General features: G+C 36.0%; 1 non-coding gene across 1 annotated transcript; it reads right to left on the bottom strand.

The window, feature by feature from the left end:
• Positions 1 to 19,215: 19,215 nt before the first annotated feature.
• LOC116155500 (small nucleolar RNA SNORA19) lies at positions 19,216 to 19,341 on the bottom strand. Its single transcript, XR_004139391.1, has one exon. It is a non-coding gene; the product is annotated as a small nucleolar RNA SNORA19 (small nucleolar RNA).
• Positions 19,342 to 72,089: the final 52,748 nt, after the last annotated feature.

Raw genomic sequence — 72,089 nt, 5'->3', positions numbered from 1 at the left:
AAATAGAAGTAACTAATACTAATGGTTTTTTCCCTAAATCTTGAAAGGTCTAAATCTTGCAAAGTACTATATGAAGATTAGAATGCTCATGGTCCAGAAATATAATATACATAAGAAAAGTTTATGACGCATTATTTGTGGAATTTAACATATTTGGGATTTGGATAAACCTGTGAGACTTTCCTTATCTGCTTGTGTAGTCAGATTATTTTAAATAACAAGAATAGAGGAAGCTGGGCATGGACCTTCATTGTGATGTTTGATGGGGGAAAAAAATACTTATATAGAAAAGAACTTCCTAGAACCATAGAAAAACATATCAATCTAGCAGAAGCTGCGCTCAGTTTCCCAGAATGCTCGTCGTTCCACCTTGCAACTCTTAAAGAAATCGTTTTAACAGAACATAGAAAATTGTTGTAAAATCAAGCGGCACAGGTGTTCATAACAAGCAGGTTTTCTTTTGAAACAATCATTGTGAGAGGTATTTTTTTGAGTGAGTTCATTCTTGCTTCACTTTGCAGTCACTTGAAAACCGTTACCCTACTTTCTGGCAAGGACTGAAATGTGTGGAGGGCCCTTGAGTCTCATGAATTATCAGAATGAATCAACAGAAAGCTCTCTCTTTTTTTGGCCCAGGTGTTTCCATAATTGTGAACCGTGGGGGACATAACTATTGTGTTCAACTGCCTTCGCAGTCTCTTCCTACTAAAGTAGAACCCAGATTGTGTACATAGTTGTCAGTAACAGTTAAAATTTACCAAAGGGTGACTTACATTTTATTTATAGGGCATAAAGGTAAGCCCTGAATTTGCACTTCATAGTTATCCAAAGATAATACTCCCAGTATTCAAATTCCCAAATAATTTGCAAAACAGGTAATTTTGCTATAAGGCACACGGCTATTATAGTTACCCATAAACCATGAAGAGCATAAAAGTACAAAGGGCTGAGTGCTTTTCAAATTGCTTTCACAAATCTCATGTAAGACTCACAGTGGTGCTGTGAATTAGGCCCGTACCCTAATTTACAGAAGAAGAAATCCATTCAGAAAAGTCAAAATGACTTCCTGAAGGTCACTTGACTAATAAGTGTTAAGGCAAAGACTCAAACCTGGATCACTTAATTTCAAGGCCGCTGCCCTTTCTACAACCACATAAATTCTGGCCACATATTGCTGGAGGACATTTTTGTTTTTATTGATACATCAGTATTCCAGCTCTGCAGTTTACTTTGCTGGTATTGGTGTTTCTTAAAATAGGAACACAATTTAGAATGCCAAACAGAGTGAAATGAGATAAGAAGTAATGAAAGGACATTTTTACAACTGTTTTATCTTATTCTACTTTAGAAATATGATTTTAAGGTGCCACAAAAGAATTACATTTTTGTATATCAAATTCTGTATTTAAAGCAAAATTTGATATACAAAAACTCTTCTAAGGAAATCCTTCTTAATATGGTTTTGTAAAGCAAATATTATTTTTCCACACTTTAAATGAAATACAAAAATACATCTTTCCGAGTAGTTTATCATGTGTAATAATCTAGAAATTAGGTTTTTCAGGTATAGGCTCAAATAAATCTAGTAAGTACAACTGGCATCTTGAATCTCAATCATGGATCAACATTCCCTGCAAGAATTCTGACAAAAGTTCAAATTGAGGTTTTTTTGTTTGTTTGTTTGTTTTTTCCTCTCCTGATGGTTGTAGAGAAGCCAGCACAGCATAGAAGGATTTCTCTAATGTTGGTCATCCTTCACGGCTTAATCACAGGAGACACCTTTCCTGAATATCCAGAAAACCTAAGGCTTTTCTGTTACATTCTCCTGAAGCATTCTCCTTGCTCCTTGATTACACATATTATAAATGAAATAGTAAACAGCTCATGGGATTTTATTTATTTATTGTCTATTGTTAACTTTTACTGAGAGGCTGTCGGAGAGCAGTCTCTGTCCGCTTGGCCAGGTTGTCCCTAGCACTTAACACATGCATGAGGCAGATTAGGACGAAGATAAATATTCCTTCAATACAGAAGAAAGGCTTAAAAATTTACAGTATTATATTGTATTTCTAAACTAAATTGGTGTATGACTAATCTATATCTTTAGAAAAATACATACTAGCATTGTTAAAGAGATTATGTCTGGGTTTTGTAAGGTTACTGATAATTTGATTTTGTCCTTTGTTCTTAACTGTGTTTGCCAATTGTATATTATGTTTTTATTAAGGGGAAATAATTTTAAAAGTAAAATTATAGTAAGAAAGTAGTATCATCATAAATGAGAAGGTAGAAAAAGAAGCAGTCAATAATGCAGTGAACAATTTGTTGGTTAAAGGGAGAATTTCAGTTAGATCCTCATATTAAATAATACAGAACAATAAATTGCCCTATTAAAATAATTTTAAATGTAGAAGATTAAATGTAGCAACCAGCTGATGGCTCAATTGAAAGACTTCTGGATGTAAGTGGATATTAAAATCATAAATCAAGTGATGAAAAATTCCAAGAATATATAGATAGATTGGGTATATTAGAAATAAAAATATCCATATATTAAGAAACAATAAAATTATTTGAAAGTAAACTCCAGAAAAATGTTTTATATTTAAAGAATTATTATGAAAGAATAAGGAAAACATATGACCCCACATATATAAATAAGCAAAGAGGTCCTATTTGCCTACAGGAACTCTGCAAAGAGAACACTCGAATGGCTGATAAGCATATAGAATGTTGATACTCACTAGGAATCAAATTCAAATTAAAACAATCAATGAGATACCAATTTTATATCATCAAGCTGGCAAAGATTTTAAAAATACACTTAATGTTGGCAAGGTTACAGTGAGACAGGAACTGCTGTTTTTATTATAAATTAAATCGACTTTTCTGGAAAGCAATGCCATATGTATAAGGAGATCTAACTCAGTAATTCTCATTTTAGCATTTCATCTAAAGGGGAATAATATGAGACATAGACAGGGATACGCATGAAAGGAGTATCACTGAAGATTTATTCATATGGTGAACAATGGGACAACTTAAATATTCAACAACTAGGTAATGCTGAAGCAGTTTACTGGCCTCTAGATGATTAATCATTACACAGGTATGAAAATGATTTTTTTTTAAATAATGATAAAAAAAAATTCATATTATGATGAAATTGAACAGAATAGTCTGTATTGTCTTAAAACATATGAAATATAATGGAAATATAATTGAAAAACATTTTTTAAGAAGGTAATGCTTTCTTGCACTTGGATGAGGTCGTATCTGGTGGTGCTGAGGCAAGGATAACTGCTAGCACGTACTGATCTCTTGCAGACACGCATTGCCCTAAGCACACTCTGAGCCACCTGCTCTAATTCTCTTAATTCTATTAAGCGAGTACTATTATTTTCTCCATCTGATACATGAGACTTAAAGAATTTAAGTGACTCACCCAAGGTTGCACAGCTAGCAAGGAGTAAAACAGAAATTCAAAACAGACATGTTTTTCTACTGCACAGGTGCTAAACTTTTAATCATTATGTCAGTTTGTTTTTGACAAACATTTAAAACAAGCATTTAGTAAAGTATTTAAGTAAAATATCATTATGAAAAATTACATCCAATTTGAAGCCTGATATTATGCTTTTCAGTATATTCTAAATCTATTATAGGTTTAAACATTTTAAAAAGCAGTAAGAAAAAGAATAAAACTTATCTTACACAACACACAAAAGTCAACTTAAAATAGATTAAAGACTTGAATGTAAGAACTGAAACCATAAAACTCCTAGAAGGAAACATAGAGGGTAAGATTTTTACATATGTATTGGCAATGATTTTTTTTGGATTTGACACAAAAGAAAAGGAACAAAGCAAAAATAAATAAATGGGACTACATCAACCTAAAATGCTTCTGCACAGCAAAGGAACCAAAAAATTAAAAGGTAACCTAGAGAATGGGAGAAAAGTTTTGCAAATCATCTATCTGATAAGGGGTTAATATCCAAAATTAGTAAAGAACACATAGAATTCAATGGCAAAACAAACAAAAAAACTCCACATAATCTGATTTTTAAAAGGGGCAAAAAACTCAATAGATATTTTTCCAAAGGAGACATACAAATGCCCAACAGGTACATGAAAAGGTGTACAACATTACTAATCATCAGAGAAATGCAAATCAAAACCACAATAAAATATCACTTCTCACCTAGGAGAATAGCTATCATCAAGAAGACAAGAGAAAGTAAGTGTTATCTTCTGATAACAGAAGATACAATGGAATTTTATTTAGCCATGAGAAAGAAGAAAATCCTTACATTTGCAACAATATAAATGGAACTTGAAGGTATCATGCTAAGTGAAATAAGCCAGACAGAAAAATACAAATAGTACATGGTGTCACGTTCATGTGGGATTGAAAAAAAAGTCAAACTTTCAGAAATAGTGAGTAGAAAAATGGTTGCCAGGATCTGGAATGTGGGGGAAATAGGGAAAGGCTGGTAAAAGCACATAAACTTCCAGCTATAAAGTGAATAAGGTCTGAGGATCTATCATAAAACATGTCATATCATAAAATTATAGTCATATAGTTAATAACATTGTATAATTGAAATTTTCCAAGACAGTAGGACGTTCTCACACATAAATAAAAAGACAAATATGTGAGGTGATAGATGTATTAAGTGGATAGGGCAGTCTTTTCAAAATGTACACATATATCAAATCATCATGTGTACACCTTAACATATAATTTAATTTATCAACTATACCTCAACAGAGCTGAAATTTTATAAAAAGCAATAAGACAATAAAATAGAATTTCATCCACATCTCAACTGTACTAAGAAGACATTTTAGGTTTCAAAGCTGATGAAGAAATTGTCACTGACCATTCACATAATAAAACATATGTATCTCTGATTATTTGTAAAATTAAGTAAAATAAACACAGCAAAATGTGAAAAAAAAGATAATGGGATACACTCTTCTAATAAATATGTGAGGGTCATATTTGGATCTAAAGTGTAAAACACAACCCTAGGGAATAAATGGTTAAAGAATTATTCATTCATTTATTTAATCATTCAGTTAACATTTATCACCTTATGTATGCCAGGGATTATGAATAGACAAATACCTTTTAAAAGTCCAGATATTTAATAAATTAACAAAATGCTAAAGAACACAGGAAATATATCATTCTGGTATACAAAACAAAAAAACCCTTTTTAATTGACAGAAACTTAATATCTACAGACTTGTTGGGAGTAAGTGGATTTCTACATGACTGAAGGCACTGTAAGCTGGTACAATATTTTGGATGAGCAGATTGACAACTTATGACACAAACAATAAAAATCATGTTTTTTTTTAACCTAGTAATACCATTTTTTAGAGCCTATCTCATGGGAATAATGCAAGGAGGGAGAAAGTCCTCTTTGTTCCAAAAATTCTTACAGCTTCATTATATATTATAATTGAAAACTGAAAAAAAAAAGTCCAAATGACCAATTGTGAGAAAAACGCTAAGCAGATAGTGCTATGTTCAATTAAAGAAATAGTGTATTGACATTGATGAATGTAAGAACCATGCACAAACTGAGAATGAGTGACATACTTGAAAAAACATAGAACTTGGAAGGCAGTATGCATAATGACTGCAACTCTAAAAATTAATCCACACGATCATAATAATAGGCACAGTATACATGATGAAGTTTGTATATAGGGATGGAAACGGGCTTTTCTAAGTTTTTTTTCCCTGATATGATTGATCTAGAGACAGTATAACACAGTAGAAGATGATATAATGAATTAGTAAAAACGCGAGGTTAAAGTCAAACAGACTTCTGTTCAAATGAGAACTGCCACTAGACTGGATGTGTTTACAGAAAGACTCATCTCCTCTTTCTCTTTAATGTTAAGAGGCTGCTGGGCACTTTCATCACTGCAATGAGAATGAATGAACCGTGGGTTCACCAATGGGAAGAAATGCAATAATTGTTCTAAAACTTCAGTCAGAATCTTTTTGACAGCTTAGGTAGCAATGCTATTTAAGCACATGGTCCAGTTTTATTCTATAAAATGATAAATGGACCATAATGAAAGCAATAAAATGAATTATAGTAGCAGGATTAATCATGAGTGAAAATGAGTATATCAAGAATAATACAGAGAGGGGAAGGGAAAGGGAAATTATACCTCCCTCTGTTCAGCTGCTTGGAATTTAGTCATTTCTACTCTCAGCCCTCTAAATGAACAAAGCTCTCTGGAGAATATTTTGGATATCAAATAGTCAAAACTCTTTAAATATATTGCCCAATTTCTGTGTAGTTCTTGCTTAATTTTTTTTTCTCATTCCCCGAGAGTTTTGCCCTTCTCACATTCACTTCCACAAGGAAGAACTCAAAAGCAGATAAAGTGAAGCACTGTTGATTTTAAAACCCACTCTTAGGGTGTTACGTTAGCTTGTCTGTTTCCTTACAAGATCATTAACTCTACGAGTCCGGGAGGATGCTTACCGACCTTCAGTATCCCTAGAATCTAGCGCAGAGGCTCACACAGAGTGCAGTCGATATAGGTTTATTGAGCCACCTGAGAATTCTGGAAGTCACACAGAAATTTACTTGGTTCTCATTATCCAAGAAATGCATATTCCTGTTCCTCAGACAAACCAAATTTTGTCTTGCACTTGCCTAGTATGAACACAGACTATTCAGTGTCATCTCAACAGACCTTTAATAGAGAAGTTTGCATCTTTCAGATGGCAACAGTCTTAAATAGCGAGAAAAGGCTGCCCAAGAAAATTAAGTAAAGTTTCAGTTAAAGAGACAATGGCAGGGGGTGGGAGAGTATAGCTCAGTGTCAGAGTGCATGCTTAGCATCAACAAGGTCCTGGTTCAATACCTAATACCTCCATTAAGAAAAATAAGAGATGGTGCAGCCACTGTGGAAAACAGTATGGAGATTCCTCAAAAGACTAGGAATAGACTTACTATATGACCCAGGAATCCCGCTCCTGGGCATATATCCAGAAGGAATCCTACTTCAAAATGACATCTGCACTCCAGTGTTCATAGCAGCACTATTTACAATAGCCAAGACATGGAAATAGCCTAAATGTCCATCAACAGATGACTGGATAAAGAAGATGTGGTATATTTATACAATGGAATACTATTCAGCCATAAAAACCGACAACATAACACTATTTGCAGCAACATGGATGCTCCTGGAGAATGTCATTCTAAGTGAAGTAAGCCAGAAAGAGAAAGAAAAATACCATGTGAGATTGCTCATATGGAGAATCTAAAAAAAAAACAAAACATAAATACAAAACAGAAACAGACTCATAGACATAGAAATCAAACTTGTGGTTGCCAGGGGAACACAGGATGGGAAGGGACTGGGATTTCAAAATGTAGAATAGATAAACAAGATTGTACTGTGTAGCACAAGGAAAAACATACAGGATCTTGTGGTGGCTCACAGCAAAAGAGAATGTGACAATGAATGTATGTATGTTCGTGTATAGCTGAAAAATTGTGCTCTACACTGGAATTTGACACAACATTGTAAAATGACTATAACTCAATAAAAACAAATGTTTAAATAAAATAAATAAAGAAAAAGAAAAAGGAAAACAAGACGGAGTCAGTGATACAGTACCTACCACCAGCAGCGCCTAATGCTAGTCCTGGCTAGACTATTTAGACTGGCAGAGGCCTGTCTATTTCCTTATTGCACAATTCTGTTTGTTCTCCTCAAATAAATTCAAAGAAAGCATATGAAAGAATGATCTGCATTCTGTGTGATCCATCATATTGAAAATAGCAAAGTAAAAAGAGAAAATTCTGGTAATAATATACATATATCAAAACCAAACTAATATTTCCATTGTTAGTTTCACCATTTCTAGTGATTTTCTTACTCAGTTACACTTAGGTCAACAATTAACTTCATCTCTCTGTCTCTCTCTTTTTTTTTTTTTTTAGATTTCAAATGTATTGGAAATATTCTTTCTTTTCTTTTTTAAAATTTTATTTATGCATTTATTTTACCATATCATATTTTTAAAATTAACATATAGTTGATGTACAATATTATATGCTATAGGTTTAACTTCAGTTTCTTTTATACAGAGTCTGATTGTTATTTTTTTCCTATTACAGAGACCAAATATACTCACTAAATATCTTATGAAATTTATGTTTATTAGTTTTTGATTCTTTTCAAGTAGTTTGGACATTTATTTTATAGTAAACAATAAAAATAGTAAAAAAAAAAAAAAATTTCCAGGAGAGGTCTCCTGAAACAGAAGTATGAAAAAATCTCTTTTGGAGGCTGATACAGTGATATTGAAATTATTTGATGCATCTTTAAGCATAGTATCTTATGTCATAAAACTTTCTCACAAACTAAATCCTATGAAGTTGTTTCTTAGAAGACTGTTCTCTACAGAATACAAAAGGTGTACTATAGTTCATGCAAATTGCACTTGGCTGATGATATTATATATTATTTTCCTAAATTTTGTTTCTGAGATGGGCAGATTACTTTTGCCTGTGAAGAACCACTTGACATTAGAAGAATCCAGATTTTTCATGAGTCATTAAAAAATAAATGAAACAGCTTTGAATATTATCAGCAAATGGAGTTGTGTTACTCCTCGTGAAAAACATGGGTGAGTAACAAACAAAATGTTAACTAATTTAAGTAAAATTAATTTAATTTAATTTAATTTTAAATTAAAAAGATACATATATATAAATTTGTTCTATATCTAAAAGATATATACACATATATTTATATTTGTTGACCATTCAATAGAAAATCATCATCAGAGAAAGACGATTTAAGTATATAAAGGCTGTGAAAGATAATCAGACATAATTTCAAGAAGTTTACAGTCTGATTAGAAATGCGAGATGATATCTCAACAGATACAGCTGCATTGGTATCTCTGCCTCTATGTCTATGTGTGTCTCTATAGCTACACATCTGCTTCTACACCTCCTGCCCTATTTCTGAGGCCATAGTACCAAATACCAAGTGAACTGCATAGATTCATTCATAAATTCTTCAGGGATCCACTGGACAGAAAGATTGTTGTAGATGGATGCTTTTGGAGAGGTGAGAAGCAAGATTAAACTGAAGAAGGGTTTAGTTCAATTTGAATAGCAGAGAGGAGAAAGGGCAATCTAAGAATGATGCCATAAACAAGGACAGGTAAGGAGATGTGTGGGAAAAGCAGAGTGGTTCTTCAGAAATGGAGTTCTTTAACAGAGTGAAACTGAGAGATGATGCTGTTGGGTTGGTGGCAACTGGGTTTCGAGGAGAAGTCATAGACTATAATGTTGATCAATAATATGACCCGATAGGCTGATGCTACTCAAATACACACACATCACTCATTTGCTGCAAGTTCTGCAATCACCTTTATCATATATTTCTAAGTTTAAAAAATTAAACAAAATTATAGCAAGGAGAAGATGATGTACAAACCTAACCTTCAAGTGGGCATCTATGCCTCTTGTATTAATATGAAGACATTCCCTGCTTGTTTGTACCCCTGCACCTTTAAACAGGCTATATCCTTTCCCTGTCCTTTTTCTAGTAGACTCCAATTGACTCTTGATATCTCACTTTAGGTGTTAGCGTGATTTAGTTTACCCTGTGCTCCAGTAACGCTCTCTGCTGATGTATTATAGCAGGCATTATTCTATATTATGATTGCTTCTTAACCAATTGATCTTTAGGTCTAAATCTCCTAAAGGCAAATTGTTTTCTCACATCACCAGTTCAGGTATCCATAGCACATAGTAAAGTACCTAATCCATATGTATTAGTTTGTAGGTCTGCCATAACAAAGTACCACAAACTGGGTGGCTTACACAGCAAAAACTTACTGTCTCACAGTTCTGGAGGCTGAGATCAAGAACTTGGCAAGTTTGATTCCTTCTGAGGACTTTGAAGGAAGGACCTCTTACAGGTCTATCTGACTGGCTTGTAAATGGCTGTCTTCATTTTCACACGGCGGGCTTCCTATATCTTTACACCACTGCCCTTCTATACGTATCTTGGTGACCAAATATCTCCTTTTCATAAAGATATCAGTCATGTTGGACTAGGGTCAACCCTAATGACCTCACCTTAACTTGATTTACCTCTGTAAAGACCATCTCTCCCAATAAGATTATTCTGAAATGCTGGGGATTTAGTATTTCAACATGTGAAATTTGATGGGATACAATTAAACATGTAACACCGTAATAGTTATTTGTCAAATTAGTGACTGCATGAATGAATAATATTTATATAACTTATACAATTTGTTTTAAATAGCCAACTTATATGTTTCCCCCGAGACTGTGAGCTCCTTTAGAGCAAACTCGTATCTCATTGATGCTTGAATTTGTCGTGCTGAAAACAAAGACCACCACAGAGTTTGTGCTTAAAATGCTTTATTAAATGAGTGGTGATTAGCAAATCGTGTAAAAGTAGTGTCTGTAAAAATACCTCTGGGAGAATGTGAGAATGTTTCGTATGAGTACTGGCTAATGCTGTTTAAGGATTTTTTGCTGACCGCTGCAGATTGTAGTCTCCAGGCTTTTAATGCTGTAGGCAATTTGAAAAAGATCCTGTGTGTCATTCGGAGGCTGGAAGTCTAAATATTTCCATGACCTTAATGTCTTGTTGCCTTATTGGAAATCAGCTCTCCTCTATGCTTTTGTGGCATTTCCATACTGTGTTGGGTTTTTTTTTTCTGATTGATCAAAACACAATGCTAAAAATAAAATGTAAACTGACTTTCAATGGAACCTGTCAGGGAAATACAAAAGTGTCTTCAGGATGTAAATAGAAAGATAATGAAAAATGGAGAGCCCGAGTGTGGGAATGAGGCCCAGAGGAAAAACTTCAGATGCCAATGTTGTTGTCTAGTTCAGTATGACCACTTCCATTATCATCAGGATGAGGGAGTCGGGTCAAATGTTGATTAATTTCACAGTTTCTCTAATATAGGATGTATAATCAGCACCAGTAGTAATAAAACAAGTAGAAACAAAGCCACTCTCTGAAGAAATCCATGAACCTAAAGTAATCTAACAGGACAAACATGGGCTAATTGTATTTACTGGGAAACAGACAGCAAGGCTGGGTAACAACCAGGGTTACCAAAGGGATGGAAAGGACCACATCCCATGTGTATTCACGCTAACAAATTGCACTCATGTTGCATCCGCATTTTTCCGGGTGATTCTTGGTTAGAACAATCTACTATTGAGTCATTTTCTAAGTAACTCATGGTTTTAAAGGTAGGTAGCAAAGAACACAAAGAAATGTTAGAAAGCAGAATCCAAATTAACAGAGCCTTTGTGAGGTTGTGTCTGAAGAGATTTAAATGAAAAGAGAAAAGTCTTTTATATTTACCCCAGAGTTACCATTTCTGCCACTCTTGGTTCTTTTATGCAGATACAGATTGCTACGTCATATGATTTTCCTTGTGTTTCGGAGGGTGTGTGTGGGGGGTTCCTTTAATATTTATTACAACGTAAGTCTGCCAGTGATACATTTTTTCAGCTCTTGGCATATTTGAAAAATTCTTACTTTTAAGGTTTCTTTAGGATCTCAGGTTTTAAGTAATCTGGTTTTTGTGTAATTTTCTTCCTATTTTCTTGTGCTTTGGGTTGGTTGAACTTCTTGTATCTATGGATTTATAATTTTCATCAAATTTGAAAAACTTCCACCTATTATTTCTTTTCATATTTTTCTACACCCTTCTCTCTCTCCTCTCTTTCAGAGACTCTAATATACACATAATAAAATGCTTAAAGTCACAGTTAGCTGACATTGTATTCATTTCTTTTAATTATTTTTTTAAATCACTGGGTTTCCTTTCAGATAATTTTCGTTGCTGTATCTTTTCATTCACTAACATTTTGTAACATCTAATCTGCTGTTAATCCCATTTAGTGCATTTTTCATCTCAGACATTTTAGTTTTCATTTCTCAAAGTTCTAACTGGATATCTTTTAAAGTATCTTCCATGTTTCAACCTTTCATCTAGCTTCTTGAAAAAACGGAATATAATTATAATAACAGTCTCAGTCCACTTTTCTACTAATCGTATCATCTGTGTCATTTGTGTGTAGGTTCTGATTGAGTGATTTTTCTGCTGCTTATGGGTATATTGGGTATATTTTCATGCCTCTTTGCATATCTGGCAATTTTTAGTTGCTAAATATTGTAAATTTTAAATTTTGGAGTGCTAGATATTTTTGTATTCCTCAAAATATTCCCGAACTTTTTTTTTTTTTTTTCCCCTGGGATACAGTTTAGTTGCTTGGAAACAGTTTGTCCTTGATTCTGCTTTTTAGTCTTCTATGGAGAAACAGAGGAGCATTGACTTAGGGCTGCTTTGCACCACTACTGAAACAAAACCTTTCTAAGTACTAAACCCATTGCCCCATGAATTATAGGATTTTCCACTACTGGTTTGAACAAGAGCTATTACCAGTCATAGGTGAGTGCTGGAAATTGTTTCCTCTAATCCTTCCAAGTGATTCTTTCTTGGGTGGATTCCTCCCTGATGCACCGAGTAGTCCTCTGACAAAGACCCTGCAGATCTGCAGAGTTCTCATCCTGGACTCCTGTCTCTTCCCTCTTACTCTGTCCTTTCCACTCTTGCCTGTGTGGTCTCCTTGGACTCCTAGCTTAATCTCCTCATCTCAGAGAGACTGGCTTCTGACTCAGGCTCCGACTTGGTGTTCCTTCTTCATGCCATTACTTGGAAACTGTCTGTAGGCGGTAAGTCAAGGCAATCAGACTTACCTGTACATTTCCTGTCTTTCAGAGATCACTGCCCTTTATTACTGTACTTTCAATGTCTAAAAATCTATTGTGTTCTATAGTTTGCCTTGTTTTTTGTTTTTGTTTTTGTTTTTGTTTTTTAGTTATTTTGGGTAGTAAGATTTTTTGTGAAAATGTTTAAAAATGGCAAATCTGTATGATAAAATACAGACTATGCAGAAAAACTCCTTATGAGGCTTCTAGTTGTCCAGGAATGTATGTTAACACTGAGGTCAGCATATCCTAATACGTAAGTTGTTTCAGTGGCCCCTGCCCTCAAAATAAATTTGAGTTTTCCATTGCAATTTCTCTTTTTTCCTATTTTCCTTCTAACACAGGAAGAGCATGGTCTTTGCCAGATTGGTTCTTAGAACCTCTATAATATAAAATTAGAAGAATTTATACATTCATTTGTTCAACATATATTTATTAAGTACCCGTTCTCTGCTAGGTACTCCTTTGGGTATGTGAAATACATCAAGCAAACAAAAGAGAAAACATTCCTGCCCTCATACAGATTTTATTCAGCAAAAAGAAACTAGCATTAATCTATTAACTTAGAAAATAAGTAAATTGTATATCATAATGGAAGGAAATGTGTAGACCATAGAGAAAAGAAATAAAAGCCACAGATGTCAAATCAACATCCTTAATAAATAGCTGGGAAAGAAGGGAGGAAAAAAAGAGTAATCCGGAAAGTTTGAAGATTTATTATGAGAGAGGTTCTTAGCTCTTGAAGGATCTAAACAATTTGTGAAGAAAAGGGACCGTTAAGAAGAGTTGCTGGTTATTATAAACTGGAATGGCCTGCAATTCTCTCTGAGAGATTAAATTAGAGAATGCAGTCATTTTATGACCTTTGAAATGCTGGAATACTCTTCCTTGAAAGTTACCTCATGTTGATTCCAGGAAAATGCACGGCCATAGTTCAAGTACAATCTACTTGTACATTGCCATCATTCTTACCTTTGAAAGAATATACTATATTTTTGTTTTATAGATGAGAGAACTAAAGGTCAAGAATTTTAAGAACTTGTTCAACTAATAAGTGATAATCAGAGCTGTAGTCCAAGTCAGCCTTTTAAAAAGTCAATGCTTTTGCTTGTATGCAAAACTACTCTGTAACCTTATTTATGATGTAACAAAGGTACATTATAATGCAGGATGTTCGACCAATGCTCAAATAATGTTTCCATGACCTTTGGTCTAAGTACGTCTCAGAGGATTCTCTAGCCCACTTCCATGGCTATGGTGACCCGTGAGCATCTCCAACAAAGTTTGTTCATTTTACAGCATAGAAGTTTTAGTTGGTAAGTCATTCTTTTTATGAAAGAGATTATGAAACAGAGCAGAGGCCCGCTAACTAGAGCCAGTGGACCAAAAATCGGTCCATCACATGCTTTTGTAAATAAAGTTTTACTCGGACACAACTCTGCTTGTTTGTTTTCTTATTGTCTGTGATTACTTTTAGTAGACAATGGCAGGCATGAGGCATTGTGAAAGAAACCCTATAGCTTGTAAGCCTAAAATAACTACTTTATGCTTTTTTATAGACAAAGTTGCTAATCCCTGAATAGAGCAAGCATCTTCTCTAAGGTCTTAGTGGTTCTCAAATGCAGGATTTCAGATCTGTGCTGATTCTCAAGTCTGGAGGATTAATTAGGCAATTTCCTTACCGCTACACTTTGAGGAATAAGAATTCTTAGCAGCCAGTCCCTGGTGAGACTCACCATCAGCGGGAGATCCCGTCCAGCTTTCTTCCTTGAGGAAGTGTTGCTCAGTCGACTGGCCAGTTACTACCCGCTCTCGTCTTACTGAGAGCAGTTTAAGGAGACAGTCAGAGGCCTAAGAGTCTTTGTACTGTTTTTTTCTTGGCTTCTAGTATATTCTGTATTGAATGAACTAACTTTAAGAATGACAAGTCCATGTTTTTCAGCATGTTTGGAACTGGATTTTCAGTAATGTCTGAAATAAAAACAAAGAATAAAGTCCACTAATCATTTTATGTTGCATTGCTGAATAAGACCTCCTCCAAATAATACATTCTGGTAAATAAAATATTTGCATGAAGAGTAAAATAAAACTTTATGTTATGATTTTAGCATTGTAGAAAATAATATAGAGTAACTTAAAAATTTTTTGATACGTCATTACAAGATTGAAGAATACCCATTTTAAGAAAGAAGATCCTATGCTTCATTTTTAAAAAATATTTTCAACCTTGAATTTTGAATGAATTTACAACTTACACTAAAGTGACAAGATCATAGAGTTCTTGTATTCCCTCACTCAGCTTTTCCTAATGTGAAGATCTAACATAGCCATTGTACAATTATGAAAACCAGAAATTATCATCTGTATTATGCTATTAACCACAGAATTTACTCTAATTTCAATGGTTTTTCTAATGAAAATTTCTACTGAGAATCTTTTTTTTTTTTTTTTTTTTTGTTTCCAGGATCCCATCTTGCATTTAATCCTCTCTAATCTGTATAGTTCCTGAGGCTTTCTGTGTCTTTCCTGACCTCGGCAATCTTGACGAGCACTGGTCAGTTATTTTGACATAGATGAATTTGTTTTCTTTTGTAAGTGAAATGATGGAAACCTGCTGTTCCTCCTGATGGGCAAAGAAATAGCCTGCAGGTCTTTGGGGAACTCCAAAAGCAGATGACTAAAATCATAAATCCACTGTGTCTGGAGATTTCTTCTCCCAAGTGGAGCAAAATGTATAATGAGACTGGAAAACTGAAATTCTTCCCAAAACTTACTTTGACACACTGTCCAGTATGTTAAGAGGGCAAGTCACAAACTTAGTTATTTTCTGCATCTGAGTTCAGCAACTCAGTACTGACCTGAATAAAAAGTGGACAATATTCTCCTAAGATTGAAATATAACAGCCTGATCAGAGAGCAATTCCATCATTTGAAAAGAAGTTTGAAAATGCATATGAAGATAATCATGTTTGCCTGTTCAGAGAATGACCCGTCTTATTATATTCATTACTCCCAAATAAATGGCAAAGTTATTTAAACCACTATCCTTTCAAGACTGAGATTTTAAAAATAGCAATAATGATGAAGTATAGAGAGATTTCCTCAGAGCACTGTAATCATTTTAACATTGAGATGGGAAGTGATCACCTATTAATAAAAACTAAATAGTAGCCATAGAGTTTAAAAAATAATAGCTTATCAATTAGAGAAAGACTGTTTTATAGAAAGCAGACTATTAGGAAACTGTTTTCAGGGAATTTTCGCTTTTGATTTAATAAAGGATTATCTCTTTGTTCACTGTCTATTGAAAAAAAATCTAAACAACACAATTTTTCCTAGCTTCATGTAAAATAAACCATTGCCTGAGGAAGCCTGTTTGCCTGGTAACAAACACTTTGCATTTTGTGCAATTAATCTTAATCTGTCAGGTAGCCAAATTCCTTAATCAGCCATTTTCCTACTGGAGAGCCAGGCTTTTCAGTGAAGAAAGAAACAACGGGATGATGTCACATCTGCCTCATTAATTTGAATCCCAGCTTGTCTGAAGAGAGATGTAATAGAAAACATAAAAGAAGTGTCTTAAAGAAATATTTTGTTATTTTATCCCATCCTCCCCAGTGTTGGTCGCAGTAGGTAAATACATTTTTTAAAAAATCTGTTCCTCCAGGCAGTTGATGTATATGGAACTTCTCCTGCTCTTGTGGAGGCTGTAGACAACCAGCAGACACAGACTTAAATTAACATGATGAAATCTAAAACGGAGGAGCAGACCGTGGTCAAGGAGCACACGTTGGGGCAGGAGGGAAACTAGAGATTTCACCTCCAGGTGGAATGAAATAGGGAAGGGAATGGGAATGGGAATGTGGTCAGAGGACAAGGCGAAAGAAGAGGGTTCTGCCCTGAGCTCATGCATATGTGTTTCTGGAAGAACAACAATTTACTTATCACTGATGTTTAATTCCGAAGTCAAAATGTGCCAGTGCCATGTTGACACACTTTGAATGAAATGTGATAAAATATTATCTTCATTCTTATTGATGACAGCAGATCAGAGTAAACTTAGAAGGTAAAATTTTTAAAATCTCAAAACTTCATCTAAGTGAGGAATCAAAAAGATCAAGAAGTTTGTAAAGAAAAAGTGAAATATATCTTTAAAACTATGTTAAAATGTAATTTGTCATGAGAGATTGAAGGTGTTAGGGATTTTTTTTTTAAGCAGTCATTCAGAACTACTTTTTAAAATAACAAAGTTTAGAGTTGAAGGAAACATTTACTAGATATATTTATAAAAAACCAATTCACCTGTCACTAATTACCTTAGGAGAAAAATCTAAAGTCAGAGTGTCATTTTAGCATCTGGAGGCAAAGATACAAAAGCAGAAATCTTTAAATATTTTTAATAAATTGACAAATAGATGCAGGAAAACTCTTAGTTTCCTAAAGTTGTATGTTCCAGATAGAGGATATTTTAACAGGTTTCCCATGGATATAAATCTCTGATAGATTGGTTGATTGGCCTTTATTTATAACCTTTTTGTCTGTCACTACGTATCTGTCAAAGTGACTGGTGAAATTTTTTAGTCTCAACCAAAGAGATTCAATAGTCCCTTATAATGGCAATCATAGCCTTCTGCCTTTACTGAATTTCTCAGTTTCTTGGGAATTTAAGCTTGTAGCATATCTGTTTGCCAGGTGTTACCAGCAGAAGGAAGATCACAAAGTCAACTCACGTAATTACAATTTAGGCAGTGCCATTTATAATCAATACTATCTCATGTCGAAGGAGCTAACTGATAGCCACAGAATGGCTTCAATGATAAGCAAATTTTGTTTTCTCTCTGGCTTTTCCAAAAACCAAGTTGTGTATGATCAAGAAAGGCTATGTGGTTCACTTCCCAATTTAATATTGGAATTGTCTGGGTCATATACAACATAACTGGACCATCTATGGAGTGTGTAGATCCTTTGTCTTCTTCCTAGGATTGAATTGATTTCCAGGGATATTAAACAAGCTCTTCAAATGACAACAACAAAAAATTGATCCTCAAATGTTGCTAACTTCCTAACAAGTGCCAGGAGTACTCTCAGAGCTGGGAATAGAGAGGAAGGAATACATTATTCTGTTTACAAATGTAAATTTTAGATCTGCAACATGGGAGACTAAGTGAAGTATTTTATTAACTCAGTGTTATACAGTGAGGGAAAACTACAATGTTAATTTCTTTATTAGAAACAATCACCAATCCTACAAACTAAATGTGTAGCATCAGATTTCAATGTCAGATAATTACTGACATTGTGAAGCATATTGCATGATCTTGACATGCAAAGGTCATAGATTAAAATATGAATCTATATGATTATTAGAATTAGTGACACTGTGGGAATATTAATGTTAGAGAGAGGAAAATGAATAGAGAAAACTCTTTATATGTCTGTAATTTCAAGGGGTACTAAAGCTAAGTGCATACAAATTAGAGCAAAATTGCTGGTATTTCTAATGTGACATATTAATAAAGCTCAAAATTTTCTCAGAAGTTTTGAACTTGGTCCATACGTCACTTCCATTAATGTCTTTCACACTTGAAAAATTGTCAAATACTACCTAACTTTGCCAGAATTCTGCCTCATATCCTCATTTTCTAAACTTTGGGTTTGCCAGAATATATCATGTCACTGTCTAACTTCTGCTGAAATTCAGCCCTCACCATATCCTTTATTCATTGTTTCATTTGTAGATGGTGCCTTTGGCTCTAAGTGCTCCTGTTACTTTTTGGGAGCATTTACTATCACTTAACAAATTTTAAACATGGTACATGTAAGTCATTTCAGTAAGGCTACTTTAACTAAGGCTAGTCTTAGTTTGCAGTAGAATTATTGGCATTAGGTTAAACATTTCTGAGGCCTCTATAGTATGGGAATATTACAGTCATGTAGTCAAGAAATGTATAAACCATCTAATGCAATGTGGGTACCAAACACTGCCAAGTGTCGATGAGCACGTGTGTGTACAATTTCTGTAACTTAGGGGATGTGAATAAGAAGGGGCCTGGACGAGCAGAAGCCTTACTCGTTATCTGTCCTATCATTAGATTTCAGGTAATGGAAATAAGAGTCAAGAAAAATATAGGAAAGGAGAGCACAATCACTAGAATTTTAAAGAAAGATGACTCTGAAGGCTGCTCTGGCTATATCTGGTATGAAAAATATATTCAAGCACCAGTTAAAAGAACGGAACTGTAGGAGACAAAGAAATAGTGGTAGTTAGGGGATTTTGTTTTCCTTTTTTCCCTTTTTCTCTTCTTTTCTTTTTTCCTCCCTTTTTCTTTTTTTCCCTTTTTTCCTTTTTTTCTTCTTTATTTTTTTCCTTTTTCTCTTTGTCTGATGGTGTCTGATAGCAATGTCTAAATTAGTCATGCTGCTAATTTACCTCCAGAGGTTTAGTTAGCACATCAGAAACATCTTTTCTCTTGACATAAAGAAATAAAATGAAATGTGCACAGGGAATTTTTTTCACATCCTTCCCTTTTCCCTAATTATTTTCAAGTTACGATGGGAAAAGCACCACATAATGACTGAGAGACCACTGTACAGTGATGACATGATAAACCTGGAGGCAGACAAATCTGAGTTCAACCTGAGCTCGCTCTGTGATTTTGTGTAATATGAGGGTATGTCTCATTGGAGATCTCCAGTGGACATGCATTCTAATATTCACATCCTTGTGTAGTTCCTAATTACATTTCCTCTGGGGTTGCCCATATGACTTGCCTTGGCCAATGGAATGTGTGACACAAACAGGGTCTTCATAAGCACTTGAGCGCTGGGGCTTGTCGCCTCTGAAATCCACCCTCCCTGCAAAGAAGCCCAAATCTAGTCATGTGGGGAAACTAGGTAGATGTTCAGTCCCAGCTGCAATCTGACTACAAATGTGAGACCCCAGAGGAAAACAGAAGAACAACTACCCAGCTGAGCCTTTCCCAAAGTACAGAAGCAGGAACACTAATACTAATTGTTATTTTAAGCCACAGCATCCAGAGCTAGTTTGATGTGCAACAATATATAACTAAAGCTGTAACCTAGATCAAATGACTTAAATTCTGTGAGTAAACCAACATTACGGCTTTACATTGAACAGATGAGGGAGGAAACAAATCTGGGCCCTAATTGCTTTGTTTCTAAGCTGTATCACTGCTTTGTCATGCCCACTTTTCTTTAACTGTTTGGAGAACTAGAAATGTGAAAGGCTGCTTCTATAAGATCTTAACTTGAGGCCAATTTTTTTTCTGATGGTTTTCCTGAGACATCTTTACCTACATTTTGAAATCTGAGTTGAAAGCGTTATTCAAGAAATGGTCATCAACCCAACATTTGTTGATGAAGGTGTCAGATATGGTTCCTGCCCTTACAAGAATTTATAATCTAACAAGAGAGATGGCTTTAAAGAAAAATACTTAGAAATCTGTGTAATAACTTACTGATTGGACACAATTAGGATAAAGCTTTATTTCTCTCCCATTGCTGACATTAAACACATTCTGGTGAACCACCCTTCCCCCGTCGTTGGTAGCAGCATCTCAGGAAGATCCACACATTTCAGATCTCTTTAAGCGAGAATGGTCTCACTTCAGACATTAGAAAGTCAAAATTTCAACTCCAGTTCAGAAATCGTACATCTAATCTCATATGCAATGTGATATTTCTTCCTTTTCATTCACTCATATGTCTTTTTCAGTTTCCTTTTCTGCTCTGGATCCTCCCAGATCTGGGCTATGGAAGAGAGCATTTGAAGGGGAGGATTTATGCCCTCAGGGACTAAAGCTGTTGTAATTGAGTCATTGGGGTCCTTTGTTATGGAGATGCTTTTCTCCAAAGAAGATTTTGTTTGCTTCTCCCAGGAAAGTACAACCAATACAGGGCTGCCTCAGCTCCCCCACCATCAAACGTGTCAGGTTTAACTCCTTTGGTTTTCAGAGGCCCCAAGTCTTACTGTCTTTACTGTACAGAACCCGGCATTTATATGGAAACATGTAATTTCACTTTGGCTTTTGAATCACCAACTGTAACTCTGATTTCTGCTCCTATTCTTTTTTGTTTGTTTTATTTGTTTGCCATTAGAAATAAGTCTGATTTCTAAACTAAAAGAAGTACTTTTAAATGTGTCTTATTCATGATCCAGTTGTATTGCAGTGCTTGGTTCCTTCTGAGTACCTAATTCTCATTATTCTTGGAAGTCATCAAATGGTCTTTTTACCCTTCTTTTGACTTAGAGTTGTGGAACAAACTCCACCCCTTTGTAAAGGAGGAAGCGGGACTCTGCTCAGTGAGCCTTAAAATCTTACTTCTTTCCTTTCTCTTCTTTTTACCCCTAGAGTTTGGTGATAAGAGTTGATGGTTCGAGAATTAATAGTAATAACTTTTAGTAGGTCCTGTAACTCCCTTTAGAATGTGAGGGTACAGTTTTATCATGCTCAGCTTCATTCTTCAGCCGAAATTTTATGGTTAAGTACAATCCAACATCACTTTATATTCTATTTAAGGGTCACAAAGGTTCTGTGAGATATTATAATGTGAAAGATTGAATTTAAAATGTGAGGTCAGCAAAGGTCTTTCTGAAGAAGTAACATCTGATTTGAGAAGTGAAAGGCAATGTTATCTGGGGAAAGAATGGAAAGAGGAGATTGACTGCAGAGGGGAGTTTTAATATCACAGAGAGAGTGGTATGAATAATACTTTGTAAAAACAACTCAGGCTGCTAAATGGAAGGGAAATTTAAGCACTATGTCCAAATAAGATATCCAGACTTGAGGTGCAAACAGTGTAAGTGCAATGGAAGTGAAAACAACTGTTAGATTCAAGAAATGTTTTGCAGGTAGAATTGCAGAGACATGCAGTGGAATGGACGTGGGATACAAGGAAGGATATATGTTGGGAATAACACCCCGGTTTCACACTTCAGCAATGGATAGATGAAACTGCCACTTACTGAGATGATCAAATTAGAAGAACAGAAAAGGGAGGTTCATGGTCAAGCATTTGGTTTGAGAGGGCTGTGGATCATGCAGATGGTGGATTTAGATGTCTGGGGAAGAGTCAGGATTGTGAATTGTTACCACTTCCCAATGGGTTGGTGACCCTTCAGTGGGTCCTTTGCCTGGAGTTGCAGATGCCATTTAAACAAAACGAGGTTCGGCATAGCAGAGCAGAAACTTCATTCACTGATCAAGGAATGGAGAAGGGAGAGCTCATGCTCTTCAAATACCTTCTCCCTGCAGGGAGAGGAGCAAGGGAATTTCAAGGAGTAGGAGGCAGACGCGTCATCAGGACTCTAGGAAAGGGGTGGATACTTCCAGGGGCAGCTGGGGCATGCACAGTCTTCCAGGCTTCTTTGCACAGGGCATGAATTGTGCCCAGCAGAGTGCAAATTTCCTTCCTGGGGCAGAGATCTTAGCATGGTAATGAAGCAAAACTAACTTCCAGACACCTCCAGGCCTTATCTGTGCAGGAGCTGGAACAGGACAGTTGGCCACTGCCTATCTCTTCAAGCACAGCTGTAAAACATCTCTGTCAAATATCAGGTGCTTTTGAAACAAACAGATAAGTCAAGGCAAGGAGTCTTTAGCTTCAGGGGTTAGTATGGGTGGCAAAATGAGAATTTGAGGCCACTGAATCCTCCTGAGTAATTCCAGTATTTATTATTTGAGTTGCAAAGAGCTGATGAAGGTCACTGAGAATGAACCATTAGAAGAAATGGGGGAAACCAGGATAATGGCATGGATAAACAAGACAGGAACAGAACAGCATTCACTGGGCTTGGCCACACTGAGATCAGGAGTGGTATTGTGGGTGGGAGATGGAGGAGGAAGCCAATAGTCTTAAGGATTGGAGTTTTGGAAGCTTCACTGCCAACACCACGGCAACTACTTTCTGATTCTTTCAATAAAGAAAAGTATGAATCAGAGAGAAACAGAGACCCTTCATAAATGTACAGAATGAATTCACTCAGTGGGATAATAGACCCTGAAGGACCAAGGACAATCTTCATTTTATATTTTCTCTTTTGATTGCCCTTTAAATACAGGTGCATTTGTCAAAACACACATGCTAATTTTTGCTTCTCTTTGCATGTAAGATGTTAGTGGTGGGCTGGAAAGGTGACACAGCTTGTTAAATGTCTGCTAAATCTCAGTAAAAGTAAACTGGGTATTTCGAGGTCTCATATCCATGATGTTCCACTTGTCCAGCTACTTCTCAGCCGTATTAAAAAGCGCATGCCTCATTTCCTCCCTTAATTTGCTCAGAAGGATGAGTGGGAGTATTGCAATGCCTAGCATTCTCCAAGTTAATGAAGCACATTACATGACTTTAAGAAAAACAATCCACTGTCCTGCCCTCTAAACTAAGCCTCTGGGTTATGGTCACTGATTAAAACCAAGTGTCCAATAATTTGACTCAATTCGGACACTGTCACCCCAGAAATTGCATCAGATTTCACGGGTAAAGGACTCAGCCCAAGACCATCCCTCACTCTGGATACCAGTTGCAAGCCCAGGTTGTTAACCTGTGCTTTTCGCTCACTGGCTATATGTCAGAGGTTCTCAGGAACTCCCTCCTTGGGTTTAATGAATTTCCTAGAGTGGCTCACAAACCTCAGGAAACCTATTCACATACTAGATTTCCAGTTTATGACACAGGATGTTAAAGGATAGGAATCAACATCCAGATGAAGAGTTGCATAGGGTGAGGTTACATTCAAAGGAGCTCCTGTCCTCATGGAGGTTGGTGCAGCATGGTGGCACCTAAAAGTGTTCTGGTTCCCCAATCTAGAAGCTCTTTGACCCATCCTTTTGGGTTTTTATGGTGGCTTCATTACATAAGCATGGTTGATTAATTTAATTTGACAAGAAATAAGACATTATGAAAAAAATTTTCACCTTCAAGCTATAAAGCAGTTCTTACCAGTTTCCAAGATTTTCCACTCTTTAGGACAAGGTCCTTATGGCTTAGATGTTCTGAGTTACCCATCATAAAGTTATCTCATGCCATGGAATCTTATTATCTCCCTACACAGTTAAAATGAGCTTCTTATTTATGTATTTTTTTTTCAGAGTGTGCTGTTCAGGTGGGCAAGTGTAAGATTAATTACAATGTGAATAAGATGCATTTTTTATTTAACCTCAATACAAGGAGCATTTTTCTAAAACTGCAGAATAGCTGTACAAGTTGGTTTAGGTCAATCCCTCAAATATGGACAAATAAATTCTAGGAAAAAGACTAGGCAAAACCATATCGTATGCCTGAAGAAAGGCAAAGAGTTAGGGAAAACAGGTCCCTCCTTCAGCTGTTAAAATAAGTGAAGGGGAAAAGTTCACAGGGACACAGTTCCCTGCTTCCCTCTCAGCAACCTCAAGTATCAAGTGTTACAAACCTTTATCAGCTGATGCTGCAGCTTACTTTTTAAAGGAAGTTTTATGTGCTGTTCAGAGAGAAGGGACCTTCTGAGAATCCAGTCACATAGCAAGTGAGATGGACCTATCCTTATTCAAAGATAAGCAAACGGGGTGGAGGGGGGAGAAGTAAGATTAATTTAAAGAGTTGCTACATTAAAAACACACGCCCACCCACACATATATGTATATTCAGAGCATGCAAAAGTATATTTTTTAGCATTTTTCCTGTGAAACAAAAATCAAAATGGAGTCAGAATTGCTAAGATAGCTCTCTAAAATGGAGCCAGGAGACCATTAAGAAATTGTGACTTATACACATCTCAGCTTGGGTGGAACCAGATCTTTTGACCGCTGATTGGCCTAATGAAGTCATCTAGAGCATCAGTCAGAAACTCAGTGTATTTATTGGTCCACTTACCCTAAAATAACTAGGAACAACCAATCTACTTATCAGACCCCTACTCTAAAATACCTTGCAGTTCCTTAAGGACTAATATTTCCCGACTAGAGTCAGAATCAATCACAGTTTTCTCCAGGCAACTTTTAGCAACATCATGGCTTTTTGTCTTTATAACACCCAGCCCTTTCGCTTCCCTGAAACACTCGTTCAGTTCTACTTCTATCTGTGTCTCCCGAATTGCAATTCTTAAATAAACTCTTTTCTTATTTGCAGCCTCCTGCATTGTTCTTTTACTGACACATCAAATAGAGAGGTTTGGGAGAGCAATTTTCATTCTCAAGAAAATTAATGAAAATAACACATCCATGTTCATGGCAGTACTGTTCAAAATAGCCAGAGGTAGAAGCAAACCAAGTATCTGTCAATGAAGAAATAAACAAATGTGGTACATACACACCATGGAATACTTTTAATCTTTCAAAAGGAAGTATGTTCTGATACACATTACAACAAGGATGAATCTTGAAGACATTATGCTAAGTGAAGTCAGCCAGTAACGAAAAGCAAACACTGTATGATTCCATTTTTGTGGTATCTAGAGTAGTCAAATTCATAGACACAGAGGTGAAATGGTGCTAATTAGGGACTGGAGAGAGGGGAGAAGTGGAAAGTTGTTTAAATGGGTAAGGAGTTTCAGTTTTGCAAGATAAATAAGTTCTGGATATTGTACAAAAATGTGAATATACTTAACACTACTGAATTGTACACTTAGAAATGATTAAGGTGGTGAATTTTAATTATGTATTTTTTCAACCACCGTTAAAATACATTTTAAAAAGAAATTTAATGAACATAAGAGGATGATATAATCACATATTGCAGAAACAACTATCAATTTTAAGAAGAAATGGTGCTACCACAGAATTTAAAAATAATTTAGAATCTAGACTACATAAAACCAAGTGAGTAATGGTAAAACAAACAAAAACAACAAAGCCCCAAACTCCCAGATTTTAAAACAACTTTTAAAAATTCTTCTAGCATTCAGAGGACAAAGAAAAGATGATAAAATTGATCGGAAACAAGTCATCTAAATAATTGGCTTCCAATATGAAATCAAGAAGTAAATAGAACAAAAATATAGTAGATAGAGAAGATTAGCTAAACTGAAGAAGGGAAGGGCCTGAATCTGTAGATCAAACAGGCTCCTATAATGGTTATTAAAACAATGTATAACTAGATATGCAAAGATGAATTGTTGATTTTTTATGGTTTAAAAAAAGGGAGATCCTGAAAGCATTCAGGAACAATAAAAGAGAAACTAACAAACAGTTTAACAAAAACAAAAGCCTTCCTCCCTACCAAAGGGGAAAATCTTTGCCTCAGCAATGTTAAATTACTCTAGAAAAAATTGTTTGAAGGTGGAAGGTATGACCTAAAATCTATATGCCTAGCTGAGGTGAATGTGAATCAATCCTCAAGACATACTATAGAAATATATATGGATTTAAACTTGCATTCAATTTAGTTCTGGTGTTCTAATTATGTTAGGCTAGCACTGATGAAATACATGAATTTATGTTAAGTGTAGTGATGAATTATCACAGAAAATAGTTTCTAGTTTAAAAAAAATCTCTAAAATCATAGAATAAATTAATACTATACTTATGCTCTCAAAAAAATAATAAATTGAGGCTGGTACCTATTTGAAAATCATCTCAGATGTATCATTATGAGGGAATTTTTTTAATTAGTAAACATTTTAGGTGCCTCTGAGCCTGACATTAAGACATCAGTCCTTGTAATACTGAGTGAGTAGGTGGATTCTTAAAATTCTTTGAATGTGAATATATGACCTGAGGGAATGCTTATAAATGTTTAAAGTATTATTTATGACTTAAAGGAATGATCTGCTAAATGGTATAATGCATATGTTTATCTACTATTTGTTGATATGATTTTACTGTTCCTGACACTCTTTCAAGAGCAGAGTTCTCCTAAGGCCAATCAAGGAAACTGGATGAAGTCCAGGAAAGAGTAGCAAGTAGGTTTTGAGAAGCTGTGCTTCACAGATGTTGAGAAATGGAGCAAATAAGATTATTTACTATGGAATGAAAGGAGGATATTGGCATCTCGAAGATAAAACCAAAATGAAGAGAAAAACACAGTTAGTCTTTGCCAGGAGACAAGCCCAAAGGGGATGCTAGAGGAGTGCCCAGGTGGATACAGATGATTCTTCCAACAGTACAAGAAATAGAACAACAACAAGACCTAGAAGCCATTTAAGAGAACAGACGGCCATTTAGTCAAGTTCAGCTTCCAAAATTTTTCATTTTATTTTACGATGGTCACTATTAATTTTTTATGGTAGTTTCACAGTTTGCTAACTCCTAACATTTGAGGTTATTCAAAAGGTGAATGAGTCTTCTTCACCAGGGTTGGTGGTGGTTTGGGGATGAGAATTGGGAAGGTCAGAGACGACTGCCTACAAAGCAAGCAAGATGCCCAACCGCCCCACTGGGCGCATGTCTTCCCCACATTTCCTCTTGACAGAAAGCCTGCCAAAGGCGGGCTGCCGTTCAAAATCTATCAGGAGTTTAATCCCATATGTCAACTCCTATGCCTATAAATTTTAGAACTTGAGATGAAGTTGGCTTTGGATAAGAAACTGAAAAATCTTGGGTCATAAAACTACTGTCAAGACAGTCTTCCAAGAACAGAGGATGCAATTATAAGTTTGAGAGGAGAAGGCTGAGGGTGGAAGAGATGCAGAGTCAAAGTTGAGATGTCAGTCTGTTTCCTTCAGACTTGAAAGATGTGTAATTCTAAAAGCAGATTTCTTCCACTAGGAAGAGTGTCTATTGAGAGAGTGGGGAGGAGAGAGAAGGGGAAAATGTAGCAAAGATGCATGGGGGAGTGATCAGTGGCCAAGGGCTGTCACTGTTCACAGAAACTGAGTAACTTATTTCTGAAATGGAATTTTAACTAATGGGTGGAATGGGCCATGGTGTTATTTCTCAACTCCTTGTTAGCATAGGAGAATGCGATGATAGTGACTGAGGGTCAGCCCAGGACCTGTCTCCTTTAACACAGTTCTCTCACTGGTAGATACAGTCCTTCATAGAAAGTATGTCTCAGATAACTTAATTATTTATCTGGGAAGACAAACTGGAATATAGTTTAACAACTCAGAGGCTATACCTTAATATAATTATATCATAAATAGTGAACAAACTAGACTGTAATAGATACTTTAATGGAAGTGCTGTGGGAGACTAATAATAAATAAAAATGTATATATGCAAAAAATATTTTTCTTTAAAAGTCACTTGAAGAGATAATGCACTTATTCTAATTAGAAGTATAAATTCAAATTCATTCAGACCTTAAGCTAAAATCTTTTCAATTTGTATGTGTGTATGCATGTCTGCATTTCACTCTTACGAAGACTTCAAAACACACAACTTACCTGGACAGGATTAAGCCCACCCTCTCCTGCAGAATTCTCTGAGTAAGCTCTTCACCTGCTTTTAAATGTCTCACTTTTCACTCCGTTTGCTATTATATCCCCCAATGGCAGTCGTGATTTGTCTTTGTAACCCCAGTGTCTAGTATTGTCTCTGATAAATAAGAAGTGCTTAATGAATGCGTCTTGAACGAATTAATGGTTTGATATTGTCATTAAAACTTGGCAGCCACTATTCAAGGCCCACATTCCAAATGACTTTGGCATTCAACCTAAATAATAAAGTTAAGGGGGAGGATGTAGCTCAGTGGTCAAGTGCGTGCTTAGCATGTTCAATCCCCAGGGCCTCCTCTAAAAACTAAACTAAAATTAAAAATTAATGTAAAAATAGATAAAGAAACCTAATTACCTCCCTCCCCAAAACAAAAACAAAAATTAAAAAAATAAAATTATGTTTTCCTATCTAGGTGGAATAAAGTTACAAAACAGATTTCCTTCTATGGCTTCTACTGGCAATTCCAAGTCTATTTTGAGTATTGTCAGTTGCTACATGGAAGAAATATGCTGAGAGTTTGGGATGCAAGATGTTTAGTAGGGATCAATACCTGTGAAAGGGAGAGAGGGCAGGGGAGAGGAGGATGGGAGAGGGCAGGGGAGGGCAGACTGAGAAATCAAACTGAGATGCAGACCTGACAAAGATAATTGTCCACCAGAGTGTCCCATGTAAGACTCAAAAGACTCCATACACCAGTCTTGCATGGTCACTAAATCAAGGCTGCCCTCGGAGAGAGCTAGGCGAAAGTTTGCTGCTGGGGCTGACCTAAAGGATCTGACGGTTGGGGTTGTCTGCTGATCTCACTCTCTACAGATGGACAGCAAATCCTTGCTTGAAAAGAAATCTGGGTATCTCAACTTCCTGTCTCCCACATTACCTTTATTAGCTGGAAAAAAAATATCTTGGACTGTGAGAATTAAAGTAGAACATATATATAAGTTGCTCAGCATAGTGTCTGCTACAGTAAGCATTCAAATTTCTAGCTATTATTATTACCAAAATAAATTATTTTCTCTACTTTATCCCTTGAATTGAGAGTCATTTCATGAATCATTTGAAGGTTTCGTTCAGAACTATATAAAGAGCTTTCATATCTCGAGTCAGCAGTATCCCTCATCTACTAAATATCTGGGTTTGGAATGTAAAGTCAGAGATGTGCTTCATTTCTGCCACTTACTGAAGTGAAAATGTGGGACAGTTATTTTCTCCAGACATCAGTCTCTTCTTCCAGTGAAGGTGCTTACAATACCTCTTTGTTAGGATTATGATGATGAGAAAAATATACTTGAAATATCTAGTGTAGAACTGGGAAGACATTAGGGGCCAATGAATGGAACTGCTTTATTCATTTGCACTCTTTCAGGCATATGACCATCATTATAATATCATACTGTCCTGAAAATGTTCACTCTCCTAAAAATCCTCTGTGTTCTACCTGTTCATCTTTCCCCACTCCCATAGCCCCTGAAGACTGCCAAACTGTCTTCCAAAGTAGATGGACCGTTTTACTTTCTCACTAGCAGTAAGTGACAGTTCTTGCTACCCTCCATCCTTGCCAGCATTTGGTGTTGTCAGTGTTCTGGAATTTGACCATTCTGTAGGTGGATTGTGGCATCTCGTTGTTTTGATGTGCATTTCCCTGATGACATATGATGTGGAGCATCTTTCCATATTCTCATTTGCCATCTATGTATCTTCTTTGGTGAGATGACTGTGAAAGTTTTGGCCCATTTTTCAAACAGATTGTTTGTTTTTGCCAACCTCTTTTAATCCTTTATAATTTTTAAAACAAACCAGTTAGGGGTTATAATTATCTTCTCAAAATGTTAAATGTTTTTCCTAGAGCCATTGAGATCTTAGTCAGTTTGACCCTTGATGTTTTGAATCCAAACCCTTTGCCCTATGCCCTGGCGACTCTTAGAGGAAATTGACAGCCAAAAGTGCCTTGAATAGTACAATGATCAAACAACTAAGATGGGCCAAACCTTTGCAAGTTCTTGTTCTGCTGCTTCACCTTCAAGCCATTGAGAAATTCTGGTCTACTGGGAACCACGCGTGATTGGTGCCTAGTGGGTTTTGGTGATCCTCCTGCTCAGTCTAGGGAGCACAAACATGCGTACTGTGCTCTAAAAAGATGTACTGGGAGCCAGGCTGGAGCTCACTGCTTCCAGCAGAGGAAGCCAAACAGCTGTTGCAATCGCTGCAGCTTGAGGCAGTGAAACAGACGTATAAGAGCTGTCAGTGAGAGCCTCACGAGTGTTGCCTTCACGGCCTTCCTTCCCACACTGTGCCTCCTGATCACAGAGGCTTTATTCTGATGATGATTCTATTTCTAGTGAGCCTGAAGAGCATAAGGGAGATTATTGGACGAAGCACAAAAGGTATACAGGACTTATCCATCAGAGGACCATTTCAAAGGTTTTGAGTTTCAAACCGTTTTGATGCTTTAAAAATAATCCATGGATTTGGGAAGTCTGAAAACAGAGTTGTGCTCAAGATACCAGTATGGTACACAAAGTCCTCGATTTATCACAAAGACACCAAGAGGTCAGCACATAGTCTCACTCCCAAAGTAGAGATTTGGATCTACCAATGATAGTTTATGGCTGGGGTTTTTGAAATGTCTGGTGTCACAGAATCCTTACATTAAAAAAAAAAAAAGCAAGAGAGAAAACTTTTAAAAAGAAACTTGATCCTCTATAGGGCAGCGAATGATGGTTTAATATTTTGTGTCAAATAATCTGCAATAAAGCAAATTCATAGTATTTTGCAATAAAAATAATTGTAATAGGCAATCTTTCTATTTAAGAATAAGAATAATGAGAAAATGTCCATGTAGTAGATTTGAATGAATCACTGAGGGATGGCAGTCAATGTAAGTTTTATGCAATTAATATTCATCAGTATATTTTCTCCCAATGTGGAGAATTGCTGTTTGAATTGCTGCTTTTGTATGTGACTCTTCACGACATTTGAAATTCAATATACAAAAATGTGGTAAAGAAGAAAGTGTAATTTGTATATAGAAGTAAAAAGAAAAAATGAGAAATATTCTGATTTAAAAACTTACACATTTATTAAAAATAATTTTATTTTAACAAAAAACATGGATCCCATTTTCACTAGTAAAATACCACCATGTCTTCAAAAAAGAATTCTTAAAAAAAAACAAAAAAACTGGCTATAGGTGAAAATAATAAGTACAAAGCAGGTAATAGAAATTATGGAAGTTCTTATATATCAAACATGGTACTGTTGTAGCTATGAAGGGAAAATTTCTCCAAGAAATAGACTCGGAAACATACACACTGAGAAATATTCACATTGCAGAAGTTATAGGAAATTTCTCCAAGAGATCTGGAATTCTCATCAGGAAGAATATCTTCATATATCTAATAGATATTAAGAACCTACATTTTTGTGTTTTAAAATAACTTTTCAGGTTTGCTGTAATTATAAATTTTAACATTTTAATTTTGCAACAAAACAAACATTTCAGAAACAAAAGTAATAAGGGAAAAGAAAAACATTCAAAATGGTTGAACTTCCAACACCCAGAAGGCATTGTGATAAATTTTTTAAAAAATTGTATCATAATTTTAACTGTTGTGTCTTTGCCAGCAGTTTGTACTGTCAAACTCTTTTAATTGTATCCATTATAATAAGGTATAGTGGCATCTCCCTTCATGCACACAGAAGAAAGTCCAGGTGAGGACAGAGTGAAAAGGTGGCTATCTACAAGCCAGGAACCCTAGACACCAACCTTGATGACAGCTTATCTTAGACTTGTAGCCTCCAGGACTGTGAGGAAGTAAACTTAGGTTGTTTAAACCATCCAGGCTGTAGTTTTTTGTTTTGGCAAACTCTAGCAGAATGCTAGTTCTGTTTGCCTTATCTCAGGGTTAGAATCTGTTGATTGACTTTTTCTCTTGACAGTTGGTCAGATGCTTCTGGTTCTTTTGTATCAAAAAAATTTTATAATTTATTCTAGGTATTTTAAATGTTACTTCTGTTCTTTTGTATCAAAAAATTTTATAATTTATTCTAGATATTTTGAATGTTACGTTGTTTATACTCTGAATTCTTTCAAAATTCTCTTGGAGAGTTTCACATTCAATAGCCTCTTAAGAGTGTCAATGTTGAATATACTTAGGTTTGATGAGTATATTGGAAAGGGGCACCTGAGAAACTTGTCTCGATATTAAGTTCACACAATAGGAACACTACTTTGACCTATATTGTATTATTTTACTTGGATGTGGTTTAGTGCAGCTGATGGATATTTAACAAAACAACAACTCCTTCTCTATCCAATCCCACCCTTGCTTCCATTACTAGCTTTAGTAGATTGGGACCAAAGGAAGTTTGATAATTTAAGATTTATCTGCTCCACAGTGACTTTGAAATATCAGTTGTTTTGACTAATTGTTTAATGTTTTTTATACACATTCTCTAAGGCATGAAGTGGAATTATATATTTATAAACAATTTAAGGAATAACTTTTTTTTGGGTAAATAACACAAATTGGCTTCTAAAAATATGTTTAATTCTATCATTTATAGCAGCACAATGTTTATTATATGTAACATGATATTATCTGATATGGAAACTTTTAAAAATTGTGTTGACTGTGAAAAGCCATTTCTGCTATCCAGCATAGCTGGTTAAGTAATATATTTGAAAATTGTTGGTTTTTTTATGTGTTGTTAAATATGTAGAAAATCAGTTCATTTATGTTAATAAAGTAAGGTTTTGGTTATTGCAAATAATAACTGGCATTAACATAATTTTCCATGAATCTAGGTTTTTCTGCTGTGAACTAAAAATTTAGCTCTCTATTTAAGTTGCCGCTATCATTTAATATGTACATGTCGAAACCTCAACATTAGCCACAGAGTTATGAGGAGGAAAGTTCAGTAAATGGCAACAAATTCCTTTGCTTGTAACTAAAATGAATTAATAATCGATATGACAAGAACAAGTATTTTAACAGTTACACAAATTCCCAACCATGCCAAATGACACTGCATTAACAAAACATCAAATCGCAAGTGGCAATTTACAATGATTCAAAGGCCACACTTCCTAGAGTCTACAGAACTTACGATATTGTAGGCTCAGGCTAAAGATAACCTATTGTACATTTAACAAAGTGGCCTAGGAATGACTGTAGTGTGTGTGTGTACAAAGTAAAATAGGGAATCTTATTCCATAGAATTCAATGAGCTTTTGGAATGCAAATTTCAACTGTCAAATCTTAATTAAAAAGTACCAGTCAGCACTATTTAAAAATTGGAAGAGAACTAAGTGGTAGGTTGTTGGAAAATGTGCAACTTGCCTTCTAAATAGAGTAGGTAGGCTGACAGATATATAATTAACATCGCATCAAGTGAAGGACAGGAAGCCAACTGTAGTTCCTTAAAGGGAGGAGCTTCCGTGATTTTCAAGGGAGGAAAACAGTTCTTCAATCAGAGTTAATTTATAATTCCTTTTATTTCTAAAGAGAATCTCCGTTTTTATTTTTTGTGCTGAACTTCCCTGAACCTTAGAAAGCAATGACATTTGCAGAGTTGAGGTTTTATTTTAAGAGGTTAATATTAACATAAATGTTTAAGCACCTTCTATCAGTTAGAACATTTTCCCAGTCTCATTGGACTTCTGGTATCTTTGGGTCACTGTGCTTGTCAACTCGAGATTTTTTTTCCTGCTATACTGTTTCACTCATACGTAAGCAGGTAAATTAGGCAACTGTCATTTGGAAGAAAGAGATTTCAGACCTTAATGTTCTCTCCTATAGAAATACCTCTGAGCACTCAAAATTCACAAGAGGTAGAATACGTTCTGGGACAATGTTGTGTTGAAGAGGACAGGTGTAACTCTCCTAGGCTCAAACTGGTTTGCAGAGGACAGTAGAAACTTGCCTAGTTTGTGATTTTCCTTAGAATTGTGCAGCAGTGAGAAATTTTCTAAAGAGAATATTCATAAGAACTATCTCTTTAGACAGAGATCAATGGTTAACCCACCACAGGAAGAAAGATTATAGTTACTTCTGAAAGAAGTCTTGCAACAGTTACTTTATGATTAGGGTCTTTTTAGTGAAGGATTAAGAGAACTGATTCATTTATGAAAGTGAGTGGGTTAAGATTCTAGGTATGGAATCTTGATGGGATTGGAGACTTGGTGTAAGTAGGAATTGTGCAGACACAGAAGAGGAGATGAACACTCTTTTAGAACATCAATCACTCTGAATTCTATTGGACATACTGGAAATTCAGGGTTCCTGTAGGGTATAAAGATTCACACACATCTGCGTTAGGATAGTGGTTTTGTTTTATAACTTGGTTTTGCCTCTATTTCCAGCAAATACAGAGAATTTTGACAACTGGGAACTCTGATACAGAAAGTTTCAGTTTCTGATGGCAAATTCATGGCAAAAGAAGGCAAACCTTCTCTCAGTTTCCCGTGGTACACATTGTGTCAATACAGCACACTCTCTTGATGGTGCCTATTAAGCTATCCACCAATGTGGAACTGCTCACTTGCAATAACACTGATTCTTGTTGAACTAGGGATTTGAAAGATAAAAACCAAACAAAACATAAACAAGAAGCTCACTGCTTGGCCACTTTACTTTCCTATTTCTCTTGCATGTGTTCAAATTAAAGCTGTTAAGTAGAGCAAATAATGAATGGCTTGCTTATTTTAAGCACTTACCATGGACAATGATGGAGGAAAACATCAGTGTGCTGCCTCCAGCTGCTAATTCCTACACACTTCATTAATTACTCAGAATAATTCAGAGAAGTGACATATTTAATTATCCCAATTATCTCCAATTTCTCAAATGCAAAAAGATAACATTCAGCCACCATGCAGATGCACATCACAGTGGTAGCATGAGCATTTTTGACAGGAATCCTGTAGACAGTAACATGTCAAGTAAAGCAAAACCTTGACCAAATAAAACCAATATATATAACTTCTAGGGCAACCTAAAGTTACAGGACAAACAGCCATGTTAGTAAAATATGATTTTACTTGGGGGACCCATTTGGATTTCATCATACTAAGAGTCTGGGAGTTGCTACATGGCTCATTTATATCTGATGTCCATCAATGCTATCTTTGCAAACACCATATATGTATTCCCTATTTTCCTTCCATAGCAGAGATTTTTTTTTCATTCTTACTTTTTAGTGAAGTGCAATTTACAATGTTAGTTTCAGGTGTACAGCAAAGCAATTTAGTTATACATACATATATATATATATTTTTTTTTTCAGATTCTTTTCCATTACAGCTCATTACAAAAAACTGAATATAGTTCCCTGTGCTGTACAGTAGGTCCTTGTTGTTTGTTTATCTATTTTATAATAATATAATATTGTAATGTGTATATGTTAATCCCAAACACTTAATCTATCCCCCACCCCCCACTTTCTGCCCTGGTAATCAGTTTGTTTTCTATGTCCATGAGTCCATTTCTGGTTTGTAAATAAAATCTGTATCTTTTTTTTACATTCTATATATATATAAGTGAAATCATATGATATTTGTCTTTCTCTGTCTGACTTACTTCACTTAATTTGATAATCTCTAGGTCCATCCATGTTGCTATAAATGTCATTATTTCATTCTTTTTTATGGCTGAGTAATATTCCACTGTGTGTGTGTACACACACACACACACACACACACATATATACATATATGCACATCACATCTTCTTTATTCAGTCATTTCTCGATGGACATTTATGTTGTTTCCATGTGTTGGCATAGCAGAGATGTTCGATGGAAGGTGGATTAGATTGCTTACTTGGGCAGCCTTTTCAAAATGTTCATGTCTTCTGACTACCAGAAAATTAATAATGCTGTAGAGGGTAAGGACTGTAGTGGAGAAGGAATGTCCCAAAGCTTTTGTATTGAAAAAATGTTCCTGGGTAAATTTGATACATGCCACCCCTCCAGTTGTGAACAGTTCTCCAAAGAATCTCCCAGTGGTCATGGTAATGTAGTGTAGAGTTCATTGAATCATTTATTAATTAAGTCAATCATTTAGTCATTGATTCATTCAATAAATATTTACTGAATGTTTATGGGTGTTTATGCTTACTTCTGGTGAAAATAATGAAACAGAAATAATGATCTTTGTCCTTGGAAATCTTAGAATTTTCTGAGAGAAGGGAGAAAATGAGGTATAGACAGATTTCCAGGCAATTACAACATAGTGTGATAAATGCTTTGATGTGAGGAGACAGTGAGTATATGGTATTCTGAATACAAGGGGAGATACCTAACCTAGCTCTGTGTGTGTGTGTGTTAAGAAAGTAGATGATGCTAGGAAGGGCTTTCAAAGATTAAGTTAGGGCCTGAGAAAAAAGTAAGAAATAGCCATTCTGATGGAAGTGAGAGGAGAGTGGTCCAGGCAATACAAACAGCATTTTTAATGGCCTGAATGTGAAAGAAAAGATGACATGTTTATACCAGCTTATAGTCACTAAAATCAAATTTAGCTGATAATTAATATATCCTGAATGAAACTGAGGCAACTTAGCATGAAAAATGTTGACAGGCTATCTCCTGTGGCCACTGAGTGGGGCATATGTAAACCACGTCCCATATCTAAGCTTCCTAAAGGTCTTCTTGACCTATTTCTTTGCCCCTAATCCATCTTTCCTTTCTTTCCTCTTAAAACTTTCACCTGCTTCTCTTGCCCACTTACATAAATAACTTTAGCCTTTCTGAACTTCTGCAGGTTCCATATACCTAGTTCAGTGAGCATGGAGCCCAAGCACAGATTTCTGAAAACTTATGAAAGAAAAAAATAGGAATAGTTACAAGGAAGGTGCCCTAAACTGACTCATTCTGTTCTCAGATTTTGACCATCTAAGGAATATAGTGATTTATGGCCATGGCATAGTGAAGGCTGATTTGCATGCCTACCGAGAGTTGATTGTATTTATTCCCCAAGCTGTTTATGGTAATTGTATTATAATATCATAATTTAATTGATAAGAAGATTTTTTTTTGTCCATGGCATATAAATAAGGACTGACAAGTAATCACTGAATTGACTAATAAAATATTTCATTTGAATAAGGGAAGTAAAAACCAAACGGTAATCAAGTTGATGAATAAATGTCAGACCAGGAAGTAGAGACGGTGAGAATAAATAACTCTTTCAACAAAATTGGCTGTGAAAAGGACAGCCATGGAATAGTGGATAGAGGTGATGTGAGAGGGGTCAAGGGAGCGTTTTGTTATTAAATGAGAGATGTAAGTAAGCGTGTTAAATATAGATAAAAACGGATCCTCCAGAGACAGGCTGAAGACCCTGGGGAAGGAGGTGGCAATCACGAGCATATCCATGTGGAAAGGTTTGGCTGAAAAATCATGGGCTTTGGAATCATACGTGTAAAGCTCTGTAAGTCATACTCATCATCAAACTATTTAATCTCTCATAGTCTCAGTTTCTTATTTGACAGTGGGAGCAAATAATGCCCTTTAATGAATATTATTAAAGTGAAATAAAACACACAATTATTTGTGTACACCTAGTCTTTGTGAATAACTTACGTCCAAGAAGCATGAAACTTTTTCTGGTAACTATTATATCCCCAAAGACAGGAGCAGTAGTTTGTATTAATAAATATTTGCTGAGTGAATAAATGAATAAATAAATTAATGAATACACACTAGTTTCCTAACTTCTTATCATAGACCAAAAAAAATTGAAAGTTAGCCAACTTTATCACCTTGGCACAAAAATGGAATAGAAATCTGCTTATGGCTTTTCTCCCTCTAGGCTTGACTTGATACTAAAGTGTCCTCAGGACTGGGGAAGAGGTTATCAATATCTTAACTGTGTGAATCTGTAGGAAGGAATTGTCTTGAATATCTAGTTTATCTCTTTTGTGCCATTTTCTCTCCATTCAAGGGTACTACTTTCTCCATGAACTAAGTAACCTTCTGCCTAATCCTGAACAAAATAGCTCTTACCACTTTTGTCTAAAATTTTATGAAATTTAAAAAATAAATTCTAGTTGTCCCTCAATCTTTCATGCCTACTGGTTTCAAAATGCCAACAAATCTTCTCACATGCCAACATTGGGCATACATGAACTCATACCCCTCTGAAGTAGGCATAGTTATTCTTATTTTAAAGATTGGATAATTAGGATGATGAAAGGTGAGATGCTGTGCATGAAGTCATCCAGGTAGTGAGTGAAGGGTCCTGTATTTAAACTCAGGCATCCCAATGGCACAGTCTTACTTGTTTCTACTCTCACGAGTTTGTTTTCTGTATCTGAGTGTCAAAGATAGTTGCTATTGGTCAGACCAAAGACATAATCGGATATATAGTTCCAACTTCAGGAAAAATGATGGTACCCTAATTCTCAAAATATTACTTTCTAGAAGAGTTTTTGTAAACTTTGAAAGTGACAGAGTATCTAGTAGATTTATTTCTGAACTTTGGGATTAAGTTTGAAAAATAGAGAAGTTAAAATTACATAGAAATTTTATAAGCCACTGGGAAAGTGAATTTTTTTAAGGAGTTTTATTGTTTTCAAATCTTAGGCTATTTTTTTCCCTAGAAAAATTCAGGTAAGACAAAAACACAGTTCTCATGGATTTAGAGTGTGTGTGTGTTTGTGTGTGTTTGAAACATTTTTTTAAATCAGTATTGTAGCTGAGAAAAAAACAATTTTTCCTTTATTCCTTAATACTCAGTAATATTTTGATTAATTCATAAATAGTAAAATATCTATTAAGTTGCCCTACCTTAAAGCACAAGAGTGACAATAAAGTTATCAAATCACTAAAATACAAGAAAAGCAATAAAAATAAAGATAGAATAATTTTAGCGTATTTGACTCTTCCTACACCAGTTTACAAAATTAGAGAATTTTGAAAGTTAATAAAAATTACTTCCAATGAAAGTTGTATTGAGTAAATAAGAAACAATGGGACATTTTTCTTTAACTTTCTTGAGCTCTCAGGGACCAGGAAACACGATGGCCTGGAAAAAAAAAGAGAGAGAGAGAAAGAGGGGAACTCTATGAGTAAATTCAAATGAATTATTTAAAGGCACATAGATGAGTTAAGCAGAAAAGTCTCTGAAGGAATTAGAGAGTCCTTGGTCTCAGATATGCTAAGTTGCCTCTCATGGGTAAGAAATTTAATGTATTTACAGAGTCAGTATATTTTCCACACTCAGCCATTAAAGTAGTGATTTGCTTATGAAAAGCCTGTACTTATAAGAAATAAGACAATCGGGTAAGCACGTGCATATGTTACTTAAAGGAGTGCTCTATTTTTGTCTTCGGAATCATTTGTTATCCTTTCACCAGAGACTCTTGAGACAGGCTCCTAATCATTACATCCCATGTGACAGGCTCCCAGCATCCATCTAGCCTGGTGCTTGTCACACAGACGTTTATAACTGGCCCTTCCAGTCACCTGTCGTTCCTGAAATCAAACCCTGGACTTCAATGATGGCGCTTTATCTTGGTTCTTCTCCCTCTTCTTTTCAAGACTGCCTTCTCTTGTTGTCCCCCAAAGTAATATTCAGTCCTAACTCACTCCTTTGGAGATTCCAGCCTTTCTGTGGTATCATCAGAGATGGATTCGCTGTGATGTTTAAGCTTCTGTGCTTCTCACTTTCATGGGTCACTTCCAAAATCCCCAAAACAGAATTTTGTATTTGCAATATTCCTTTATTTCTTCAAGATGCCCTCCCCCCAGATTGATAAGTTTCAGGTCCACAGCACCTGTATCTGTCCATAATTTTACATATGTATGTAGTTTTTTGTTTTCCAACATCTTTTCTGAGTTCTATGCCTTGCTAGAGTTCACTAACTTCTTACATTTAGTATGATTAAAACCAGCTGTTCTTCCTTCAAGCTGGCCTCCTCTCCTGACTTACATGTTTCTATTAAGGTCAATGCAGTGTTCTCTGTCATCCTGTGTGAAAAAACTGAGAGTAGTGATTAAATATCCCCTCATCCACATCTTATATTTACAGTTAATAAGCCCTATCCATCTTCATTTAGTTCAGACCCATTTCTATTAATGCCATCCCAGTTCAGGTCCTTGTTACCACTTCTCGCCCCCACCACTGCTAAAACTCTTCTTCAAGTCGCCTCTATATTTTAACCTTTTGTTATTTCATTGGGTCTCCTGGCTTCTATCTGTGCCCTGCTCCTGTCTGACAGTCTCTTTTCAACATATCAGTAATAGTTATTTCTTTAAAACATGATTCTTTCTTTAAAACACATTTACTTATTTAATTAAACCATACGATCATGTCAGTCCTCTCTCAAGACTTCCAGTAGCTCCCCGTTTCTCTCAGAGCAAAGGCAGGCTTTTGAGTGTCCCTAACACCCTATTCAAAGTTCTTCGTTCCCCTCCAATACCTCACTTTCTCCTCTTCTCACCTTACTCCAGCTGCACTGGCTTCCTGATTCTCCCTGGAATATTCCAGTACACTTCTGCATTAAGGTCTTGCCCCTGGTTCTTGCCTCTGCATGGAACATGTTTCTCCCAGATGGCAAATACCTATCCATTCAAAGTTTTCCTCAAATGTCCCTTCTCAATGAAGCCACTGTAACTTATTTAAACTTGTTAACGCCCCCATCTCCCACCCCATGCTTCTGATCTCCTTGCCCTGTTTATTTTCTCCCAGATCACTTAATGCCTCCTCACACTATCATTTATCTATTTATTACAGTTTTGTTTATTGTCTGGCTCCTGCCACTGAAATGTAAGCTGCATGAGGCCGGGGATCTTGTTCTGTTTTGTTTACGTCTCTGTTCTGATCACCTTGAAGAGTACCTGGCAGATAGCAGATGCTCAGTAAATATTTGTTAAGTATAATAATTACTTCTGGACTGGACTTCTGTGGTATTTATATCACTAGTTCCCTGCCTTGTTATCTCTTTCTTTTCTCATCCAGCGTCCATTCTGTGGCAGGTTAATAGTTCTGGAGCTCAACTCTATTCATATAATTTTGCTTAAATCCTTGAATAACTTCAAATTTCCCAAAGTTTAAAGTTTACAAAAGGTTTAACTTCTTGGCCTGCAACTCAATACCCTTCATGTTTGGTTTCCAAGCTTTGTTTCCCAATCTCAATTACTGTGATTCACCTACAATATCCTCTGCCTGACTCTTTATCTCTAAATATTCTTATTTCCTGGAATTTTGCTTTGCTTTTTTTCCACTCCTCATTATAGGTCTTTAAACTAACCCTGATCATGGAAATGTTATATGGACTTTGGTGAGACCTAACCAAGAAGCCATTGCCTGAAAAACAAACAAACTTTCCTATCAGCTCAACTATCAGGGTTCTTTCAAATATGAGAGTATATTTATTGGAAGCTAATTTTATAAGTAATCAATTATTTAGTAAATTTTTTCATGTCTTGATAGCTTTTGTTTCCCCTTATAATTTTATTACTCTTGGGAAATGAACAATGAATTATCAGATAAATACCCCCACTACACCAACATGCTAGTACTATCAGTCTATGATAAAGTTGAAATGGAAATAATACAACACATGTACAAATTATGTAATACATAATGAGTATTTCAACTACTACTAGTCTGTTAGTTATGATACTTCTTCGAAAATTCTCACATACCTAGAAAAATCCAGTTAAAAAACCTGTGGCAAGTTCAATATATACCTATTAATAGTGTAATAAGATGTTCTCTACTGTTATTGAGGAGTATAAAGTATTCACTCTGATATGCTTTAATTTATTTAAAAGTTCACATTTGGCTTTCAGATATGATGCAATATTCAATTTCTTTCAGTCTTTATCAAGATTATTAAATACATGCTAACAATAAGAGTTTGAAAAAGCTAGTTGCCAATAACCATGTTTTCCTTAAAGTAGCTATTTTAGAGAGTTTTACAAAATAATCCTGAAGGAATTATTATTTTTTAATAATAAGAAATAAGAATTGAAGGAATCTTTCAGTATTTACATAAAGTTAACATGATTTTTGAACATTTTCTAAGACTAGTTTGGATCTCAGGCAGATTTTTTCAAACATATATAATAGTATAATTTTATTCTTATGTTGAAATAAACAAAACAAAAAAGAAAAAACCAAGCCAAAAACACCCCGAAACCCCAAGTCCCAGCTATTGAAGTTAAAGTGTTTTTTATGGTGAACTGACTTTTGAATCAGGTTTGCAGGGTAGTAGTTGAAATTGAATTTTGACTTGTATAAAAAGAATATAGACTATGTTATTTAATAAGAAAATAACAAACTTGAAAAGTAAAGGTTAATCTAATAGTCTAAGCCTTAATGGCCAAATCAGACTAATTCCATAATTGGTTCTCTTAATTATGCAAAAATTCCTCAACAAAAGATGTGAATGGGGGAAAAAAAGAAAGCAACCAAGAACCAGTTGATCCCATGGCTACACTTAAACTTGAACTCAGAGAATATTAATATCAGAATTGTCTAACTCACAATCACTTAGGGGCAGGAAAAGTGGGCGGACATTTGTTAAACTACTTAGAAGAATATTTGAAATATCATTAAAAACTGGAGTAGTGCCAGGAAATTGAGGGAAAGCAGACAGGGTATAAAACTTCAAACAGAAGAGAGTAATCAGTGTGATATGATATGTGTAATGTCAGTATTATTTTCAAGTCCAGATATTGAAAAGGAATCTACAAACACCCAGAGAACAAACAGACTGATTAATATGACTAGATGGACTTGTAAAAAAATTAATGATGCCAAACATTGTGTCTGTTTGTGGCAGGACACAGCTAGTAGCATTGTGAAATACAATCCGTGTTTTATTGGAGCGACAGTTGAGACATTTAGTGGAGTGTCCCAGAAAAGTTAGTATCCCAACCTGTTTCAAGTTGGCTTGGATACAAATACCATCACATCATTTTGCTTGCTGGCGGAGCCAGCGCACAGGAAGGTGGTGATAAATGAGAGCGCGTCCAGTTGTGAGGAAGTGGCTAGTAGGGGGGCTGCGGGAGCTTTGGCGTGAGGTCAGGTTTTATTTTCCATCTTTATTAATCATCTCCAGGGGGGAATAAATTGCCTGCTAATGAAATTTGCAGATAGCACTAAATTTTGAGGTGTTGCCAACACGGTTAACAAAGGAGAAATAAATATAAATGGACTTAAGCATGCTATTTATCATTTATTTGGATTTAATCAAAATTGTTCCCAGGATACATTTATAAGCGATTCCCCACAAATTAAATTTTAGAGGGGGAAATCTCCATCACATAGCAAGACAAATGGGCTGATGGTAGGGTTGCCCCTGCTTTCTGCTCAGAAGAAAAAGGATATTCTGCAGCAAAAAGGTACTGGTTAGAATGTCTTCCTTCCACGTCCACTGAGTTCCAATTTGGAAGTTTGGCAGGTTTCCAAGACTTGAAAAATCTCAGTTTTAAGAATGTAGCTAAAGTACAGAGATTAGTAATAGCATATATACTCTCTTAATCTTCTTATTCTAACTTGGCTATCCCTAGAAAACATCCTTTTCCCAGGAATCCTCTTAAGGAAGAGATGTGTTTTTCTTTTTTTTTTTTTTTCTTTTCCTTAAGTCTCATATCTGCACAGAGCCTAGAGGTAAGTTTTGTATTTACATTGCTTCTCCTTGCTGTTCCCATTGACCTTCTCTATGAAAGCAAACAAACAAATAAACAAACAATTAAATAAAGGTAAATACATACATACATACATATGTAAAATACTAGCTCCTTTGAAGTTCATGCTATCAGATATTTTAGTTACCCTCTCACTCACGAAATTTTCAACACTTTACTTGATGTTTTCTCTTATCACTGTATCCATTTTGATCTCAATATGCATTTGTCCAACACTCTGGATTCTCAGCTCCTAGATATCCAATTCCTCGTGACCTCTTTGCTCATTCTGCCATCGTCACCCACTCTCTGATCATCTCCTGGTTCTTGTCATTAAGAATAGCTATACCATCGCCCCCAAAGCTTGATATTCTAATGTCCCACTTTCTGATCTCTGCCTCTTGCCTTTACAGCTCTCCAGTTCGAAGAATTAATTTGACTCACAACTTGACCTCCAATTGGTTGGCCCCTTCCAGTGTTTTACTCTTTATTATCTTATGTTCTCCTTTCATGTTGTGTAGCTTAAATTCCATTTGTCTATCATTATGTTTACTCCCTTGTATAATCCTCAGCTCACTTGTTCTTCTCTCCTTCTTTAGTTCTCCCTTTGTAAAATGCAAGCTTGGTCCATTCCAGTTTTATTCCACGTTGGCACAGAGAAGCTGAATATGGACACCTAGGGACTTCTACTACTTTACGTTTATGATCATAAGAGTAAAGAACACCCTTGGTACTGTTTAATAATACTACCACATTTCACCAGCCAACACTTTACGTTCTTTCTGAGAAGGCTATTTTACACTTTCTTCCATCTTCTCAAACTTCTTTCATTCTTTTTTATTTATTAATTCTCAGCTAGGGATCTAGTTTTTCTATTTCATGGAGAAAAAATATAAGCAATGAGAAAATAATCTCCCTATCTTCTCACCATCGAATATCCCAGTTGTTCCTCGAATCTCTGCTTTCCCTCCTGTTGGAAGAAACGAACTGTTCCTGTAGGGTTCAAAGCTTCCCCCCTGCACCAGCTCTAGTCCTTCTTACCTGCAGAAGGACTCCGTTCCAGTTTTCTTCTTCTGCCCTGCATTAGTAATAGTCTGCCTTCCTCGGTCATTGCCATCATCATAAAAATAGTTTAAATGACACCCAATATAGAAACAAAGCAAGACAAAATGTTTCAGCACCTCCATCCCCTGTAATTATGCTGCATTTCTAGTTCTTATTTATTTATTTAATTGAAGTAGTCAGTTTATGATGCTGTATTAATTTCCCATGTGCAGCCTAGTGCTTCAGTTGTACATATATGTATATTCCTTTTCATATTCTCTTTCACTGTAACTTATTACAGGATATTGAATATAATTCCCTGTGCTGTACAGTAGGACCTTGTTGTTTATGTATTTTATACATAGCAGTTAGTATCCATAAATCCTGAACTCCCAGTTCATCCCTCCACCACTCCCTTTCCCCCCGATAACCGTGTTTGTTTTCTATATCTGTGTGTCTAGTTCTCTTTCATAGAAAATCTCCTCCAAAAATTCTTTCTTTTCTTCCTTCTTCAGTTTCTATGCTTTTTCTCTTTGACCTGCACCAATTAGCTTTTAAAGTCCACTACTTCCCAGAAATTTCATTTGTCACGGTCACACAGGAAGGCAATATCATCACATCCAGTGGTTAATCTCAATCCTCATTTTACTCAGTCTCTCAGTTACATGTGACACTGTGGCTCAGTCCCTTGTCTAGGGAAAAAAATTATTCTCTTGGTTCACAGGATATTATCCTCTCCCGAATTTTCTCCTCTTAACCATCCAATCTGTCTCAGTAGGAGCATTGCTCTTCCTCCTTTTTCTAACCTTTTTATAATGCCGTTGTTCCCTAAGACTTAGTTCTCAGCCACTTTCGTCTGCCTCTATAAATTCTCCTTAAATGGTCTCACAAAGTCCTGTGGTTTTAAATATCACCTACATGCTGAGGATTCCAGTGTTTGTTTTTTCCTCCAAACATGCCTCACCTCCAGTATTTCCAGTCTCTGTAAATGTACTGTTATTTACATAAATTTTAGGTCCCTGGTTTTGTTATTTCTTTAATCACACATCTAGTCTATTAGCAAGTCCTTTCAGCTGTAGACTTTAAATATATTCCGTATTTGTCCATTTAACTTTTTATTGAAAGACAATCTCAGACTTGTGGAAATGTTGCAAGAAGAACACATGTATCATTCACTCAGATTTCACAAATGTAAACAGTATATATCATATATATTATTTATATATCTCGTATTTACGTATATAACATATAATTCTTTTTTTCTCTGCTGATTGAAAGTTGAAGATGCATGACATTTTAGACTTAAATGCTTCACTGTGTATTTTCTATAAACAAAGACAATGATACTGGTATGTCCCATTACTGGTTATGTTAACTTGGGTTAGGTTGGTATCTCCCAGGCTACTCCACTATAAAAGTACAATTTTTCCACTGTAAAATTAATAAATAAATTAAAAGGAAATATGAAAATATAAAGTTACTCTACAAACTTACTCCAATTAGTTTTAACATCCATTGGTGATTCTTGCCTAAGTCAGCTCTTCCTATGATGGTTCCTATGGAAGAGGGAACAATGTCCTCACTTCCATGATGCCCATGTCCAAATCCACAGAACCTATGAATATGTTAGGTTGCCTGGCAAAGGAGAATTAAAGTTGCAGATGGAATTAAGTTTGCAAATCAGCTGACTTTAAAATTAGGAGACACCCTGGATTATGTGGGTGGACAGAAATTAATAGGAAAGGTTCTTAAAAGTAGAAGAGGGAGGCAGAAGAGGGTTGGTCAAAGAGGGATACGACTGTGGAAGGTCAAGTAATGCCATGTGAGAAATAATTGATTCACTTTTGATGGCTTTGAAGATGGTGGAATGGGGACATGAAGTGGGGGCATCTGAAATCTGGAAAAGGATAAAATAGATTCTTCCCCTGGAATCTCTAGAAAGGAATCCAGCCATCCAGACTCATTGGCTTTAGCTCAGTGGTATCCCTGTCTACCATCATCAGAGAACATTCATTGTGTAGTTTCAAGTCTCTTCAACGTATTGAGATTTGTTTTGTGGCCTAGAACATGAACTGTCTTGGACAATGTCCCTTGTGCCCTCGAGAAGAATATGGATGTTACTGTTCTGGCCGAGTGTTATGCATCTATCTGTGAGATCTACTTGGTCTATACTGTTGTCAAGTCCCCTATAGCATGGTTGATGTTTTGCTTAGTTGTTTTATCTGTTGTTGAAAGTGTGATATTAAAATCTCCATTATTGTTATTTGTCTATTTCTCTTCTCCTTTCAGTTTTGCTTCATGTGTTCAGGTGCTCTATTATTAGGTACATATGTGTTTATAATTATCATATCTTATTTATGGATTCACCTTTTTATCATTATAAAATGCCCATCTTTATTTTTAGTAACACTTTACTTTTCTTGTAAATTCTACTTTTTGAGATATGAGTGTAGCCAGTCAGATCTCTTATGGTTGCTGTATGCCTAGGGTACCTTTCACCATCTTTTCCTTTCAAGCTTTTGTATTTTTGAATATACAACTTGTTTTCTCTACAGAGTACAGAGTAGGATATTGTATACTTATTAGTTTGTTTTTAATCTAGTCTGACAATCTTTTCCTCTTATCACATTGATAATTCACATAGATTTACTTCTGCCATTTCCTTTTTGTATTAATAAGCAGATAGATGTGTATTTTCTTTTTTACCCTTCTTCATGTTAAAGTTAGCAGATTACAGATACAATATACCAGTTACATTTTTCCACTTAACAATACATATTCTGTGCATTTCAAATTTGACTGTTTTTCATGACTTTCTCCACTACAAAATAAAAACACTTTTTCATAATTTTCCTAGCCCTACTTAACTATGTAAGTCTGCCTTGTAGTGCTCTAACCTATTCTATATCACTAACCCTAGCCTTCTTTTTTTTTCCTTGAATAAGACAAGCAGAGTATCTTTGTAATTGCTGTACCCATTGCCTGGAATATTCTTACCCTGGATCTTCTCAGGGATTACCTCTTAACTCATTCAGGTCTAACCTCCTTAAAGAGCCCTTCCCTGATCCCATTGTGACCCCTAAAACCAATCAATATCATCAATTTTAAAAATGCTTTTCTTGATAGCACTGATCATAATTTTACATAATCGTATTGCCTTTATTTCCCATTTGAAAGTATGCTCCTGCAGAATAGGGCTTTCTTATATTCAGGCCATATTTGCCGATACCTGGCATAAAGAGTAGTTAATCAATCATTTTTGTTTAATGAAAGTGTGAATAAATTACATATATATAATATATATTATATATACATATAATTACATTATTATATATATTATAATTATATATATATATATATTTAGAGAATCAAAACTGGCTTCACCAAGGATGTCAATACAGAAAATTAAGAGGATACTGTATCAATATATAAGCACTTCTCATATAACAAGGAGCTGAAAATAATCGTAGCAAGTTGAATAAGCAATAAATATTTTATCTAGTGTAAATTATATCTCCTAATTATTATATTTATATTGATTTGAAATTAATTATGGACAAATAAAATAATTTAATTGGATACTGGACATAGTTCTTCATCTCTATACTATCATTACTTGTATTGTCATCTTTCTTAATATTTTTATTTTTAACTAGGATGGGCTGGAGAAAAAAGACTTAATGGGTTAGTTAGGCTTGGCTTTAGCTGAAAAGGTATATGAAAAATACAGAAAACTAAGAGAATTAAGGACTTCTGACTTATGTGATTTTTTTGACAGGGTACCACAGAAGAGGATTTTAGAAAGATGTGTATGGCCTGATTTTTTCATTACACTTATTTCCTATAGCCATTTCTTGGGAAAATATACAGAAGCTTTCTGTCATAAGAACAGTATTTTAATACAGTTCTTATATAGTTGTATAATTGTTGTTTTGTGTTAATTTTTATGCCACCCCTGTAGCAGACAAGGATGTGCCAGGCTATAAGGTGATTAATTGTTGACTTGGAAAGTTAATTGAGAGTAATCATTTCACCTTTGCAAAGTTAATTACAAAATTTGCTCTGATAAATTCATCAGATACTTTCCTTTTGTACCCGTTATGACTCTCTCAACAAGGAATTGTGTTTGAAAAATGAAAGCAACGTGACTGGTGTTATAAAAGTTGGAATCATTGGGAAAAGAACGGGAATGCAGCACTACAATGCAATGGCTATATTCAAACATGTGTCCTGGTCCATTTTACTTTATCCTTAATACCTGTAGTCTAAAGCTTGCTAATTCCTAGTTTTCTGCTTTGGAAACCAAATTGGCTGTCCAGGAGCAGTCTGTATGGAAGCTTTCTTTAGATAATTCACCAGAAATTGAAATAGAGGAGGAAAGTATAAATTAGAATGGGAGAGATGGAGAGTGGGGAGGAAACATGCTATGGCCATGCCGTCTGACCACATGTCTTCTCTTACACTTGGAAATATAAATGTAATGTAAATAAATATAAGTAAAACTTCTTTCACTTATTTTTCCTTCCAAATTTTTTTTATCTTTTCTGCATTCTGAAATTAGAACAAGTATTTTGCCTAAGGAAAAATAATGAAGCAAAGTTGTTCTTTACTTATACACTTTAACTTTCTGTGCTGTCTTTTCCCCTGTCGGGCCCCTCTTGTCCTGAGTGGCCTCTCACTCTCTTTCCTACTTCATTAATCAAAACTCGTTCTCAGGAAAGAAGTTGACAAATACATTCACGCTAAGGCAAGAATAATAAATAGTATCCTAACCATTGTTACCCGTTTCCAGACATTCTCATCAATCTTGATCATCTTTATCACTTATACTGGCTGTGTCCTCAAAATCCCTTTCAACTGAATACATTAGGCAAAATGTATCAATTGTTCATAGTTGATGCTAAGGAGAAAACCTATCTCTTAAGTTTACATTAAAATACAATTAAACTTTAGAACTAGATGACATCTTTTATCCTGAAATATTTTGAATTTTTATTGGGAAAAAATGCTGCATCACTTATAGATGATTATCACATGATAAGGAAGTGATAGAGACACATTTATAAGGTAAGAAGCTCACCATTCTTCCTGAACATTGAATGCTGGGCACTCCTCCTGTTGGTAGATTCGGTAGAATCTATAATATACTCCCGTGAATTTCTCATGTGTTTCTCCAGTACTTCATATGCTTAAGTATGGTTTTCTTCTCTAATCTGAATCTCTTTGAGGATAGGAGCTATTGTTGCTGATCTATTTATCTTCCTTAGCCCCAAGGCAGGGACGAGTTTGATAAATGCATTTTGTCTTTGACAGGCTCCAGTATTTACCTGAATCCACGGAAGACAGATCCAAGGTTGAATATCTAGTCGACATTTTAATGGTCAAAAGGAAAAGAGGCAGGAGATTTTGTTTATACTTTTTATTCCGAAGAGATAGAAATCCAGTTAAATTAATTTAAGCAAAAAAAAAAAAAAAAAGAGTTTCCATAACTAGTTGTAAAAACTGTTCACATTGCTTTCTGGATCCAGGAATGGTTATTCTATAGGTTCAAGAAAGTTATTAATTCTCTCTCCCTTTCTCTCCATATCGTGACTCCACTGCTTTTACAGATTCTGTCCCTCTTGCAGCATGGCAGCAAAAATGAATCCTGGGCAGTTGTATTAGTAGAAAATCCAAAGGAATATGGGATTGTCTTAGTGTCAATTCAAATCTCTTGGAATACAACTGGCTGGACTTCTCGGAAATCAGCTATGTTAGAATGATTATTAACTTCATCCAACGGGTGTAAAAGATAGAAGAGTTAAAAGAGTCACAAAATTATATGTGGGTACTGAGATGCAGAATGCCCTCCTTGACATCACCCTAGGTGTAACCATAATTTGTCAGATGGAAGGAGTTCCGCATGTGACACACAGACTTTAGGGACCTGGATTTAGTAGGGTTGAATCAGGAAACACCATTATGTCAACACCATTTGGGGTTTTTAGAAATTGGTGAGACTACCGTTACTTATTTTGAAATCAGGAAAGAGTTAGAAAACATGAGTTCCTAGGAATACAACGTAAATAAAACAGATATGGACAGTGCTTTTACAGAGCTTCAGTGATAGAGGTTCAATCAGACAAGTAGGGAGGCAATTCCAGTAAACAGTGTGGTAAGTGCCATGGTGAGAGAAGTGTAAGGCACTGGGGGCGCACTCAGGAGGGCATGCTCATCTCATTATCCAATCGGCCATCCAGGACAGACGACTTTGGAAAGGTATGGGAACAATGTATGAGTCAGCAAGTTGTTTTTCAAAAGAAATATTTTGAAAAATATTCGTAGTTACTTGTATATTTAATTTAACCATTAAACTATTAAATGGCTGAGTGTCAGAATCCTTGAAGCAATTACCCTGTTTTCTAAAGAGATTGTGCTCCACCATCTGCTACCACCTTATATGTAGCTCACTGATATAACAAGAAGGAAATATTTCCTGCTCTGATTTTTGGGTCTCATTGGATGCTTCATTGAAAACTCAGTGATTTTGGATATAAAGCAGGAAAGTGGTTCCTAAAACAGCAAAAGGCAAGCTGTACGAAGCCTAGCTCTGTGTTGTACAAAGAATCCTTGAGGAAGCTTGTCAGGTTAGGCCCTGGTTGTAAAAGCAGGAAAGTCAAACAGATAATGCTTAGCAACAAATAAAATAAAAAGAGTTCAGCTTTGCAGCTAGGTAGACCTGGTGACAAGGCCCAGCAGTGCTGTGTAAGGAATGGCATCTTCTTCCCTGATACTCAGTTTCCTCATCTGAACAAAGGTCACCACATCCATTTTACGGGATTTAGACAAGGGCCAAGTGTTTGGTACATAGCAGATGCTCAATAAATAATGATTTAGTCCTTGATTATTAATAGGTAGTGATAGTTTTGAGATACAGTAGTAATTATCGATGCCTTCTTATTTGTCTAGATGGCAGTTTGCAAGTAAATAAGAAAGTGATCATTTATTGACTTTCTAATACAGGTCAGCTTAGTAGTTACTTTGTTCACGTTTATTTTCTTATATACTTTTCAATTATTCACTGTGGTATTTGATTTTATCTCTTGATTTTAAAGTAATGAATAAGTGAAATTCCACTTGAAGAAGAATGGAGAGTCAGTGTGGTTAGTGAGGTTGAGCAGATGTACGTTTGAAATGTAGCTTGAAAGGTCAACAGCCTCATGGGGGACTTAGCACAGAGTGAACCACAAATGAAGTCACCATGGTTTTTATTGTTCTGAATCTAAATATTATAAGTTGATTAATCTCATTGGGCTTCAGTGAAACACTTGAGTATTACATGGGGAATATAAAGGTGTTTAAGCAAAATGCATGGGGTATAATTGAAACTTAATAACTATTAATTATCCTCCCTTATTTCATATTTGGGGGAGAACCTAGCCCAGGACTATTGGGCAAAAATAAAGTGGAATTTGGATAGTGAGTATAATCTAGAGAGTTTAGGCCCTGAAGTTGATTGGTGAAGAAAGCATTCACAATATTTGATCTGAGTTTACTATGTAAGTGATTAGCCTTCTGCTTCATTTCTTCTGTCTTAAAATGGCTTAGCATAAAATATTTGGCTTAATAAGCAGGGCTATAGCAAAACCCCAGACAGTAAATTCAGTTTCACTAGCTCTCTGCATGGTTATCAGGAGGATTCAGGAAAAGCAATATGTAGCGAATGTTCTATCGGGATTGTGTCACAGTTGAAGTGGAGATGCTGAAGTTTTTGTTGGTACATTTCAATTCAAACATCACAGAAGAGCATGAAAAAGCCAGAACGTACTGCAGTGAGCTGATAGCTGGTGCTCCAACACACATTCACGTGCACACACATACATAGTGTTGGGTCTCAGTTACTGGCAGCATCTAGTTATTCTCTGAGATGGCATCACAGAATTCACTTGCAGAGGCTAAAATTCTCTTGTGCGCACAGAACTAAAAGCATTAATGAGTACTGCTGTCTAAGGCACCTTGCTCTCCAGGAAACAAATAACCTAACAATAATATTTATAACAGTAGCTGTGGTTTACTGGGTGATATCTATGTTCCATCAGTGTACACAATTCTTAGGAATTCCATTTTACAGGTGAGGAAATCAAGATTGACAAAAGCTCACATAAATTGCTCAGAATTACACAAAATCTGAGTAAACATGAATTCAAATATATATTCTCTGAGTCAAAAGCCTGATCTCTTAACTGTCTCATTTATAACAGTGGGAAAGCTGGCCTGTTCTTAGGGGACTCAAAGTGATTAGTGGTCAAGAGTTGACTAGCTCTCTTCTCTACTGACTCTTCTTTTCCAATTAGTTAGCTCACTGATGCTCCAAACATTCAGCGGTTCTCTATTGCCTAGTGAGTCAAGTACAGATTCCTTAAGGTTTTCCACTCGCCGTAACCCGTGCTTCAGAGAAGCTCCCAGCGCTCCCCTGTGTGTGATAGTCAAATTGGATTACTTATCATTCTCAGAGACTTCTGCGGGCTTTCTCTTACTTCTTTTATGCTGATGATGGTCCCTCTGCCTGAATGACACCATTCTATCAGGTAACCTTTAAGCTACTTTTCGAATATCGGGTTAAATTCTCTCTTGTCTAGGAAGGCTTGTCTGAGCCCTAGAATCAGACGTTATCTCAGCACCCATAGCTCTTAACATTGCTTTGCTCCGTATTACGGGCAGAGGCGTTCTAATGTGGATGTCATTTGGAGTCCTGCAAATCCTCATTAGATATTTCATTCATCACTTACATATTGGCCAAATTATTTGCTTTTTTGGAGCCTCCCTATCTTCTTACATGTATAATATTACCAACCATGATAGGATGTTTGCAGTGATGAAACTCTTTTTTTTTTTTTCCAGCAGAATCTATTGGCTGTTTTTTTGGCTCTCAACCAGGTGCAGTACTACCTCCCTAGAGGACAGCTGAAAATGTACGAATCTCTTTGATTTATCACAATGGCAAGGGAGCACTGCTGGTATTAGTGACAGGAGGCCAGAGATACTGTTATGTGTGTGACCGTACAAGGAAGGATTGTCCCACCCCAAGTACTAAACGCTCCCATGGTAAAGGGGTGACAACAAGACAACTCACCTTAAGGTAGCTATTTTCCATTTAGGCAAAGACCAAAAGAATGGACTTTCTTAATTATGCAGATATAAGTTAAGAGAACTACTCAAAAAGATGCAACTATATATTTTATGACCTGATAAAATTTTGATCCTCCCCAAATCCATTATTATGTGGAACTGATCAGTCAGGAGGAGGTCGGTAACATTCCTTAAAAGCCAAGTAGTTAGTAGAGCACTAACTTAGATAGACACACATAGGTTACAGTGGAACTAAAACCGAAATCGTAAGAGAAAGCCAACCACTTACGGAGACAGAAGAACATGTCAAAGGAATGTCAACTGTGAAAGTGGGAAAGCAGAGAGAAGCTAGACATATTCCTGGCGTGTAAGACCAGTGTGGCTGCAGCATCATAGGTGGAGAGGGAAGAGATGCAGCACGACATGAGATCGGAGAATAGAGTAGGCCACAGGTTTTCTTCTGTGATTGAGAAGAAAGGTGATTGAAGGGCATGAAAACATTGGGAGAGCAAAATCTCATTTTCTGATTCAAATATTTATTCTTGTTCTTTTGCATAGAGTTAATTGGAGGAAAGGTAAATGGCAATAAAGCAGTTAGGAAGTCATTATAGTAATTCAGATGAAAGGTGCTTATACCTGGACCAGTAGAGTGTCTGTGGATATGAGGAGACGGGTGTGGTTCTGGACATACAGTATTTTGGAGGTAGACAAAAAGGAGACGGCAGGGATAGAAAGAATGTGTGAAGTACAGGAAAACCAAGAATTGAGAGGGACTTTTAAAGGGTTATGGACTTATCCATGTTGGTATCTGTACTATAGTGTGTTTTAAGTAATATGCAGTATCCTATTGTATGAATCAGACATGTGTCCCAAGAACTTTGCCTTTAGGAAGCCCTTCTTACAGGTGAGTTGATGCCTGGTTGGTATAAACCCTCCTGGAGGGAGGGGATGATTGGGGCCCAGGGCAGGATGTCCATTACATGATCAGACACAGCACACTAAACTAAGAATTAACCTCATAACTCACCCCCTGAGAGTGATCTGCATCTATGACTATTGCCTAAATGAATACTTCTTAATAAGCCTTTAAAACAAAAAGGTGTAATTGACATATCACATTATGTAAGTTTAAGGTGGACAGTATGTTGATTAGATAATTAATGTATTATGATATAATTATCACAGTAGTGTGAGTAATTATAGTCAATGATACTGTGTTACATACTTGGAAGTTGCTAAGAGACTAGATCTTAAATATTCCCATCACAAGTTTTTTGAATATCTCAGGAAAACTATGGAATCTCTCCCCAGGGCTGGGTGAGGTGTACCAGGGGAGGGACACGGGACACAAAAAACAAAATTCTGCATCTAATTTTAGAGGCGTTTAAGAACCTCAGATTAAGAACTTTTAACCTAAACTTCTGATAGGAGACTATAATTCAAGGATATTTCTTTACACAACTAATTTAATTACATTTCCTCATCCAATAGTTTCATTCATTCCTTTCCTATCTTATTTTTTCTCTTTAGCACTTGAGGGTTTATTCAAGTTAACTAAAAATTGATTTTTTAATTGTCATTTTAGTTATCAAAGCAGTCTTTCACTGCCATGTTCCAAGTTCTACTCTATCTGTTCCAGTATTTGGAAGGGCTATTTCATCGAATTATGAATTTAGCCATGTAAATCTTATTCAGCGAGTGGGAAAATAAATAACATAAATGTTATTTATATATACATATATGTGTGTGTGTGTGTGTGTGTGTGTAAAATATATATATAAAGATAATGCTTATTACTTGTCTCCTCTGCTTTCACGGCAGGAATTCTAATGAGTTTTATTCTTTATTGTATCTCCAACACCTAGAACATAATGCATGGCACACAAAAGGCACTCCTTATATATTCATAGAATAAATGCCTTATTTAAAATAAAAGGGAATTTTACCATTGTATGCTTGAGTACATGGCCTTAGAATTTGTAACTGCTTCATTAGTATCGGTACATAGTTTTCATAGTTGCTCATGATAGGGACACTTTGCTTTCAGCCTAGTAACATTTACCTTTGTTAAAAACTTATTTGTACCAGGTGTTATTCCAGGTTCTTTATAAAATTATCCTATTAATTGTTACAGCAATCTGCCAAGGGGGTAACATAATGCCAGTTTTATAAATGAAGACTGACAGTGCTACCAATATCAGTGAAAAGTAAAATAAGGTATTCAGAAGTTTCCAGTTTTATTTCTATGAGCCTTCACTTCAACCCTCATCTAAGTCCCCATGAGAACCTCAAAACTGAAAAACAAGTATAGTTCTGAGGAAGTAAACTCTTACAAACAAATATGAACCATTATATGCAAGTCAGTTTAAGGAATGTTATATGCAGAGCCAGAGTAACACTTGACTATAATCAGACTGAAGGTATCAAATTATCTCAAGAAAGAAGGTACAGGAGAACACAGGTGATCAGCAGTCAAGAAGCTTACACACAGGATGGCTGCAGCATCAAAGGCTGGCATATCTCTCCAAGGAGAGGTCTTGGCTTCCAGGCAGCTATCTCTCCAAAGCAGATATGGATGTGTATTTTCTGTACAATACATTTTTTTTCTCATATTCAATGAGTAAAATTTCAGGCTAATGATTTCATTTCTGGAGACAGCACAATGAAAGGACCAGAGGAGAAAACCAAGGCAATGACAGAGCAGGGAATGAAGTCTTTAGAGAGGAATGAAGTAATTAGCTGCACACTCTGAACACATTCTATGTGGTCAAAGGTAAGCAGTCATTATAACTGGGGACTTGAGATATTAGGTTAGATTTTGGACTTTGAGGACAGTATGAGGCTTGCATTACCTAATTCACATGCACAGGCAAATCCCTGTTATTCATTGTTTGTGACTGGGTTAACAAATTCAACCCAGGGAAAATTAATTTAGTGTTATTAAGTAAAATAGCAAAGTGAAAAGGAAGACAGAAGTAGACAAGATGGAAAAATTGATGCCAGGAACATGGCATATTAAATACAGTTCTCATTTGTTTGCTTTTTTTTCAGAGGAAGTAAGGAAGAAGTAGAACTGACTGTCCTGTACTATCTAATAATGTCTTGCCACGTTGCTACTTTTGAATTTGTTTAGCATCTCAATTTGCACAATAAATTTAGAATTGAGAGAGAGCACAGATTGTGGCTTTCTATATTCTGGCTTGGGAGTTACAATGTAACAAGGGCATTTTCTAGAGAAGAAAATCAAGAAGCCAAGCAACCCATCCTGAACTGGATTTTGTGAGATTAGCAGGATTAAAGGTATATGAAGAGGTCAGGAACGATATCAATCCTGGGATTAGATTTTAAAGGGAATGGAACAACTCAGCACCCAGCGGGGAAAGAGACAGGGGAGTTGGAAGTTACTGCAATGTGCTGGATTTTTTGCCAAACGTTGGGAGAATGAAAAAAGAACAGGGAAATGTAATCCTGGTATGTCTGTCCTGAGAGCTTGAGAATATAAATCATTTGAAAGTTATTCTGGTGATAAAACCCTAATCACCTGAAATGCCTGTCACTCGGTTCCAGGGGAAGCTTAGCCGTAAGTATCTCCAAAGACCTGGTTCTAATTGCTTTGATGGTTTCATTAAAAAGATCAGAAACCAAGGGAATGAGACAGGAGGGAAGGGGACAGGGCACAACCACTGAAAGAACGGCACAGCAGCTGAGGACAGGACAAACTGGTTACAACCAAGATGGCAAAGATTTGACTTCCAGTAGACCTTGAGCCTCACGGCACACCCATAGGCATCATGACAGTTCCTAGGCTGACCGTAAATGTCAAAAAGTGGCCAGGGGCCTGCCTGATTCCTAGAAATCCCTGCCCCTTCCCCAAAGTAGCTGGAATAATCTTCCTACTCATTAGCATATGAAATTACCGAGCCCATAAAAGGTAACAACTCCGCACCTCCTGATAACTCTGTCTCTCTTGCCTTCAGAAACAGCCCACACTCTGTCCATGGAGTGTGTATCTACTTTTACTTTAAACTAAACACTCCCACACTTCTCAGTTTCTCTCCCTCTCACCTTTTGAGATGGCTACTTTCTGTTTATGGAGTATGTATCTCGTAAGTCACTTTTCCTTCTGGGTGAGGTGGACCCCACTCTGTCTGTGGAGTGTGTATCTCTAAATAAACTTGCTTTCACTTTACTATGCCTTGCTCTTCAATTCTTTTACTGGGCGAGGCAAGAACCTATTCTCTGTTAGGCAGAATGGTTTCAACACCTTTCCCTTTAATTACGTTCTGTCATTCTGCTTTGAGTGGGGATGAAAGGCACATGGGAATGTAGTATATCTGAAGTCAAGTCAATGCCCAAGTTCTCAGGAAAACCACTAAGACGAGTTAGATTTATAACTAGAAAGAGCTTAGTTATTCCCTCTGAGTCCATTTCCTCATTTACTAAATAGCAATAACCCTACCAGCCTGTGTTCCAACAAGAAGAGTTCAGTGTACAGTACAAGATAATAGGCAGAAATACTTCTTTAAGAATAGTAAAGTTCTATGCATATGGCAGTTATTATTTCTAAGTAAGTCAATAACTATCACTTGTACTAAGTACAATCAGGAGATAAAAAGCAAAGTGAAAATGCACCTTCGAATTCTTCTAGTTGGGGATATAAGTTGTCCACAGGTTAAGAGATGGCTAATAAACCAGGACACGCTGCTAGGTTGTAAATGGGAGTGTAGCCACTCTAGAATTCCAAGATAAGGAAGAGGACTGTGGATTAAGGAGCCAGGAAAAGTTTCATGAAGGAGCACAGATTGGAACAGAGCCTTGACTACTGGGAAGGATTCAGAAACTTGGACAGGAGGGAGCATAGCATTATGGAAGGTGTGGAATTGCGTCCTCACTCTTGTCTGCGCTGGCCTGCTTGATCTACAGCTTCACATATCGGGCAGGAGACGCTCTTAAATACACGGTGCAGTTATTGCAGTCCTAATGTGACAATCTGAAATGGCAATTGTGGTTGCAAGAAATATTTGTTAATTATCTGCCAAAAGTAAGGCAGAAAAGGATGCAAATTATATGGGGCAAGGAAAACTATAAATGACATTAACTGAATGTCAATTCAGGGCCGAGCACTGGTGGACATTTTGCATATATACCATTAAATTATCAGAACACCCTGCAAAGTGAATATTATTGTCCTGAATGTAGAAATGAAGAACCTGGGGCTCAGAAATCTTAAGTACATATTTCAAGATTTTATAGCACAGAAATGGTAGAGACAGGATGTTTACCCAAAGCTATCCAACTTCAAAACCTGTGCACGTTTTACCAGTTCATTGTTCCTTCTCTTAAAAGATTTTACAAGCCGCTGGTGGTGAGAGTGAGGAAAGAGGGAGTAGAAATTATACACAAATAACAAAATGCAAGACAGTGTGTAATAAGTCTCCATTGCTGATATTTAAATTAGAATAGAAGCTCTAGCTGAAATGGACTTAAAGTGTATGGAGATGCACTGTCTTTGGTGGGATTAGATCCAGGACGGGTATAACAAGTAGCTTATATGTGTGATTAAAGACAACGCTGTTTATTTTCATCTCTGCCCAGTCATCCTCAGTGTGGCCTTTAATCTCAGGCTAAGAGCAAGATGGTTCCAAGCACCATAGCCAGACCCAACAACGTGCAGTGGGGATGTCTGTCTTAGAAGCAAAGAAACTTACCCCACAGGCTTCCCAAAGTTCCTTCGTGTCTCTGTCCATACATGGGTCCCGTGCCCTCTCCTGAATGATGTATAACTAAGAGGAATGGGTTGCCCTGAATAACACTAGCAACATTTATTGAGCACTTACTAAGTGCAGTCAATATTCTGTGTGGTTCACTTCCATTAAATTCTTAAAGCTCTATGATATGGGCATTAATATTATTATGATTCACCACTTTAAAGTGGAAGGAACTCAGGAAGAGAGAGCTTAAGTACTTTTCTCAAAGTCAGGAAGTGAGCAGGTGAGTCAGCCAATGCAAGCAACTGAATCTGCACCCAGTCTCTGTGCTTCATGTCACTTTACCCTTAAATTACACAGACCACCTGCTGGAGCTGGGAGTGAGGTCTGTGTCCCCGAGGTGCATGGGAGGTGAACAAAACTGAGGAATTACCAGAAAGACAGAAAGAGGTACACTCTGAGAGATACCTGCAGGTAAGAGAGAGAGTCATTTATGCCCGAGTTAGTCAGTGAAGACATTCTGGAGGAAAAGTCATGGTGCAGCTTTTGGGTAGAGAGGCAGAACTTCTTCTCTTCCATTTAGATGAGTATGGGATGATTTTTTCTAAAGCTAGTTTTATTGAATAATTATATACCAAATAATGTGATTAACTGTTTCACAGGCAATTTTTATTTAATTTTTACAGTACTATGAAGAGTTGTTTCTGCTTTTACCATGCCAGTTTTGTAAATGAGGGAACATTGAGCTTGGAGGAGTTGAGAGCCAACACACACCACTGGAAAATAGTAGAATTAGGATTCAGACCCAGTTCTGACTCTAAAGTCTAGCCCTTGTTAACTACATGAGAGCTCATATATTAAATACATACTGAAACTTGAGAAAGGAAACCCCCACGATTCAGTGCAAGCAGCAACCCTGGATCAGTTCATGACTATAAACTCCTTTGACCATCTAGGCAGACATCCATGTAAATCCCTTTCAAACCTCCTGACCTACCGAAAATCAATAAAAGTAAATTTGGAAATCTGTCTTTCTCATCCTGCCTTGTGATCCCAGTTAAATCATTTGCCTGTCTGTCTCCAGCTGAGCTTTTATAGAAGAGCAGAAATCAGGACTTTGATGGAACTCTGGGGGTCTTTCCCTTCTCCGTGATTTAACCGTTGCCAGAAGTAAGAGTCCAGTCTTGCTAGGGACGCTGACCCCTTCCATAAATCCACTTTGGTTGTATTCATAAAGATTGAGGTGGCCTTGAAGGGCTCAAAGCATGGGCCCTACTACTCCATAGATGGCTTGCCAACAGATTTTAGATAATTATAGCAGGTAAGCTGTCTGGCTCCATTACAGACATTTAAGAATGGGCAAATAAATATTTTTATAGCTTTGGTCTTACTTTTGATGTTGAAACCAAAGTCCATAAAAATCTTTGGGTACCACATGTTAAATGCTATCAAAGAGAAGAAAAACTGGCAGGTCCAACTGTCAGTGACACAGTTGCCTGTAAAGTAGGGTATGTGCAAACTCAGAATTTAACTTTAGCGGGCATTCCTCTGATTTTAAATGGCAAATGAATACAGATGACAGTAATGCAGTAATGACATGGCCATTAGTGCTGATCTTCAGATTAACGAATCTGTCTCATATCTGTTAGAATTTTTTGGAATACGCAACTTGAATCCTTTTAATGGTTACTTAATTAAAGGGAATTAGAACTCTAGCAGTGTGGCAATTTAATTTTTTAAAAAATTGAGAGAGAAGTGTCACAGCTACATCTTTCATTCATTTTAATTTGAGAAAAGGTATTATCTTCTGAGAGAATATAAAAGAAGAGCTGAAAAGCATTTTTTTTCCAAAAAGAAAAGTGAGCTATAATAATATGAATCACAAAGTTGCCTCATATTCAGTTGTCATTTTGTCAATGTTATTAACTTGGTTTTATAATAGCTTGAAGGGGTAGATTCTCTTAGAGTAATTCAATCAGTAAGAGCAAGTTTCTTAACCCCTGTTATAGCAAATCTCTTCTATTGATTTATAGGGCATGTGGCAAATGAGGATAAATGCAAAGCAATCATAATGCTGTATGGAATATCAGACCTTACAAGTGGTTGGTTTTATGAGCTCATGTTTGTGCATTCATTGCTGCAGGAGCTTTCTAGTCTATCCATTTCAAGGGCTATTAGGGTATTTCAGACACAGCTTCTAAATGCCACACACGATTTTAATTTCAATATCTTTTCATTTCTTGGCGTGCATTGTATGTATCCCTGGTAAGTCCGGTTTCCCAGCTGTACTGACATAGATAAGTGTAGTCCTCTGAATGGTGTATATTTGTGAACATGCACTGAGTCAGGGGCTCAAAACATTTGCTATTGTCTTTATTTTATTTTATTATTTTTAAAATTTTTAATTGAAGTATAGTCAGTTTATAATGTTTCAGTTTCTGGTGTACAGCACAATGTTCTGGTCATACATTGTACATACATAAGTTCCTTTTCATATCCTTTTTCATTATAGGTTACTATAAGATATTGAATATAGTTCCCTGTGCTATAACTAGTAGTAGAAACTAGTTGTTTACCTATTTAAAATATTCCTCCTAAATCATCTTCTCCTTTGCTTCAGACTTCCGGAGTTTGATCCCAACTTTACACCTATTGCATCTTCCTTTCTCTTGGTTTTCCTTTTTTTTTTTTAATATATTAACTTCTAAGGAACCTCCTTCAATTCTATAACCAAGCCACCCCCTCCCCGCACTAGCAGCACCATTTGGGCAGTGGGTAATTAGATTTATTATTATTATTTTTTAATGGAGGTCCTGGGAATTAAACCTAGGACCTTATGCATGATAAGCATGTGCTCTACCACTGAGCTATACCCTCCCCCCAAACTACTTTATTTTAAAGAAGTTTGAAAATACATCAAGATATTTTATTAGAATGCCCAAACCCAAGAATAGGCAATGCCAATCTTTCAAGAGGCTAACCTAGTTGAGTTGGATGAGAATTATTTTTATGTCACTGGCAAACATAAATGTTTTTTATTCCTACCGTGTTTATGCCTTTAAAAAAATCTGATTCGTGGTTCAGTGCTTTTAAAGAGAAGCAGTGGTATCACTCCTTGGGGCTGAGAGACAATGAAGAACAGAAAGGAATAAACAAGGATTGCAAAGGCCTTGGGCTAAGAGACAATAAAGGATGGAAAGAAATGAACAAGGAACAAAGTGGATCTGGGGTCTTCTGGGAATCTCCTTTCAAATCGTGTGTATTTGATTCAAACAAAATCTGCTACCAATTTCATTTAAATGTATTTAAATGCCCTTTATTCACCTTCTCCCCTAGTGTAGTGTATACATTAGGGGAAGAGCATTTAAGAAACAGTGAGAAAGACCTAAGATGGGACCATGCTTAGATCTGAAGAAAAACAAGGAGACTAGCGTGTCTGGAGTCGGGGAGTGAGTAAAGGAGAGAGGGACATGACCTTGGGAAGGAAGCCGGGGGCTAAGTAACAGAAGGCCAAGGAAGGACTTCAGATTCTTTCTTTATTCCTGACATGAAGTCATTGGGGGTTTTGAGCAAGTGGAGACATGATCTAACATTTAAGAATCAACAACTTTATTATATATTTTATGTGACAATATTCAAATACATACAAAAGTGGAGAGAATGCTGCATTGAATACTCATATACCCATCACTCAAATTTAATATTTATTAAGAAGTTGCTGTGCTTACAGTTTTATCTATCCATCTAATTTTTGGTGCCATTTTATTTGTATATTTCTTTTTTGCTGAAATAAGTGCACCCGTCAAATCTCATATTATCTCACTTCCTCTTGCTGAATATACAATTCTAAAAATACTACTCCACTCAGCAAAATTAGTATTTCCTTGGTATATGTACTATTCTGTCCTTATTTAAGTTACCCATCTAAACACGGTCTCCTACAGGTACCATGTTGAACTGAGACTTCAAACCCATCACAGGCATCGTATTTGATTATTATTTCTCTTAAATCTCCTTTCACTGGGAGCAGTGCTTCCCCTTCCTGCTGCCACCATGTTTTCATCATCTTTTGAATACATCTGGTCACTTTTGCTGTAGAATGTCTCGTAGGAAGGATTTGTCCATTTGCTCTGTTGTGGTGTCGTGTGTTTCTCTTTTCTCTCTCTATTTAAATTTTTCTAAATTACTATTTTTTATTGTAAACTGGAAGTTACCTGAGAGGTCTAGAAGTCTTGATTGGATTTTTTCCAGAAGAATGAGTGTTCTCCAGATTACATCACAGGATGTGGCATGGAGTGTCAGGCTGCCCCACTATTAGTTACGCTAAAACTGATCTGTGTGTTGAGTTGGTGACAGCCTTATCCCTTCATTGTAAAATCCTCCACCAACATCTCTCCTTATCAACTATTGGTGATTTTTGCCTGAATCAATTATTTCATTAGGGTTTACTAGGTGACAATTTTCTAATTTCATCAGTCTTTCCATATTTATCAGCTGGAATTATGTATAAAAGAATTTTCTCGAAATATCAAGGGCTATTATTCCCTTTAAATACAGTTTGCCCAGGGAAGGCAAGATACACACACACACACGCACACACATGCACACACACACATATATATACACACACACATATATAGTCTTATATATAGTCATATTTTATATGCATAGTCTTATATCATATATATATGTTGGTGTGTATGTGTGTGTGTGTGTGTGTGTATATGTAGTCTTTTATTTGAATGGCCATTTTCAGAGAAAGGACTTTGTTTCCTATTTACCAGCAATGGTGTCTCTCTATCTGTATCTTTCTCTTTTTAAAGTATCAATATGAATCCATGGATTTTATATATTCAAAATGCTTCAGTCTATTATAATAATTATTGGTTTTGATGCTCAAATTCTTTCCATTTAGAGAGTCAAACTCTTGTCCTTTTGACACTTTTTAGAAAGCTTTTTTAGAAAGCTTTTTTTGTTTTCTGGTACAACAAAATGCTTCTTTTCATCTATATTTTCTGCCCCATCCTGGATTTAGCCAACCTTATCAAGAAACTGATTTTCTTTTAGTGAAGAATGATGGTCACTACTATCAGAGCAGTAGATTTATTCATTGCTGTGGCTTCATTATTGTATTTTTGGTGTTTTCAATGGCTAGAAGAAGGAAATAGGTATTTTTAGGAAAAATAACAGAATTTGTGCTTGTATATCTGAATAAAATGTAAAACACTTGAATTTTCTTATTTTATACCTATAACTCTTTTCTTTCAACTAGGAAACACTCGTTCCAAATGATTAAATAATGATCTAATTTTCTTTATTCTATAATGTATAAAACAGTTTCAAAATAGGTATTACTACTCAAAATAAGATTACCAAGTGAAGCTTAAGATTTCTTTCAGCTCTATTTGTCTTTTGAATATATTCAATTTTGCATGTGTAGTCAAAATAGTGTGCTTTGAAGTCACTGGAAAAAGCATGTTTTATGTAGAGTTATGTCACCCACTTGATGCACAGTTAGGTTCATTCATTTATTTGCTCTCACTTTAGGGGTTGCTTTTTTACCTCTCAGTTTAATTTTATTTTTGAAACTGTGCCACCTTCAGATTATTCCAAAGTCAAAAGCGTATAACAAAGTATACTGAGAGGAATTTTGTTTTCATTGCTGATCCCTCCTTTCCCTGTGGATAACGCTTTGTTGGCTTGTTTGTTTATACTTCCAGGGTTGACTTTTGCAGATACAAAGAAACACATATGCGTATTTATGGCATCTTTTTCACCTTGTATCTATTCTGTACTTTGCCTCTCTCACTTAACACTGTATCTTAGGATCACTTCCTTTCAATGTATATGAATTCATTTTTATTCCCTTTTATTTATTGCTTCGTGTTATTCCATTGGTATGGACTTAGTGTGGTGTTAATTTCTAATTTGGTAGAATACTATACTGTAGGGTAGGGGTCAAGGGCAGAAGAAAGGAGACCAGTTAGAAAACTATGGCAGTTGGTCATGTGAGAAGTAACTTGGACTAGGGCAGTAGCAGTGGAGAGGATGAGAAGTGTTCAAATTAGGAAATATTTTGAGGGTGCAGCCATTTGGAGATAATGATAATTCGGATATGGAATGAGAGAGGAGAGTGACAAATTCACTTTTGTACCTGAGCATGAGGGGAGTGGAATGCCATACACCGAACGTGGAGTTAGTGCGTATCTGAAGAACAGCAGATGTTCATTTTGGGACATATAACTTTGAGATGCTTTTTTAATATATGCAAGTTGAAATAATGTATAGATAATTATGTGAATCTGAAATTTGAGGGAGAAGTCTAAGATGGAGCTCTAAATTTGAGCATTAATGATTTAATTCTATTATTTCATTTTCCATTTAGCATTGTGATTAAAATTTGAATTTTAATTTGAAAATTCAAAATTTGAATTCAAATTCCTTTTTTGTGAGTTTTTGGTTTAGATCTTGACTCTGGCATTTGCAATGTGATCTCAGACAAGTCGCTAGACTATTTGAAACTATTTTTAGTCTATAAAATGGTGATGATAATAACACCTACCTCAAAAGAAGTTAATGATTGGAGATAATAAATGGAAAGTACTTAGCATGATGTCTAGTGTTTTATATACTTTTAATTCATGTTGGATAGTATTATTTTTATTAGTCTCTCCTCAGGGCGATCCCAAGATGCATATAATTAATTCAGTAAGTGCTATTTTACTTCTTTATGTGGCACCTGTATTCATCTATCTGCTGGGTTTGGTAACATAAATATATAAAAATATATATATACACACATGTATATTTTAAGACATAGCCCCTGCCTTGAGAACCTCATGGTATCATAATTCTCATATTATAATTGGAAAATTTAGCTCAAGGGAAGACTTGCACTTGTTTAAATAATGAATTAGTGGAGTATTATTTTCCAAGTCAAACATGCTTTGAGCAAATTTGACCAAGCAACAATTGATGAAGTCTGGGAGCAAATTCAAATTAAAAAAAAAAACACATCTGATTATATTTTCATTTTGTCTTGAAAAAACACAGATGGCCTTTTTGTTTGGGACACCAAACTAGCTTATTGATTTATAGAGGCCAACCAGTGTGTTCAGAGTCCTTGCCCGGCTGATTTTATCTTCATCTAATGGCAGCTGTGTGATAAATTGGTTGCTAGTTCAAATGGACAGATTGATCAAACATAAGTGGTGAAGCTAGAAGATGGTGGGCCAAGCAATCCTTCACTTGGCATGGATCTAAATGCATGAAGGAAGACGAGGTGAAGCACTAAAGGAGGGAGGTTTGGTTCCTGCAAGCACACAAAAGGGAAACTGAAGTCAAGTGTTGGAAAGGGAGCCAGAGAATATACGCAGATAGAAGGGAAGGCTTTCCTAGAGCTTGGCTTCTACATCTGTGTCTTCTCTCATAGTAATAGGAACACCAATAGCAATTCTACCAGGGTTCCCACTTTGTAGATTAAAAACTGAGGATTTAGAGAGGATGAATTACTTGTCCAGAGTTACTCGCTAATTAGCGTGAGTCCAGATTCCCAGTCTTTGTCCAGATAGTCACTACCAAACTCCTGCTCTGCTTATAATGCTGCAGTGCAAGTCCACTGAAGATTCAGACCTGAGCGCCTCCTTACTTCTGGTATCTTCTTTTACTTCAGAGAAGCTGTTCACTGCATTTGGCTGAAGGGAAAATAGTTTAACTTTGAATGAATATCACTGGAGGTTGAGAATTTAATATGTATTTCCCTGATTAATCCTGAAATTAACTCAGTAAAGTACAAAGGATTACTCTTTTTAAAATGAAGAAATCATGCCTTAGAGATTAAGTAATTTGTCAAAGTTCTCACAGGTCACACAGCAGTTAATGGAGCTGGAGTTCTATCTCAGGTTTACTGAATCCAAACTTTGTCCTTTTCCTCATCCAATAGAGCTCTTGTGTCATAGGCCAAATGAATGTAAGCTAAGTCAGCCTTTTATGACTTAGTTTCTGACTCCCTTTCTGCTTTATATTTATCTTTCATGATGGTACTAAAGCAACATCTCTATGAAGTCTCTTTAAAATGATCTAGCCGACATGAAAAGATGCTCAACATTGCTAATTATTAGAGAAATGCAAATCAAAACTACCATGAGGTATCATCTCATACTGGTCAAAATGACCATCATCAAAAAGTCTACAAATAATAAATGCTGGAGGAGGTGTGGAGAAAAAGGAACCCCCAACACACACACACTGTTGGTGGGAATGTAGTTTGGTGCAGTCACTATGGAGAACAGTATGGAGATTCCTTAAAAAACTAAAAATAGACTTACCATATGATCCAGCAGTCCCACTCTTGGGCACATATCTGGAAGAAGCTTTAATTCAAAAAGATACATGCACCCCAGTGTTCATAGCAGCACTATTTATAATGTCCAAGACATGGACGCAACCTAAATGTCCATCAACAGATGACTAGATAAAGAAAACGTGAAAATATATATATATATACACACATACACACACATATACATACACAGACACATACACAGTATTCCACAAATGGAATACTACTCAGCCATAAAAAAGAATGAAATAATGTCATTAACAGCAACATGGATAGATGTAGATTATCATACTAGGTGATGGAAGTCAGTCAGAGAAAAACAGATATCATATGTTATTGCTTATATGTGGAATCCAAAAAAAAATGAGAGAAATGAACTTATTTACAAAACAGAAACATACTCACCAAAATAGAAAACAAAACAAACTTATGGTTACCCGGGGGGGAAAAGGGTGAGGGAAGGATAAATTGGGAGCTTGGGTTTGCAGACACACATTACTATATACAGAATAGATAAACAACAGGGTTCTACTGTATAGCACAGGGAACTATATTCAATGGCTTGTGGTAACCTATAATGAAAAAGAATATGAAAAAGAAAAAAGATGACCCAGCTGAGTTATTTATTCCCCCAATGTGCTCCTATGGCAGATAGTCTGTGATAGCTGTTTTCTTCCCTCCCATATTCTGCTGTAATCATTTGTCTTCTGCACTAGACACTGAATTCCTTGAGGCCAAGAGCTTCCTTAACATACCCTTGAAACTGGAATGCACTGAGTGAATTTCTCTCTAGAATCAAAACATCATTGTTATTTGGAAGATTGTGTTTTTCCCTATTTTGTAGCTTTTAAAAACAACCTCTGTTGCGTATGATGCATGAAGAGGATAACAGGATGTATTTAGGAGAAAGGGATATAAAAGCAACTTAAAATACCTTTGCAATGATGGAATCCCATGGGCAAAAAATTTTTTTTAAAAAGTTAAAAATAGAGCCTCATATTTTCTCATATTTTAAAACTTAGTGACTTATTTGGGATCGGGTGAATATTGATGATTTTGCTTCAAGGATTGACTACCGGAATGTACAGATAACAGGGATGGTTAGGTAACTCAAGGTGCTAGATATATATACTTTTTTATTAAGAGCAAAGGGTTGGTTAAAGATAAGAAGAGAAGAAAGAAACTGGTATAAATGATTATTTTATAGTGTATGGGGAAAAGTTGAATGGATCCTCAAAGCTTGCCTTGAGGATCTGACACTACAGATCAAAAGAGATAAGAGGTTTACTAGCAGAAACACAGATGTGTCAGACTAACTTCAGAGACCTCGGCAGGGGAGATCAGAGAGCAGGGAGCACCAAGGAGCCCAGAAAACTGATCTCTTCTGAGAGAATCGTGAGTTGGAAAGACCTGAAGGCTTAGTAAGGGGGTTCCTTTGGGGCCGGGGCTGCCAAAGGGAGCAGACAAGAAACTAGGAGAGATGCAACATAATGACGTTTTACTTGAGGAACAGCTTCCTGCGTAGAGAAAATAGAGACTTGGGTATCACCTTGTCCTGACTGAAGTCTCTGTTCCAAACTCTCACTGCTTTTTAACTTCTGTAAACCGTACTTTCTGGGAGTGGCGGGGGCTGGGGGGCAAGTAGATGAAAGAGACACATCCTTAGTGGTTCTCCTGGAAGTATGGATGACACAATGCATGTAAAGAGCGTAACTTAGTATCTGGCACATTCTAGGGTATTAATTTATCTTCCCTCCTTACTCTGCACCTCTGTTTCCTTGTGTGTTGTTAAAGCCCTTTCCTTTTCATCCTCTTAGTATGAGTTTAGTGATAGAAGTAGATATTGAAATCTATTAGGGTAATACAAGAAAGATGAGATAAACAAAAAGGAAACGATGTAATAGAATGTCAGTAGAAAAATATAGAGACGGTTTTTAAAAAAAAAACAAAAACAGGCAGTTCTTAGAATTACTTTATTGGCAAGGGAACAAAACTGGGATTTGGGTTCTAACAGAGGGAAAGTGGTGCACAAATGACTAAACCCTTCTGCTTGTTCGTCTTCTGTTCTTTGTACAGTAAGTACAATAAACCTTGGACAGGAATATAAAAACTTGGGGGAAGGTAGAATGTATGTTTAAGTCCATTAAAGAAGTTTAAACCTACAACCATCAAATTGATTGACTTTCATCAAATTAAAACTGAATTGGCTAGATCAGCCTATTAGAACTCTCTGATGTTGATTTTGTGTCCCAAAATTCAGCTTGCTACACACTTACAGGTCAGTTAATTTACTAGGCGTATAAATAAAACATTTAAATCATTCTCCTAGTATTAATGAGTAAGGAGCTAGAGAGAATATCTGAATATAACTAATTTAGATGCTTCCAAACAAAACAAACGGTTCATGAAAACATCGGTGCTGTTATTAATGAAACATTGCCATAGGAATTTATTTTAAATGACACCTAAATCAATAATAAAAATAGCATTCATAAATTCATAAATAATATTCATAAATATAAATTCATAAAATGTTATTCTTGTTGTCATTATTAATCACAATACTAATAGTAAGTCTTTCTTTATTAAGCATCATACCTGATATTTTCAACAATCCTGAAAATTGGTAGTGTTACCTCACTGTTCACATTTAATGGCTGAGAAAGAAATGATGCTCAGAATAGATTGCTGGCTCTCAAAAGTCACAAAGTGAGAAAGCAGAACCAGGGTGTGAACCAGTTCCTCAGATGTCAAATCTCTTGTCCTACTAGGCAAACCTATGCTTTGAACATTTATATTCAAACAGACTGTTTGAGGGCTTCTGTGTGTCAAAGTGGGAAATGTCACTAACGGGAGTTAGCCTTTGGTTTTTCTATGATTAGAACCTGTATGCCTAAATCTCTTCCCGACCACTGTTCCTAATTAAAAGTCCCTGCCTGAATTTGCTAGGGTTGCCACTACAAAGCACAGAAATGGCTTAAAGAACAGAAATTCATTTTGTCACGTTTCTGGAGGCTACAAGTTCAAGATCAGCGTGTTGGCCAGGTTGTGTTCTACCGAGTCTTCTTTCGGCTTTTAGATCCATCTTCCTCCAATGTCCTCACAGGGTCTTCCCTCTGTGAATGTATGTGTGCTTCTCTCCTCTAAAAAGACACCAGTCATATTGGACTCGGGCCCACGCTTAAGACCTCGTTTTACCTTAACTGCTTTAGAGACATTCCGTCTAAATAAGTCACATTGTGAAATATTGGGAGTTAAGGCTTCAATCTAGGAATTTGGAGAGGATACAATTCAGCCCTCCTGTTTTCTTCCCAATGTTACAGGAATATAATTGACATATTACATTAGCTTTAGAGGTACACTATATTGATTTGATACACAGACATACCTCATCTCATTGTGCTTTGCCCTCATGCGCTTTCCAGACATTGTATTTTTTGCAAACTGAAGGTTTGTGGCAACTCTGCATTCAACAAGCCTAGGGACCCCATTTTTCCAACAACATTTTCTCACTTTGTGTCTCTGTCACATTTTGGTAATTCTCGCAATTGTTCAGACTTTGTGATCATCATTGTCTTTGTTATGGTGACCTGTGATTCGTGATCTTTGACGTTACTACTCTACTCGCTGAAGGCTCAGGTGGTGGGTAACGCTTTTTAGCAATAAGGTATTTTCTTTTAAATTAAGGTTATGTATATGGTATTGATCTGCTTGACCATATCTCAAATCCTTTGAGTATTTTTTTCATTCTTTTTTTCTTTCTACTCCTCGAATGGATGCTTCCCATTGCCCTACATTTGAGTTGGCTGGCACTTGCTTCCACTTGATCTAGACTGCTGTTCAACCCCTCTAATGGAATTTTTCAGCTCAGTTATTGTATTCTTCAGCTCTTTAATTTCCGTCTGATTTTTTTTTTAGTATTTTCTTTTTGTTGAAATTCCTACTTTGTTTTTACATTGTTCTCCTGACCGTAGTAAGGATTTTTATGGTCATTATTTTGAACCCTTTATCAGGTAAATCGCTTACCTCCATGTCATTAAG

This window comes from Camelus dromedarius, chromosome 12 (assembly GCF_036321535.1).
Source record: "Camelus dromedarius isolate mCamDro1 chromosome 12, mCamDro1.pat, whole genome shotgun sequence".
NCBI lineage: Eukaryota > Metazoa > Chordata > Mammalia > Artiodactyla > Camelidae > Camelus > Camelus dromedarius.
This window is presented reverse-complemented; position numbering and strand designations above follow the sequence as displayed.